This window comes from Urocitellus parryii, chromosome 2 (assembly GCF_045843805.1).
Source record: "Urocitellus parryii isolate mUroPar1 chromosome 2, mUroPar1.hap1, whole genome shotgun sequence".
NCBI lineage: Eukaryota > Metazoa > Chordata > Mammalia > Rodentia > Sciuridae > Urocitellus > Urocitellus parryii.
Window position 1 is genome coordinate 4,228,381 of NC_135532.1, and position 72,089 is coordinate 4,300,469.

The 72,089-nt window shown below is 41.9% G+C and overlaps 2 protein-coding genes across 6 annotated transcripts; one reads left to right on the forward strand and one right to left on the reverse strand.

Annotated features, from left to right (window-relative positions):
* Positions 1 to 12,795: 12,795 nt before the first annotated feature.
* On the reverse strand, positions 12,796 to 29,527 carry Abhd13 (abhydrolase domain containing 13). 2 transcript variants are annotated; one of them, XM_026400151.2, is made up of 2 exons: positions 29,260 to 29,527; positions 12,796 to 18,318 (listed from the first exon to the last, which is right to left on the reverse strand). In XM_026400151.2, exon 2 carries the CDS (start codon positions 18,296 to 18,298, stop codon positions 17,285 to 17,287), a length of 1,014 nt encoding a protein of 337 aa, XP_026255936.1. In that variant the 5' UTR covers positions 18,299 to 18,318; positions 29,260 to 29,527; the 3' UTR covers positions 12,796 to 17,284. The 2 variants fall into 2 exon arrangements, with proteins under 2 accessions (XP_026255936.1, XP_026255946.1); XM_026400161.2 differs by lacking the exon at positions 29,260 to 29,527 and adding an exon at positions 28,862 to 29,085.
* Positions 29,528 to 32,486: 2,959 nt separating this feature from the next.
* Positions 32,487 to 39,011, forward strand: Lig4 (DNA ligase 4). Of its 4 annotated transcripts, XM_077792016.1 has the most exons (3): positions 32,487 to 32,549; positions 35,579 to 36,766; positions 37,072 to 37,152. In XM_077792016.1, exons 2-3 carry the CDS (start codon positions 35,613 to 35,615, stop codon positions 37,094 to 37,096), a joined length of 1,179 nt encoding a protein of 392 aa, XP_077648142.1. In that variant the 5' UTR covers positions 32,487 to 32,549; positions 35,579 to 35,612; the 3' UTR covers positions 37,097 to 37,152. The 4 variants fall into 4 exon arrangements, with proteins under 4 accessions (XP_077648142.1, XP_026255904.2, XP_026255913.2 ...); XM_026400119.2 differs by having other exon boundaries at positions 35,579 to 39,011; XM_026400128.2 differs by lacking the exon at positions 32,487 to 32,549 and adding an exon at positions 32,565 to 32,607 and having other exon boundaries at positions 35,579 to 39,011.
* The last annotated feature ends 33,078 nt before the right edge of the window (positions 39,012 to 72,089 follow it).

Genomic DNA, 72,089 nt, shown 5'->3' on the forward strand with positions numbered 1-72,089 from the left:
CTCAGGCTGAGGCAAGTTGTGATCAGGAGGATCAAAAGTTCAAAGCCAGCCTCAGCAACTTAGCGAGACCCTGTCTCCAAATAAAATTTAAAAGGGCTGAGGAGGGTGTGGTTCAGTGGTTAAACAACTCTGGGTTCAATCCACAATATCTTTTTTTTTTTTTTTAAAAAAAAGCCTATGGGCTCCCAGGAAGGGTCACTTGCCAAGACTAGAACAGCCCTTCTGGTAGCTGCTCATTTGCAATGTGATTTAGCTCTTGCCATAAAAAGGTCACTTGGTCTCCTTGCCTCATGATTCTGAACTAACCTGGCAAATGGCTTTGACCAGAAGAATTTAGCAGGCAGGACCTGACTTTCTTAAATACTCCTGGACTCCTTCCCCATGACCACCAGGAGGCAAGTTGGTCTGGCCTCTTGGGCGATGAGAACAGGAGGCAAGCCACCAGGCATGTGACTCGACACCTGGCACTACAGCAATGAGTGAGCTTACTGGGACCCTCCAGCCTGCCTGGCTGCCAGAGACCCACCTGAAACCCACAGCATCACAAACAATCTTCAAGACTGTGACAAGCCACTCAATGAAGATGGTGTGCTACTAGCAAGAGATGACTGATAATGTCACACTCAGTGTTTACAGTCTCAATAGAAATCACTACGATAAAAACTCAGCAATGAAACCAAACAATTCACCAAAAGACAAGACGCATGCGTTACAGCAAAGAACACTCGTTGTAAAAGCACGATAGCATTGAAAACAAAGCTACCATAAAAACAAAATATTATCCAAAGAAACTAGACACCCGTGGAGAAATCACGAATATCAGAAGAGCCCAGGCTATGAAATACAATGATGATGGTTAACTATGATTAGAGCTTGATAATCCTTAGCTACGTAGGGCCACTGAGGTGCTGTGTTGGGTGTGTGGCTGTCCTCTGGGTGCTGCTGTGTGGGGAGCTGGGTCCTCAGTGGTGGTGTGGGAGGTGATGGGTCTTTAAGAGGTGGGCCTAGTGGGCAGTCCTTAGGTCACTGGGCCACGCCCTCAGAGGGCCAGGAAGTAGCTCTCCAGGACCTGGAGGTCACCCTGTTGAGAGTGAGCTGACCCTCTCTGGCTTCCTGTCTGGCCCAGGCCTGCGTTCCTGCCACCCTGTGTCATCCACCCTGAGTGAGGCCTCCCCTAGAGCCAGTCAGGGGCCCATGAACCTCCAGAACCACGAGAGTCAACACATCTCTCTTCTTCTTAAGATCACTGAGCCTCAGGTATTTTGCTCTGATAATGGAAAAGAGCAAGACACACATCGTGAGCTCTGAGTACTCTCAAAATTAATAAAGTTGTTTAGACACCAATTTAGAACACCAGAAGACACTGAAGCACTTTCACACCTCATCTCCAGAGCCTTGCTGTGGAGAACCCCCACGGAGGGGTATATAAAGACTCTATATTATTGTTATTATTATTTATCTTTATTTATTTTTATGTGATGCTGAGGATCAAACCCGGGGCCTGGCGTGTGCTAGGTGTGTGCTCTACCACTCAGCCCCAGCCCCAGCCCCAGAGAAAGACTATATATATTATCTCAAGTAAAATTAAATTCCATTTTGTTTTGTCCTATATCAGTAGCCACAGATTTATTTTCCTACTACTAAAATAAAACACTGGAGACATTTGTTCTCAATGGTTTCATTACCAAGTCTGATTATTTACAGAAATATAATTTTATGTAAAATTTATAAAAGCTGTTTTAAGTACTTGTAGACATTCATAAAACGTGATATAGGAATTAGCAAAAACTCATCATTAACTCATAATAGAAAATCAGTTCTGAACTTACTGAATTTAAAATGAACTTGCTGAATTTTTTCTTTTCCTTTTAAATATAAGCCTCTTTGTTCTATCACTAGTATAAAAAAGGGGGGTGATTTCCAGAATTTTAGCCAAAAGCATAATCTGTTATCTCATGGCTACAGCTGTTTACATATTTTAAATTGAATAATGTGCTTCCAACAATTTCAAAAATCAAACAAAAGTCAGACCCTTGATATTTTCACATTTAGGACAAGGAATCATGATCCAGTGCAAAATTCATGTGAAATTCTCATGTATTATTCACAACATTAGCAATAATTAACCAAAGATAAAAAAGTAGATTAAACTGTACCTTCTAGTGACAATTAAAATCCTTAATATGTACAGCAGTAATTTAAAGCTATAGACATTTTTGTCTTTAAATTGGGGCAAAATGCAGTTATACAAAATTTACCATTTCAACCATTTCTAAAATCACTCTTCAATTTCTCTGTCATGTCATTTACCTATGGATCTGTAATCCTCCCCTGCCCCAGCTGAGGGTTCCCTATTTCATTCTGCAAACCTCTTCAGGTCAGGTGTTTTTCAGCTCAAACAGGATACACATTGCTATGGTTCAAGTACGATTTGTCCCCACCAAAACTCATGTGAAGCTTGATCCCCAGTGTAATGGTATTAAAAGGGGTTGAACCTTTAAGAGGTGACAAGGTATTAAAGGGGGATTCATGCCTTTCTTGTAGGAATGAGTTCTTGCTCTGGCTGGACTGAGTCAATGCCAGTGCCATGCTCTTGAACTTTCAGAACCAAGAGCCCAAATAGAATTCTTTCCTTTATTCGTTATCTAGTCTCCGGTATTCTGTAGTAGCCACAGAAAATGGAATAAGATGTCTCCTCTAAGGCTGAAGGAGACATCAGAGTGCATGCTATGGTCTGAACAAGATTGCCTAAAGCATTGTTGGAAACTTATTCCTCTATGCAACGTTGGCATAAGGTAGTAGTAGCAAATGTGAGGATGGATCGATAAAGGCAAGGCAATTTGAATCTAGGGGAGATAGAAAAAAATGAAGACAAGAGAACAGTACCTCAGAGAATTGCACCAATGTACGCATATTCCGAATTCCAGACAGTCAGGAGAGAAAGCAGAAAAAAATTATCCAAAGAAATAACGGTTAAAAGTGTGCCAGTGCAGTGGTGGCGACTAGGATCAAATGGGAGATGTTTGGGCTCAAGGGTGGGTCCTGTTGAGTGGATTAATGCCAATTACAAATGGGCTTGAGGCACTCACCCTCTTGTGCATGCTCTCATCCTCTGCCTTCTGCCACGGGATGATGTAGCTCACCATAGGCAGCCCATTGATCTTGGACTTCTCAGTCTCCAGAACTAGGAGCCAAGTTACTGCTTTTCTTTATAATTTATCCAGGTGTGGTATTCTATTGTAGCAGAACAGAAAGCACCAAGTAGGTGTGAAAAATAAGTCCTAGACTTGCACTCAGAAAGACTGGGTCCTAGGTTAGTTGTATTACTACAACTATTTGTATTACTAAAACTCTACTTACTTATAGAGCTTACTATATTATCTGCTTACCATTGTGAGTCCACTTTTTTGTTTTGTTTTTGTGGATTCAAGTTACTGTATGGTGTCATTTCTTTATCCAATAAAGGTTTGCTTTCTTTGCTATAATCAAATATATTTAAGTTATGTCAAACACGATAGAATACCAACGAATGGATTTTTAAATGTTGAGAGAAGAAATATGTATTTATTCTGTCTTTTCTGATTGTATAATCATCAACCAATGCTCTTTGTGTGTGATTTGAATTACCATACCTGATTACTTGATCTCAGTGTGCGTAACTTTATCTAGGATTTCCTGTGAGGTGGTTCTGATAACAAAAAAAAAAAAACAAAAAAACAAAAACTTGTTGTGATTTCTAGAAGTGTCTTGTTTCATCTTCATTTCTGGAAGAGCTTTACAAACACTAGATTCCTGTTTGACAGTTCTCTTGAGCACTTGGCCTGTATACTCCAGAGCTTTCCGACCTCCAGTGTTCCTAACGGTTAGATGTCCATCTCCCTGGGGTTTCCTTGTTTCTCCTGCTGTTTTCTCCTTGTCTTCCAGGACTTTTACCATGTGTTCCTAAGTGAGGACCACTTTGTGCTTATCCTACCTGGAGCTCTTCTACCTTGAATGTGTAGATTGATATTTTTCACCAAATTTTGGAAGTTCTCAGCCCCTGTTTCTTTGGGTCTTGCTGTGCTTTCTGGCTCTCTCCTGATGCACACTTTGCATCTCTCTGGGGCAGTTCTCTTGTTTACAGGTTGCATTGTCTCCAGCAATCCGTCTCCAAGCTCTAATGCTGCATGTTTGACTACTTTAAGCCTGAAAAGTCTTTAATTTCAGTTATTGTGCATTTTCACTCTACAATTACCATTTGGCTCATTTAAAAGAAACAATTCTTTTTTTATATTCTCTAGTTGATGACACAGAAGCTGGTTTCTTATTATTATTCTAAAATGTTAACTATCTGATACTGGAAGCCATCTTTGTTTACCTCTGGTCTGAAATCGGATATCAGATATCTCTTCTTCAAACATACTGGAAGCAGACCCTAAATATTTTAGTCCAAAAAAGTATAAATAGTGATATTTTTCCTGAAACAAATGTGTCACCTCTTCTGTGTAATAAATACATATATAGTTGTTATAGCTTGGGGAAAAATGTACTATAAAATTATTGTAAAGTTTTGCTGCCTGTGGCTTACACAATCTTAAGGAATGTTATTGATATGTTGACTTTCCCTTGTTTTTGCATAATCCTATCCCATGTCAGTGAAAAGATTTGTTCTCCAGCTCATAGAACAGTATTATGAGTAAAACTGGGTCTATCAGTCCAAGTTTAATGCAGCATAATTGATATTAATTAATGCACATATTGATGCTGTCATCAATCAATGAGAACCATGTGCTAATTTAAATATTCAATTTACCTGTGAAAACAGGAGCTATCATAGATCTTCCATGAATGAGGACCATAGCATTTAAATTGATGCAAAAAAAAAAATATATATATATATATATATATCCAAACATTCTATTCCATTTCACTGGATAAAGAACAGTTGAAACAACAATTGGACTGCATTTATTTATAATGTGCATAAATACAATCATGAGCTTCTCTTAGTCAAAGGAGACACGTGTCTACAAAGCACCTTTTGATCAACACCTTGAAACTCTGAAGTGGCTTTAAAGGTTCACATCCTCAGAATCGCATAAGGCCCTTGCTAAAAGAGACCTTTGAGCCCAACTGAGCCAAACCCTTAGTTTGCTATGAGGAAACCAAGACCCTAGACAGTGAAATATTATCCCTGAATCACAGAACTCCTCATAGTGGAAGGAGAATCACCTTAAACTCTATTTACAACCAGATTGAATAAAATGAGTTTTTAGAAGGAAAAAAGCATTTGATAAACATAAACTGTACTTGCACGCAAAAGAGAAACATTGCTTTATATCTCCAAACTGTGAACTGCATCATTATATAGAAAATTCTAAAAGATGGATGAAAATACTTATAAAAGCTTGCTCTTGGGCTAGGGCTGAAGTCAGTGGTAGAGGACTTGCCTAGCACCTGTGAGGCACTGGGTTCCATCCTTAGCACCACCTATAAATAAGTAACAAATAAAAGTATTATGTCCATCTACAACTAAAAAAATATTTTTTAAAAGCTCCCTTTCCTCAAATTCTCTTTACATTTTTAATTCTTTATGTCAAACAACAGAGATTAAGTCATTGGGACTCTGAAATTAAAGACCTATAGTCCTGTTGAAGACAGACAGGGATGCCCTCTTTCATCACTTCTATTCAACATGGCCATTGACATCCTGGCCAGAACAATTAGACAAAGGAAATAAAAAAAGGAATAGTAATTGGAAAAGAAGAGCTGAAAATATCCCTATTTGTCAACAACATGGTTCTATGTTAAGACAAAACAAACAAACAAAAAACACCATGACTTCTAGAACTCATAAACAAATTTAGCAAAGTAGCAGGATATAAAATTAATACCCATAAACAAATTTCATTTCTGTATACCAATGATGAGTCTGATGAAAGAGAAATTATTAGAAAAGATACCATTCACAATAGCCTTAGGGAGAAAAAATACTTGAGAATCAATCTAACAAAAGAGGTGAAAGACCTCTATAATGAAAACTATAGAACACTAAAGAAAGAAATTGAAGACCTTAGAAAATGAAAAGATCTCCCATGTTCTTATACTACCAAAAGTGCTATGCAAATTTAATGCAAGTCCTATTAAAATTCCAATGTTATTTTTCATAGAAATAGAAAAAGCAGTCATGAAATTCATTTGGAAAAATAAGAGACAAAACAATACTCAGCTTTCAAGAAAGGTGAAGTAGGAGGCATTACAATACCTAGATCTTAAATTTTACTACAGAGCTATAGTAATAAAAACAGCATGATATTGGCACCAAACCAGGCAAGAAAACCAATGGAACAGAATAGAAGGCACAGAGACAAGCCCACATGAATACAGTTACCTCATACTAGACAAAGGCACCAAAAACATACATTGGAGAAAAGATACCCTATTCAACAAATGGTGCTTGGAAAAAATAGAAATCCATATCTAGCAGGAGGGCATTAAACCAGAGACCTGTGCCTACTAGAAGAAAATGGAGGCCTGAATCTCTATCGTGTTGGCTTAGGAACTGACTTCCTCAACAAGATTCCCAAAAGTGCAAAAAGTAAAATTGAGAATCAATAAATGGAATGGTTTCAAACTAAAGCCTTTTCATAGCAAAAGAAACAATCAAGGATGTGAAGACAGCCTACAGAATGGGGAAAATATTTGCCACCTGTACCTCAAACAGAGCATTAACCTTCATGATATACAAAACTCAACAAACTTAATGCCAAAAGAACAAATAACCCAATCAGTAAATGGGTAAAGGAATGAACAGATGCTTCACAGAAGAAATGTGAACAGTTAACAAATATGTAAAGAATGTTCAACATCTCTAGCAACACGAGAAATGAAAATCAAAACTACAGAGATTCCATCTCACTTCAGTCAAGATGGCAATTATCAAGAATACAAGTAACAACAAATGTTGGTGAGGATGTGGGGAAAAGGGTACACTCATACATTGCTGGTGGAATCCCAGCAAATTGGTGCAACTACTCTGGAAAACAGTATGTAGATTCCTTAGAAAACTTGGAATGGAACCACCATTTGACTCAGTTATCCTACTCCTGGCATATACCCAACAGATTTAAATTCGGCATACTACAGTGATGCAGCTACATCAATGTTTGTAGAAGTTCAATTCACAATAGCTAAGGTATGGAACCAACCTAGGTGCCCTTCAGTAGATGAAAGGATAAAGAAAATGTGATACATATATACAAAGGAATATTACTCAGCCATAAAGAACAGAGTTATGGTATTTGCTTGTAAGGTGGATAAAACTGAATACTATTATGCCAAGTGAAATAAGAGAGTCCCCCAAAATCAAAGATCAAATTTTCTCTCTGATATGTGGATGCTAACCTACAATAAAGTGGGAGAGGGAAGAATAGAAGTTCATTGGATTAGACAAAGGGGAATAAAGGGAAGGGAGGGAGGATAAGAATAGGAAAGGCAGTAGAACGAATCAGGTGTAATTTTCCTATGTTCATATATGCATACATAAGCAGTGATACTCCACATTATTTAGCCACAAGAATGAGAGCCTAAGTAGAATAAGTTATACCCCATGTATGTACAAGATGTCAAAATAGGCTCTACTGTCATGTATATCTAAAAAGAACAGATAAAAAAGTACTATTGTTGCTCTAAAAAGATTAGTTTAAAATTATCTAATATTCAATATTTATTAGAACTGATAAGTATAGTCTCTTTGGCAGAGTCCAGTGATAGACAAATTGTCGTCACTGGAGCAACTGTGGTCTAGCTCTCTCCAAATTGGTAACTGACCAGGTTTTCTCTGCGTGGACCAAGCCTATATAACAGCTTAACAATTTGGAGAATAGGTTAATGAAGCTCACGTGCTAGTGCAAACTGCCCTGGGGGTGTGGGCATGCTTTTCTTAATATGTTCTTGCTTCCTTCTAAGTGCTCACCAGAAGCACCTCTATGACTATACTCCTACCACAAGTCTCAACTTTAGTCTCCACTCCTTGTTCAGTGTATCTTAATTCTCCCAGCCTCTATCCACTGTTCAACTGCAAGCTGCTTCTACATCTTTTAGGTTTTGTTACAAGCAGCACCCTATTTTCCTGTGCCAAAATTAATTTCAGTTCCCTACATAGCTGTAAAACATTAGTCAAATCTCGAATTCAAACAAGAGAACCTCATTCTCAGTGTGGAGGTCTGAAGTCTGAAATCGGGGTCAGCAGAGCACATCCCCTCCAGAGCAGCTTCGGGGAGAGTTGGTTCCTTGCCTCTGCTAGCTCCTGGTGGCTGCTGGTGTTAGGTGGGGGGCTTGGCTTGTGGGCTCATCACTACAATCTCTACCTGCATCTTCACAAATATTTCTCTAAGTGTCCCTCTGCTTCTTTGGGGACACTTATGATTAGATTAAAATAAACTCCCAAAGTTTATTGGATTAAAATAAACTCCAATAACTTAATCCCATCTGCAAAGACTGACCTTCCCTATAAGGTAACATGCAGATGTCAGGATAGAATCTGCTGTTTGCAGCCATTGATCAGCCAACACCCAAGCTAAAGGCACCTGGTGAATTAATGCAGCATGTGGTCTGCAAGTGAATTCTCTTGCTGCCAAGAGCATTATTGGAATAATTGACAAGATTTGAAAGGGATTTGAATTCTGAGCATGTAAGAGAATGTTTTCAGGAAATAATGAAATACTCATGGGTGCTGGTTCATTAGCTTGGGAACTTACTGGAAACATGATTCAAACATTGTCTTTACTTCCAACTTTTTTGTAAGTTCATGATTGTAAGGAAAAAAAAACAAGAACATCATAAAGAAGTAGATAGAGGAAAAGGAAGGGGAGGGGGTACAAACTGAGGACCTCCAGAGGAAGAAGTGAGGTCAAGTAGGAAGGGGAATTCAATAAAGTGTCAGAGCACCCTTTGCTCCCAAAGAAGATCAAGAAGCAATCTACTTTATGAGCCACATTGTAATGTAGGTGTGTACTCTCCTCCATTCCCACATTCTTTCTTCCTGGTAATTCTTTCTCGCCTCCCAATAGGAGACAAGAACATGCTTTGCTACCGTGACCTCAAGAGCAAGTCCTCAGGTAGATTTGCTCTCAGCCCTCCTTCTCTTCCAGATTTAACCATTAATTAAGATAGAAAGGGTACTGAATCACTCAGTAAGTGTTCTTGAATTTAAGCCTCCACGCAGCAATAATTGTTGAGATAAGGGAAATCAATTGTACTATTAGAACACAAAATGACTTATATTTTAGATTAGCTACTCCCCTTAGAAATGGAATGCAAATAATCAAGGTGTGCAATATACAGGTACCATACAGAAGGCAAATTTGCATCTGAAGAGTCTGAATTCACCCCTCCCCATGAAAGGCTTCTGTTTTTGTTTTTAATTAAAAAATGTATAAACATTGTTAGCCATCCACGCCAACTATCTTGAATACTAGTAATGAAAATAATGCTATGTATGGTTCAGCTTTAATGATCATATTTTAATTATAAAAATGTTTTAATTGCATGGTTGCTTTAATAACTATCATTTTTGCTGGGCTGTGACCCTTGAGGTCATCTTAGCTTTAGGACCTGGATTACTTTGACCTGCATACTGTCCACTTTACAAGCATCGGGGCAGCCCAGTGGTGCAGACAGAGCCAAGCGTTTCCTGCTCCTAAGTACATCTCTGGAGAGCAAAGGTACTCCATATTTCCTGTAGATGTCATCATGGAGTACAGGGAGTGCAGGACTTACCATGTAACATGGATTTTTTTTCATCCATTGAATGTTTACTGAATCCCAGTTACATGTCCAACACATTGGTCTCTTCGTTGGGGAAAGATAATTGTTCTCACATAAAATCTATATCTAGGAAGCTGTGTACTTGGTGTTGGTGTCTAACTCAAGATGCTGTGACTAAGGTGCAGAAGACACAAATCATAGATAAGGGTGAAAGACAGTGATAACCTGGGGGGATGGAGGACTTGGCATGAGTTCAGTTCTCTTTCACCTCCAAGGTCATCTCCAAGATCACTTGTAAGAAAGAATTAAAACTGTGCTGCCTTACTCCTGTGGGCTGCAGTAACAAGATGCCATAGACAACATAAATTTAGTTCTGCAGTTACGGAGAGTAGAAGGGTCCAAGACCAAGATGTCAGCAGAGCCTGTGTCTGGGGAGGGCCTTCTGCCTGGCTCTGCTCCTGCCACAGGACACGGATCCCAACATGACCCACCTCAGTACCTAATTATCTCCCAAAGAACCTTCTTTGTAATACCATCCTGTTGGGGGTTGGCGTTTCAACACATGCAACCTGGAGACACAGCATTCAGCCTGTAATGCCTGCTGACTTTGCCCTTCCCCAGCCATGATCCCTGGCCAGTCCACCACATGAGTTTAGCACCGAGGAGTCTTGAACTCACACCTCTGGGAGTGAAGAAAAGAAAGGCCAAGGTATGCCAGTGGGTTACATTATCCCAAGGGTCACTCTTTGGTTTTAAGATTAATGATGATCAACTTTTATAAAGGGAATTGCAGGTACATGGTGTTTATTTAAAAAAAAAGATGACGTGAAAGCTGGTGGGTAGTCACTCTGAGTAGGTGACACACGAAAAGTGACCTTCCCTGGTGCTCTGGGCTTAAGCACTCTCCACTGCCCTGCCCCCCACACACCTCTGCTCTTTGCCCCTCTCTCTGTCTTCTGCTCAGCTTAAGCTAGACTCCCTCCTGTTATGTGAGTAACTTCCAACATTTCAACTTCAATGATTAATTTGTGATGTGTGTGCATTTAACTTCCAGGTTTGCTGCTTGTAAGTCTAGGTCAGGAGCCTTAAAAAATGTAAAATAGCATAGTAATTACCTCAGTGCTTCATTTTCTTCCTAAAGAGGGAAAAGTTTGGACTAACTCTATAATTGGTGGGCACAAGTTGCTTAGCACTGTGTCTGGTGCTATGTTAGATGGAAAGAAGTGTCAGCCCTGTCAGATCTTGGCTTGTACAAACAAAAACAAGACAGTATGTAACAACTGAATTAAATATAATCAAGTATCAAAGTACAAAATGCTTTCAATGTAATGAGTATTTGGAAAGGGGAGGAAACCATTGCCTAGAGCTACCAAGGTATTGCGTCAGGGACCCAGAAGCCTTGAAGTGGGAGCACATCAGATCTAGAGGAAATCTCATCGGGCCTAAAGCAAAGCAGGGAGGAGGAGTGAGTCGATTCATGGAGGAGAAAGAACAGATACCTTTGCACCAGGCTAAGCTCTGTATGCCAACTCTGCCCTGCAGACAGAGAAGTCTAACTTTGATCTACTGAGAAATGCAGCCACAAAAACCCAGGGACAGGGAGGGGCGTGGAATCCTCCCCAAGGGGGAGAAGAGCAGCGAGGCTGAGGAGTGGGACCCGTGACGTTGGAAATGTTCAAAGACTACTAAGAATAAATGCCAAAGGAGTCAGAGCAATAGGTGGCACCCAACAGGCACTCGAGGAAAGCGCCAGCTGTCACAGAAGGACTCCAGGGACTGGAATGGCAGCAGAGGAAAGTTTGGAAATAACTGCCACTTGAGAAAGAAAGCAAGATCCATTTCAAAAGACTCATGAGGCCTCGGGAGGCTGGCTCTGAGTCCTCCAGCTGTGGTTACTTCCGAGGCTGAGGAAGGACGACAGTCCCAGGCTTGGCATCTTGATTTTCCTGTGGGAACAGTTAATTACTTTGAAGAAAGTGTAGTTCACCGCTTGATACTTCCAATTTGCAGTTCACAGCAATTTTGGGAGTGATCCTGAACTGGTCCACTTCTGATTCCAGTTCAACATTTTGAACCTATTCCAACATGAGTAACTGGTTTGAACTGCTTCATTGAGAAAATGACAAATATGGTTGGCTCTAGACTCAGAATTGGAGATCTGAGTGCAAATCTAGGTTCCTTTCTGCGTACACTGTCACTCAGCCCTTCGGAGCTCACTTTTATAAAATAGGCTAAAAGTTGCTGTTGCTGTTGACTTGGTGACGTCAATAGTCAACATCTGGGCCCTGCAGTTAAGTATTCAAAACATCTTCCCTTCCCTTTCCCTCAGTATGATGGGACTTGTCTTCTCCGAGATTTAACTCTATGCTTTTCAGGATGTAGCTGACTGAAGGAAGAGTTGGAGAGTAAAGTGAGAATGTGAAAACAACCCTTTTGTGGGGGGTGGGGGGGGGGTGCCGGAAGTGGTGTAAAATTACTTTGCCCTGGACAGGCTGGTGACCTCTCCAGCCAGTGTGAGAGATCCCACAGAAACGGTCTTCAGGAAGTACGTGCCTGCACATCTCTCAGGGACACTGAAGGCTTGTCGACACTTGTCAGTCAGCTTGTGCAGAGTCCATCCAGGCAAGAAAACGGCTTCTCTCCTGAGGGAAGGCCTGTTACAGACCACACAGGGCTCAGCAAACACATCCATTTTGACAAAATAAAACCGTGAACTAAAGTATCAATGGGAGAGAGAACTGATTTATTGAAGAAGCACTTCTCGAGGTCAGAAGGCACGTGCCTAGGAACAGGAAAACTTTCATCCCCAATCATGTAACTAGGGGAGTGCTTTGGGGCCTAGTCATTCACCAGTGGTCCACTTAAAGGAAATACCTGTGGTATCAGTTGAAAGTTAATGTGTGCGGGAGGGTGATACTCTTGGAAGGAAATAGAAACCTTGCTTCTATCTTTTATCCATACCATTAATAGAATAAAATTAACTAATTTCAGTGCAAACTCAGGAATTTTATTTAACCATCAGAAGAAACTTAAATGTCCTATGATAGACTTTACATTAACAGAAACTCTAAAAAGACTGAATACAAACTAACTTGACATTAATCAAACTTTTAATGTATCAATTTATTGCATATGTCAGTACAGAAAAATAGAAAGTATATCTTAAAAGAAATTAAAAAAAAATTTCCTTGCCATGGCTAGCACACAATGTACTATGACGTTCAAATCTGAGTTATAAAATTTTATTACTACTTCAAACAAAATATGGTAAATAATAAAAATATGATTTACATTATGAAATTAGACTCACTTTATCCTGAATATACTTCAGTATGTTGAAAACAATTTGAATTTCCAATATATGCTGTACTGACAGAAATTGTTATAAATTAAGTTCAACACACACCCATTACATTTGTATATATGGCACTTTTGTAAAAAAAAAAAAAAGTGTCGCTTAGTCTTATTTTTAAACTACATTTTTAAGATACAAAATATAAATGGAGGTATATTTGTGCCATTTGGCAAAAAAATGTGTTGACTGGAATTAGGATGATTATTTCTTTTGCCATACAAATGGACATATTATTTCTGATGAGCTAAGAGGAGGTGCATATGTGAGAATAAGAATAAACAGAAATATTTTTCATTTTCTACCTTATCATTTAAAAAATAGATGTCTGTGCTGTCATTTCCAGCTTTACCTGAGTGATATGAAAATACATGAATTTAAGAGATAATCCAAAAGTTACTTATGACTAAATTTTCCTTTCACAGCTTTTATTTTTTCCCCATAATTTTCAAATATAATAGGAAAAAGGGACAGGGGAATATTGGAGGATTTCAGGATCTTGATCATGACCTAAATGAAAGTGACTTCTGTGACATCCTTCTTCTAAAGTTCACCTTACCCTAGCCTCAAGGAGGGGAGGGCTCACTAACGTAAACCACTATTAGGCTGTCTGAGCTTACAAGATCATTTGTATAAAATATGGCCTTCAAAGTTAATTGCCAAACCTATTCTGACCCAAGCCAATGGTGGCAAGAGATGAATAGGTGAGCATCAGAGGGCATAAACTCTCAGCAGTGATGACTGCAATATGGTCATTCCAGTGACTATTACCAGAGCCGTAATGTGTCTACAGAATTCAGAAAAGCATTTAAAGAAAATAAAAATTTAGTCAAAAACCTTTTGCAAAAACTTAAGGTAGTGGCAATGTGAACTGTCCACTTTGTCATTAGAACTGCTTTGCATTCAAATGTGGTTTTGCAGTTTTCAGTTCCTTAGTTTGCAGTGTATTTTTTTTTTTTTTTTTTTGGTATTGGTGATTGAACTCAGGGGCACTCAACCACTGAGCCACATCCCTAGCCCTATTTTGAATTTTATTTAGTGACAGGGTCTCTCACTGAGTTGCTGAGTGCCTCACTTTTGCTGAGGCTGGCTTTGAACTCGTAATCCTCCTGCCTCAGCCTCCAGAGCTGCTGGGATTGCAGGTGTGTGCCACCACGCCTGGCTGCAGTGTATTTTCAGGATTTGTTTTTTAACCAATTTTTGCCTGATTTTTCTTTTCTTTTGCAAGGGAGAGGGTTAACAGGGATTGAACCCAAGGGCACTTAACTGCTGGGCTCCATCCCCAGCCCTTTAAAAAATTTTTAAATTTGGCCTGGGGATGTGGCTCATGCGGTAGCGCACTCGCCTGGCATGTGCGGGCATCACCCCATAAAAATAAAGATGTTGTGTCCACCGAAAACTAAAAAATATATTAAAAAATATTCTAAAAAAATTTTTGAGACAGGGTCTTCTTAAGTTGCTTAGTTGCCTTGGAAGTTATTGAAGCTGGCTTTGAACCTGCAATCCTCCTGCCTCGGCCTCCAGACTTGCTGGGATTATAGGGCCCTAATAATTTTTTTTCTTTTTCTTAAAAAATATTTTTAGTTGTAGATAGCTACGATACTTTTTTTATTTTTATGTGGTACTGAGGATTGAACCCAGTGCTTCATATGTGCTAGGCAAGTGCTCCACCACTAAGCTACAACCCCAGCCCAGGGTCCTAATAATCTTTAAAATAATAAATTTGATTTTTATTTCTAAATAAGTTTTATCTCTCCATACTTAAGATCATTTTAGTATTTCCAAATTTTTAGTTTAATAACTTAAAAGGGCAGCTAGGTAATTCACAAATGAATTTTATGAATGAGCCAGAAATGAACACACAAGATAATCTTACTTCATTTCCTTCAGAGATGGGGCCAAAACAAAGGCATGGCTCATGTACAAGTCACATTTTACTAAGACCAAGTGTTTCGACTACAATTTAGAAATTTTTTAAAAAATAATGCTTTGTGGACCCCTAGAAACACGAGCTTATCTTCCACCCCTTTCCACACAAGCAAGTGGCCTTGAATACAGAAGCTGGTACAGACAGACAGTACAACCCCACGTGGCCCTGCCCCTCACTGGAGAGAGGCTCTTTAGGAAGAGACAGGGCAGGAATGGTACACGAGAGCTCCGTAACATCTTACGTCCTGGCTTAGAAACCCAGGAGGATTATAAACCTGAAGTATACCCCCCCCCAAAAAAAAGGCAAAATAAAAAAGCACTGATGAAGAAAACCTGACACTTCATCAGCATGTTTCCAACCGAGTCAATCAGCTCCTCCACAGTGCAGCTGAGGGATTATTACATGAATACGCAACAGCAGAGTGCCCAGGAAACCTTAAAGATACAGGCAGAGCTGTGCCATGAGAGCTCAGGTCCAAAGACGGACATTTTAATTTTCTCTTTCCAATACATTCCTACTCAGGAATGCTACTGTACATAGCAGGATTTACAAGATGAAAGGCAGCCTGCAATTGTGGAGAATTGACACAAAATACACCTCCCGTAATATGTGCTACCAACTTTCAAAAGCAAGACTTCTTATAATTAAGAATGTATAGAAACACATTATTCTTAGAAATCATATTTGCTATTATTTATCTTTTCTAAATCCTAGCATAAAGTCAATGATAAGAATGCTATTTAGCCCTATTTCCATGGAATATGTCTTTAAATTACAGTCAAGATTATTGACTCATTGTTTCTCTGCTCTAGCTGCTTTGTAGAAAGCAAAATATTCAAAATGTGTTCAAACTGGCATCACAATGCATGGAGCTCAGTTACAGTTAACTTTTAAGGACTTCTTGGAACAATCTGGCACAATTCTGTCTCACAGCTTATATATTTAATTAAGGTAAATCTTTTAAGTTTCAAGGGACTTAAGAAAAATCTCCCCTACTTTTCTACGTGTCTACACACGGCTCCCTGCGTAAGCCATTCAATTGTGACACATGGTATCAGGCTGCTTCACAGAGCTCTAATTCCTCATGCTCACCTGTCCTCACGTACGAAATTTAAAACTAAATTCCCCAAACTGTCTTTTGATACAGTTCTCTTTGACAGCAACTGGAATATTAAGTCAAGAACCTAGGTGTTTTTGCTTTTGCTTTATATTTTTTTTTATTTTCAAAAACTCTAATAAATGATCATAACCCTTTGGGGTTAGGTGTATCCTAGGTCCTGGGGCTTAAATATCCAATATGGAATTATGTAAAATGGTATGTACAATCATGTAATAGGACTTCCTAATTTAATTCTTAAGCAAGTTCTAATCTTCGCTATGGGACTGGTATTCGTGGTTCAGCTTAAGACTTACAAAATTGACAGAAGCTAAAATTCTCTTTGCCACCAAAATTACAAATATTAAAAAGTTCAAATATGCACAGAAAGCTGCAGTAAGACTCTAAATTTCTATCTGCATGCCATGATCCAGACTGTACCTAACAAAAACACGGTACATTTATATTGGAAAACAGGGTCCCATTTATTTGTAAGAAAAAGCTGGATCTCAGCGTCCACCAGAGCAAAGGTCAATGGCAACCTGCACACAGGCCTCAGTTCCACTTCTTGCCAGAAACAAAATAGAATTTACATAAAAATAGATATAACCCAGATAACCATATACACCAGTATATGGCCAGTGCTATTTACATTAAAAATGTTGCATTGCATAAGTCAAGGAATAAAATACCATCATGCATTTCATTTTAACTTTTAAGGTGAAAAATGCAGTTATAGAATTAAGTTTTCTTACCATGATTGTCCCAATATTTACTACATGAATTGCATCCAAAGGTTTCTTGCTCATGTGTCTCCTTTCATTCATTGCCAGCTATTAGCCTAAATGTGACACAGATTATATGTCACTTAAGCAACAAGAAACTTTTGAATAACCTCTATTATACTGATGTACTAAACTAAAGTTATGGATATATAACCACATTGAAAGTTTTGATGAACATGTGTCAAATAATCCCAATAATTACAGTTCTTCAAATGTAAAAAACCATTTGGATCATCATAAAGGTACACTGAGGTCCTTTCAAAGTTTAATGTCATTCTTCAGACAAGTACAGACGTAACACACTTCTAAGAAAGGAACATTCTTTATCATTCTGCACAAATTAAAATACAATGCATTAATCAAAAAGGGGAGCATCATATAATTGTTACACTAGATGACGTTTTTGTCATTTCTTCAGGAGAATGACTCTTTATCACTTCTTTGATGAACTGTTCCAGTGCAGGGAAGTAGCCCTGGCACTGCCACGTGTCGTTATGAGTTCCATCTGGAAAAATGGCTAGCCTCTTAGTCCGAGAGGGGGAGAGTTCATAAAGCTGCTTCATCATTACTGGTGGAATTAGTTGGTCGGAGAGTCCAGAGATGAAAAGTGAAGGCATTCTGCACTGAGAGATTTTTCGGTAGGACAAAAATTTATTTTTGTAGCACCATAAAGGAAGGTAACGCATTGGAAAGAATGAAAATAAAGTGCTGGCCATATGCGGTATGCTTAAAAATGTGTTCTCCACCATAATGGCTGAAATCCTATGTGAATTTTCAGAAGCCAAATGAATGGCCACTGCTCCTCCCAAGGAACGGCCAAAAAGAAAAATTTTTGTCTTATCAAGGTCAGGTCTAGTCATCACGTAGTCTAACACAGCTTCGGAATCTAAATAGAGCCCTTCTTCACTTGCTTCTCCTTCGCTTTTTCCATATCCTCGATAATCAACAAGCAAAAGATTAACTTTGAGGTTAACCAACATAAGCAATGCATTTGGTAACCTGTGACCTATGTTGCCTGCATTCCCATGAAAATAAATTATAGTTGGGGAATAGGGTGAATTGTCTCCAGTGTATCTTATTAAAATAAGATTTAGACGGACTCCATCTTTGGTTCTGATGAAAATGTTCTCATGTGGAATACCAGTGGGCATGGGAACATAAAGGCGTGAAGAGGACGGCTGTTCTGGGAAATAAAGCAATACATCCTGGAATTTATAGAGAATACCTGCTATTGATATGAAAATTAACAAAAGTAAGATAATGCCTCCATACAGATGAAAAGTCACTATTAAAGGTAAAAGAGAAATACGACAGAGAGCCCAAGACCACGAAGCCAAGGCTATTAGCCATCTTTCAACGAAGTTCCACAGCATCCAGGACTTTTCCATTGTAGCTCTCCGTAAGTATCCTAGAGAGAAAGATAAAGGATATCAATAATTCACCATATACCCATTACTTTTAAAGATCTGTGAAATAATGCAGTTAGTATCCTTGGGAGCCTACATGACGCCACAAGAAACAAGCTGCTGTAATTCTCATTGCCCCACTCCTTCACAACAATCTCCAATCTAATGTACCCTTCAGAGGTATACTTATGAAATGCAAATATTCACTGAAATTATTCAGTTTTTAAAAAGTGCTTACTTACTGCTAAGTACCTTCATTCATGTGTTTTCAATGATGTGACAGGAAAATGATGACGCCATTCCCAATTTTACAAAGAGGAGATGGAGTTCAAGGGCTGAAGTGTATGTGGCCATAGTCCCACCTCTACAGGCAAAGGAGCGAAGAAGCAAAGATGCACGACCCCAAAGCTCACGGCACGTCAGCTGCTAAGCTATGTCCATCTAGGGCAAGTTCTGCTAAAGAGGTAACTACCCGATTCTAACCCTGCCAAACCAAGCCAATAGAGTTTATTTTCAATATCCTTTTATATTTAAAATTATAAGTAAACCAGGGTAAAAAAACAAAAAAAACCCCAAATATTTCCTTCTACCTGAAGGTTTTTAGTTAATACAATACTAGAATATTGATCAATTTTAAGATTATTTTTGAGAAAAAGTTTAATGTCTTTCACACTAAACATAAGTTTAAGATTGCCAGTGTTTTGCGAGGTACAGGATCTCCTACAAAACACTTGTAGAAGGTTCATGATAAGGTGTTACCACTGATCGCTATAACATATTTTAATACCAATAAACACGTGGGGGGATAATGTGGAACAAATGCACAGTAATTCTCTTAAGAACCAGAGGCAAACAAAAAAAAAATGAGAAAAACTTTAAAATATTACTGCAGCATATAACACACATAAAAAAGTAAGAAGCTATCAGTTTTCTTTGTTACAAAACAGTAGTCTACACAAGCTATCTTAACCTGCCTGGAGTTCTTTTTGCCATTTTATCAGGTTTCTCAGGTAATATTTATCTACTTAGGCTTATTTACTAAACTTTTGAAAACACTTAATCTCCCTTTATACTTTATTATACCACAATAAAGAAATTGCACTTATCTTCAATAAATAATTGTTATTGATTTTTAAAAACTCATTGTGTGCCATGAGCAAAAAAAAGCATTTCAGTACATATGAAATTTAAAACTGAAAGATCATCATAAAATCAAGTTACATTGGTTATTAAGACAATGAGTTGAATGGTTTAAAGAACTTGATTTTCACTATTATTTCACTCAACAGACTTTCGTATTAGAATTCTTATTAAAATGAATCTTTCTAAACCCACAAGTGGAACTTTTCTGGATTCAGAGAAACCAACACTGCCACCCAGTTGCAGGAAGTTTTATTACAAGGGGTACCTCCTGCAATCTATAAAGTCCAAGATTAAAAACTTATAAGCAATGCCCAAATGCTGCTGGTATTAAACCTGCCTACAATTAGATTCAAAGATGTAATAGACTGAATAATAAGCCTCCTGTGCTGAACTGAACTGTTTTAATGATCTGCCAAGCTATTCATCAGCAGATTGGGCAGAGCTAATTTACACAACTTATCTGGGCACTTCAACGTCCCTTATAACAGTTACTTCATTTTATCTTTTAAAGTGTAAGTGATATCTGAACGATTTTGTGCTTAAAAGTTTCATTAGGGATATCTAAAAACAAACTTCATACACAAAAATAAAATAATTTTAATTTTGGCACAATGATTTGAATTAAAATGTCTGGGATAATTTGTGTTTGTGTGTATGTTAAAGTCCTACAATGTATCATAAGATACTATTTGTTTCTTTCCAGGCATAGTGGCACACAACTGTAACCTTAGCAATTTAGGAAAGAGGTGATCTTAAATTCAAGGCCAGCTTCAGTAACTTACTGAGACCCTGTCTGAAAATAAAAAGGGCTGGGTACAGATCAGCAGTTGAGTGCCTTAATACCCGCCATTGCCCCCATCCCCCCAAAAAGCTACGGTAAAAAATGTCAAATTTTTACTATTTTTTCTACAGCTAAACAAAAAAGTCATTTGTGAATTTATGACAGAGGTATCAAAATGAGTGATTCAAACATAATTTATTTGGTGATATAGTAGGTAATGGCATATTGACATTACATCACCCTTAAAATCTGTGAATAACTTTACTTATCACCCATTTCCAATCTGAATGTTCAAGAGTGAAAATTTTTAAAATGCCTGCATATAAGGTTAGTAACAAAGTAATAAAAACATTTATAAATGCTATAGCTATGTTTCTCTTCTTTGCTTCTGTGATGAGCATTTCTGGCTTTACTGCTCCTGTCTGTTCTGTTCAAATCAATAATACCAGAATTTAGTGAGTAATAAGACAAGGAAGATACAGAAATATGAGGAACACATTATCTGGATAATCAGGGATGGGGGGCCTTGGCTTTCAAATCAAAGTTTTAAATAGTCAGGTAACAACACCACAAATATAAAGCTCTAAATAAGTGGAAAAAGCATGTTTTTTTTTAAAAAAATTGTAGTTGTAGATGAACAGAATATCTTCATTTGGTTTTTATTTTTATGTGGTGCTGAGGATTGAACCCAGTGCCTCATGCATGCTAGGCAAGTGCTCTGCCACTGAGCTACAGCCCCAGCCCGATAAAGCATATTTTGAAATTTAAAATACATTTACATCTGTTTAGATAAAAATCTATAGTTAAATTTTTCAGCTACTAAATTTTCAAAAGTTGTTTTTTCTAGCCTTTTTAATGTCTAATTTCAGTAAACAATACTGACTTTAAATCTTTAAGGCCAGGAACTGTTTCCCTTTTCACTACTGTATCCCTAAATGACTACAAATACTCAAGATCAAAATGTTTCATGCATGAATAACCTAATAACTTATCTGAACTATTAGATTTCCAAGAAAACACAGTAATATTCTAAGCCACAGGTATGTTTAAGACTGGATGTCAGGAACAAATGGCACATTTGGTTAAGTCTTTTATTGTTTAGGAATAAGAAATTTGGGGGTTTTCCACAAAATGTTCCAGAAAGGTCACTCCAAGTGACTCGGAATGAACACCAAAACTTACAGTAGAAGTGGCCTCCACAGCAGGAATCCACTCTGAGGGCATGTGTCCTCTGACACGCTGCCACTGCAGGTGGGTCAGACTCACGGCTTGCGCTGTTTTCCTCACGCCATTTTTGTCCGTTTCTCCTCCCTACTCTGAATCATATTTATACCTTGAAGATGCTATTCGAGGAACTGGATCAAGCACACTTCATATCAGGAAGGTTTTTTATTTACTAAACTAGCTGAAACCATGGCAAAGCACAATGACCAGCACCATGTGTTAAGGGCCAACAACAGCCTTTCCTAGACTCGGCGTTCTGATGCCATGGACATGAACGGACATGAACAGACTGCACAGGGGCCGCAGCCTACATGGTGTGGGCCTGCTGTATTTTGTTAATAAATTATAGTGAAGGGTTAACAAAACCTTTCTCCTTTCCCATATAAAAATTGGCCTTTGGTTAACCCTTCGGCAGTTTCCCTGGAAACGTAATAAAGGTGAGATATCAGCTGTGTTTCTAAGCAACATTGTTTGTGGTTAAAAAAAAAAAAAAAAAAAAAGACTCCTACTGGTGAGCGCTTGTGGATGACAAAGACAGAGCCCCCAACCACACTGAAAGCTTAAACAGGGGTTTCTCTGAATGGAACATGATTTGTAATTGCCTTATCCTTTACTGACTCCTAGATGCAATATCTATGTGTTACAGAGGATGCTATTTCCTGATAAGCATGAAGCAGCTAAGTAAGGTCAGACCCACATCCATCCATGTGTTATCTTGCCACCAGATCTGAGCTATCACCTGGGAAACGCACACTTGATGGTAGCTGACATGCTGGCGTGTTAGCCCTTATCTTCCAACAAAGCAGAGGCTGAGGCTCACTATAATATTTGGATCTTGTGAATTGAGTGTCCAGTTGATCCCAAGACTTGATTATGCAGGATAAATGAGGTAATTGGTTGTCCTTTAAAGTCCTGTGTGGCAAAGCATCTATGAAATGTGTCATTGGAAGAGAATTATTTGACAAGCTCTGTTGCATACTAAAATGTATTCACTGGTAATACTTTAGCCTCATATACAATCAAAAGAAATCATGACTTTAATATGGTCAGAGTTAAATCAGAGTTTTTACCGAGTAGAAGGGTTGCACAGTGGGAAGAAACGCCAGACCTGTTCTCTGAAGACCACATGACAGTCAGCCTATCACCTCTCCACTTCCACCCATCTGTACAGCTATGTAATTTTAACCTTACCCCTGCATCTTAAACAGCTGACTGATCCCCATTTCTCAATTCTGCCTTTGCCCTGTTATCAGATCTTATCTCACATGTCAAACATCTCTAAAACCCATTAATATGTGGCTTTAACAACTCCCAGTTAACTCCTTCACCACTTGCTGAGAACCCAAGAAGCAAGCTCTTACCATGAATCTCAGAGTAAAGCTCACTTACTGCTGTATCTGAAGGATGTTTCTCTGTCCATGCTGCAAGACGCTGACCTCCAACTGGTGATCACTGTCGACTCTTCCTCCAGCATCAATATGCTCCCATTCCTACCTCTCTCTAACCTATCCCCCTAGACACTGGCATTTCCCAAGGTCCGTCCTTTCAGGTTCCTTTTACTGTTTGGATCTGGATTGTACCCACAAGTCTAATGTGTTCAAGGCTTGGCTGCCAAATTGTAGTGCTACAGGGAAGTAGTGGAAACTTTAGAAGGCAGGGACAACAGGAAGGGAGGTCACAGGAGATGGCCTGGAAGGGGACACTGGGACCTGACGGGCCTTTCTCATTCCTTGCTTGCCATTCAGCATCAGGTGGGCGATCTCCTCCACCATGTGCTCTGGGTCATCACATACTGCCCCTCCACAGCCCAAGCAATGGGAACAAGCGACAATGGACTAAAACCTCTGGAACTTTAAGCCCCAAATAAATCTTTATTTAAGGTTATTCCCTCAGTTATTTTGGTTCAGGTAAAGAAGGCTAACTAACGCACTGGACTTTTCACTCAGGGACTTCACTTTCTCGTGATTTCAATTATCACACCTGTGTGTGAGTGAATCCCAGTCTCTTCATCTGCAACCTCAATTTATTTCTGAAGTATCTGACACTTCATTGACATCTCAAACTTCTCCAAACAACTCTTCCTCCCAGCCGGAGTTCTGTATGCATTATATTAATTATGAACAAAAAAACAGCCTATAAGCAACTATGTCTAAAGAACAAATTCAATGAGTAAAGATATATACACAAAGAATTGTGTTCGTGTCAAAAGTCACTACATATGTATTACAGAAGCAAAAAACAAGTATCTTATTATAATATTACTGATATTATATTAGAATGAAAAAACCATAGAAATAATTTTGGTGCTTTCTAACGGATGTGTTTTGAGGGATCCTACTGATATCTGGCACCTCTCAAAAAATCTATTGAGGCGTAACTGATCTTTATTATAATGCACAGGCAAACAGATACGATTATGATTCCTTCCCCCTTAATAGTTCTGACGTATGGAACTTAAGTATCAGTGACATCCTATGTACGGTGCAGGAATTCTGATCATCATGTACCTTATAGAGGTGGTGATGGTCCCCTTGTGAATTTTATGGTCCTGATTAACTTGGTATGGTTAACTGAAATGCTCTGTATGCTTTCTGTCTTTAAATTCAAGTTTGGGTGGACAGTAACCCATACAAGACTGTGAATAAAAATAAAAATGTCACCATGTGGCCAGAAGTGCTAGCTGAATGAGAAGTCTACTATAATGGCCACAGTTGTCTGACCTCCAGTGATAACCTCATGTGCTCATGCTCCTTCATGTTCTTGAAGATCACAAATGGCTCCATTTGAAAGAAAAAACATTTATGTTACTATTCTATAAACGGGTGCTTAAAAAAATAAAGCTGAAAACTGAATTTATGACCAACCCTATATTCTGAGTACTCAGAATACCACTGTGTGCCCCCAAGGAGCTGTCAAATCTGGTCTGGACCACTGGAAAATCCTACAAATGGCTTCCCAGTCTCTTCCCAAGCAATGGCCATCAGGTCCCAATACATCCTACTACACTATGTAAAGATAAACGGCAATGCCACAAGTAACATGTGCGAATAACTGCTGTGCTGATCAGAGTGTGTGGATAGTGTAGGCTATTTACAATGATAAATGCATTTCAGTCCTTACGCTCACATAGTTCAGGGTCCGCCAAATAATTCTCAACTCCTGAGCCACTCAGGAGACACACACATATAAACAAGACTGTATGTCTAACACAGGTTCATTCAGTTACAGAGGAGACAAAAATCAAAGAAAGATCACAACTGTCCTGAAAACAGCATAAGAAAATAAAAACCTTCACAATACCATCTACCTGGATCTCAAAAGCTTGTTTACTTACAGACACCAAGCGAAAACTTCTGCTTTGTTTGGTTCTTAAGTTTGTCTGACTCCAGCGTTCAGAATCTTACTTTTTCTATCAAGCAGCTGTCTGTTATTTATTTTTAATCACTCTGCACAACTATTCTAAATACTGCTAGCTCTTTTGAATAATCTAAATAAATACTTGGAAAAGAGAGGACATTAGAGCAATTAAACTTGGTGAACTTTAAATGTTCCTATTAAATCCAAAATCTTTCTATGCTAGTGCTTCTCAAGGTCACTACAGACCCCTAGATGTCCTCAAGACACACTGTTGGGCCTCACAAGCTCAGAATTAAGCTCCTAATAACACTAAGACGTTCTTTACCTAGTGACTGACATCTCCACTAACAGTATACAAACAATGATGGGTAAAGTTGCCAATGCCTTGGCAGGAATCAAAGTAGTGGTGCTAATGCGTAGAATTATCACCCTAAGCTCATAGTAAAGAAGAGGGGGAAAAGTTCATTTCACTGAAGAATGGCACCAAAGAAGCAATAAGTTATTCATTTATTTGTATCTCAACCAATGAGTACAGTTTTCCAGCATGCTGTGTGACGTGTGTCGCAAAATGGCAAGCACACAGGAAGCACCTGTGCTGTATACTGAAGTACAACTGAACTGTAAGCTGCGCTGGCTGCTTTTTTTAGGTGGCAATATTTTCATTTGGAAACTCAACTGACAAACCAATTATTCAGACTTAGGTGTTTGGCAGACACCTTCTGGAAACAGAAGCATGTTTCCAACTGCTCCCCAACACTTCCTTACTTTTCTAATGCCACTGTGGTGGTGGTGTTGACAAATGTGAATTCTGAATCTACTAAACATGCCACTATTTGGAAGAATCTGTCTTAACCAACAATATAGCCTAAATGACCAATGAATGTCACAAATTTAGACATGAGTAAACATTTGTTGGAGGATAAACCAACAGATTCTAATACATCAAAACAAACACTATTCGATGCAGGTTCCAGAAGCCACTATGTAACTGACCTTAAGGACCCAACTCTTGTGAGTGTTGGAGTAGCACCAAAGAACATTCACGATTCCTGAGAAAATCATTACAATATTTACAACCTGGCATGAGCCTGATTTTGGCCATGTTTCACCTCAAGGATCCTGAATGCAGAAACAAGAGAATCTGTCTTCTATTAAGCAGACATTAAAAATTATTTTAGAAAATGGTAAACGATGTCATAATCCTTTTGTCATTATAGTTGTTTTACATGAAACAAATATCACTTATGTTAACATGTAATAGACTTAGAAACTCCCAGTTATAATTTTTAACACTTATTTTTTAAAATAAAGGGGTCCTGAAACCAAAGGTTTGAGACCTGTACTGTACCTTCTAACTGCTTAACTTTATTGCCTTCCCTCCAAGAAACTTGCTTCCTTTAAATTATGAATGACACAGTATGTTTATTTAAATTCTTTGTGCCTTATATCATAAATTATAAACTTAAAGTTCTTTACCCAATAATGTTTTAATAAAAATTGAAGACCAACAAGACATGTTTCAATAATCATTGCCTTAATAACTAGGAGAGTAAAAGGGACAAATCTACCATTCTATTGACCAAAAACTTTTTAAGACAAATTATATTTTAATGAAGGTCAGAACAATAAAACTCTAATTATTCAAATTATGTTTTAATTGCAGAAGTGAACAACATATTGCAAATATATATTTTGACTTGCTGATTCCACCAATGGCAAAAGAACTTTGAAAGCTACAAATGTTTTATGTGAATGAGTTCCCAAAAAGCAATTTTGCTATAAGACTAAACAATTATAAATAGAATTAGAAAGTCCTAATTCACAAATACACAATTATGTTTTAAGGTCCTTCAGTTGGCCTTAAAATTGATAATTTTAGACATTTGTCTAAAAATAAAAATTGTTTACACATAAAAATGCACATCACTGACAAGGCAATGGTGCAGGTTCAAGTGAAGAATGCAAAGAGGAGAAAGTCAGTTCATGGGTCACTCTGACACCCACATCACAAGGATAGCAAGGACCTCATGGAGCTCCCTGATGACTCTAGGGCAATTCACAGCTTCCAATCACAATCGCATGATAAGCAACACAGAACTGATTCAGCATTCCTACATCAATGTATCTTCTCTCCTGATAATCACTGGAAAGGTAAGAAACCGTGCCAGCTGCCTAGCTGAAATGGAAACACAAATAGCTGCTATCAGGGTGTTGGAGACACCACAGAATGAATTATCTATTTCCCTAATGGTTACCCACATGCCATCAATAATGAAAATGTGTGTATTAATAGTCCTATGGGACAAATGAACAGTAACCGTCTAAGGAGGTGGTGGAGGTCAACTGAGTGGTTTAGAGAGCATTATGTACCTGCAAAAGTAGATACCTCAAAAATCATACTACGTAGCAACTTAGTAACATTTTGTGGTTGCTCTCTTCTGAGGAAAACTAAAATGTCAGATTTTGTTACTAAGCAAAGCATTCATAATTTGTTCTGAGATTATAATATCTGCAAGTAGGAAGATGGTAAGCAATAAGAAAAACCACAAGTCTCTAAATGTAAATACTGACGTTATGTTAGGTTGATAGTGAAATTCAGGAATTCTGCAACTTATAAATGGGTAGTGTTTTAAAATTTAATCTATGAACTAGAGGGATAAGCCTTGGAATTTATTTTTTTCATATGAAACCAATGCTACAAAAAAAAACCTGGATTCTCTGGCTAGCTTGTAAATGCATGCACTTCACATCCTGGAAATACTATACCCTTACAAGGGATTTCAGCAGAATGTACTATTTTAGGAGTTAAGACCTTTATGAAACAACAACATAAAATGTAATAATGTCTCATGAAGTCTGTCATTTGAAGAAAAATCCTTAATTGAAAGAAAAAGAACTAAAATGTTTTTAAAAATCTACTCCAAAATAGGGTATTTACAGGCTCCAACTTTTAGTCAACTAAACAAGAACTGGAACTTGGAATCTCTGAGTAATGGTTCAATGAGTTCTAAATTTATGAAAACAGAGAAATAGAAATAAATTCTCCGGAGATAAGTGACAACAGAGGTACAACCAGAAAAAAATATGAGGTCCAACAGTTTCCTGTGCCTACACAACGTCATATTGTTGGCCCAGGACGACTGAGTTGAGTAAATCCTCCTACTCGGACAACAAGGGGACTATAGCATACCTGGAAAGAGAGCTGTGAGCCCAGCGCTCCCTGAAGGCACAAGGTGCAGAAGCTGGCTTGTCCTCATGGTTCCACACAGACTATCAGGAGTGTGCAGTGGAAGGAGTGGGTGTTTTGGGGTGTGGTCTGTCAATAGCTAGGTAACTTTTGCCAACTCAATTTAAATATGTGTTTTTTTGTATGTAAAAGGAAGATGAAACAGAATCTAAGTCAAATACTGCTGAGATCAAATATAATAGTGTTAATAAATGCAGCTACTTCTATTTAAACAAATTTAAACCATTTTATTACCTACTAGAGCTGCGTAAGTAAAAGTACGCAGAACTAGGAGTCCAGCTAGATTTGGATTTAATACTGGAAATGACTCGTTGAAGACTGTGCCACCTGCACACAGAGAATAAGACAATGCCTCATTTTTCTGTCAAAATCGGCTCAGGTGGTAGATTCTCTAGCTCTCCTTGGGCCACTACTGCCAACATTCTCCATTCTGCAGGTGGTGTAAACTCTGATGGTGAGACTTACAGCTGGTGTGAGCAGGTTTATTATAACTATGTGAGTTCCTTGCTGACAGAGACTTCATCCTGCTGAACTCTGCAGCAGACATTGCTAGGTACTAAAAATACACAGTGAGCCCCTACTAACAGTGATTGACTGGTTGATGAGCTAAGTAGGATAACATGACACAAAACATCAGAAGGACACATTCTACTCTCATGCAGTAGAAGGAAATTCAGTATTTTAGTCAAAGATGTGACCAATCTAAGCATGCAGAAAAATAACTTAATAATCTACGACAAAAGGGAGGAGGATCGATGAAAACCAAGCATGAAAACTTGGATCCCGCACTCGCCTTTCTCTTCGGTCGCTATTACTTAGGACGCACAGGTCAAGAGCTGCTGAACGGAAAGACTTGTTTCTGGTCCTTATCTTGGCCAATCACACTAGTCTGCACTTTGCTTAAGATGAACGATGACAGACATTTACAGGAAAAGTGGCTTCCCTGTGTGGGCTGCCCCCAGATTTCTTAGAAGCCCCAGAACTTCTTGCAGAGGCACTGGCAGGCGGAGCTCGTGGCCGACGGCGGGGGAGCACACCTGCGCCGCGACCTGGCGGCGCTGGGGGAGCCCTCTGCGCTCCGGCGCGGGCGGGCGCCGGGCGGGCGAGTCCAGGGTCCGGCGTGCGCACGTCCCGGCCCTGAGCCGACGGCGGGGGCCTGCGCCGCCCGCGCCGCGGTCCCGCTGCACTTACTCAGGCTTGCTGGCAGGTTGCGAGGTCGGCCGCGGGCACGAAATCGGGCGCCGCGCAGCAGCGTCGCTCCGCGCCGCTTCCGTCGCTCCTCATCCTCCTCCTCCAGCCGAAGGGCGGCCGCCGTCGCCACGGTCTAGCCCGGAGATCCAGCGGCGCGGCTCTTGGCGGCTCCACTTCCGGCCAGCGCTCGAGTGTCGCCGGCAAATGTCCCCGCCGGCTCCCACATAACCTGCTCTCCGCCGTCCTCCCGGGTGGGAACCGGGCCGCCCTTCCGAGCATGCGCGGAAACCGCGGGCCGAGAGGCTCACGACGGTGGCCGACAGGGTAATTATACCTCAGCGCCTCCTTGCGGCCAAGGTTGCGTGGCTAACGCTCGTGCGTCTCATAACCCTGGGCCTCGCGAAAGGCGCTCGCGATCACTACTCTCCCCCGGGCCTCACCCCGCAAAAGCCCATCAGACCTTGACCCCGGGGACTCCACGACATCGCCTTTCTTTGTTTTGACAAAGAAATCCTGTCTGCCCGTGGGGTTGTTAGGGTCCCCCTTCTGACCCCACGAGTGGAGTGGCAGGGCAGAGGCAGGCCTGAATCCTGCACACTGGGAGGGTTCTTCAAAGGAAAAGAGGATTTATTTTTTCCAAGTTCCATAAAGCACAAGCCTGCGGGAACGTGTTAGGTCGTGTAGGTCATTGCTTCAGGTGGACCAGCATTGCACCCTTGCAAGGAGCTGGTTTACCCGGTTTACCCCATCTGCCTCGCTTTACCCCAGGGCCAGTCCCATTCTGTAAGCTCTATTTTATATATAAAGAGGAAATCTCCTAAGTTGTTGTTTTTGTTACGCAACTGGGGCCTTCCAAGAAACTGAGGCGACACAAAGACACCCCCCAATACCCCCATTCAAATCCCGATTCTTGCGACCAAATCAGATTTTAGACCTGTTGACGGGAGTAACAGGAATGGGGAAGGCCACACTCAAAGGAGGGAGTGGGTCCTCTCAGATGAGAGAGGGATGCCCTGCTTCTCCTGCACCTCAGATTTGGAAATCCCTGCGAAATTTCCAGAGAATCCCACCTGAGGTCCACCTCTTGACTTTTGACAGCAGAGGGACATAAGACTCCCAAGTTACTGTCATAGTAACTCTAGGTCACCTTGGCCCGTGCTGACTCCAGTTGGATTCTTAACCATACATTCTTACAGATTTTATGGTTAAGAGGAACTACCCTTTCTCCCAGTTTCAGGATCCAGTCACAAAAGACTCCCGGGTTCTTCCAAAAACATTATCTTGGGCCTGCACTTCTCTTGCAGTTAACAGGTAGTTTGCAATGGAATATGACATATCTTGTCCCATTAGGCCAGGCAGGTGAATTGACTCTTGGAAAAGAAATCATGTGCACCGTGAGCCCATTTTATAGAATTATTCTCTTAAGCTCATGTCCCCACGATACTCATCTGTTTGTTCCCTGACAGTTTGGTTGGTTTTAACAAATGTATCTTGCTACTAGATAAAAAGCTCCAGGAAAGTCTTAAAGTATGACTTACATAAATAAATTAACAGTCACAGCAACTCTAAAAGATACTATGAGAAAATCAGTTACCTGTCCAAAGCCAAAGAATGGACTAATATACACCAGGCAAGAGTGAAGGTTTACTTTAATGATGGTCTTGCAAGATCAGGGTGCCTGGTGGTCAGGATGCACAAACTGAGCATTACCAGAATTTTATGCCCTAGAACTCAAGATCCTGCCTTTGGTTCCTCATTGGTCGAGTACTATGGGGTGTTTTACTGTCTCCTATTGGGTTATTTAAAGAAATCTACCTTTAGTTGTCCCCATCTCCCTTTGTTCTCTTGTGGCTGAAAGTCTCCTTGGATTGAGCACCTTTTGACACACTTTATCTCAGGTCAGCCCTTGCTTCTCCCTTCCTGTTGGTGAAGGGACTATAAATTTGTACATTCCAGTGTTAACTGCTTTTAACTTCTTATTCTGCTGTACTTGAAGCTGCCTATTTTATATCCCAAGTCATTTCAAATTTAAGGCTGAATACTGTATTCTGAAAATGGAACCCTGGACTTTTTAGTGTGTGTGTAGTGGTGGTGATTGGACCCAGGGCCTTGTGCATGTGAGACAAGGACTCTACCAACTGAGCTATATCCCCAGCCTCTGGGCTTTTAATTTCTCACAATACTTTGTGGAAAAAAACTTGGTTCTCTTTGAACCAAGCAGCAAAAATCACACCACAAATTGGGGACTGGGCTTAGAATCAATTTCTGGTTTATCTAGTTAGGTAATTCATGGTTCTCATTTCAGTAATACAAAGTCTAGCACCTGAAATTGTAAGAACACTATAAATACTAAACAAGACAAGTAGACAGACAAGAGCTCTTGCATGTGACCAGCAAATGGAACCTCTTCTAATTTAACATTACTGGGTGTTTTCCAATGTAAACTGATACTTAAGTTGAATAGTGGGGGTGGGGGAATAATATTGACAGAACAGTATCATGTGGCTTTACAACATCACAGATGATTTCTGACAAATATCCAGTAATTCCACTAAACTAAACATGCAAAGAAAGTAACAATGTTGCTAACATGGAAGAAGCCATAGGATCTAAGTCCACTTCAAACTAGCACTGTGAACTAAGTTAAGTGAGAGTTTTGTAAAATGAGGATTTTGTACATTAGATAATCCCACATGGTAGTTAAAACATTTTAGAATTATTATCAGAGCCCACTGCAGCAAAATCTCACTTTGATTTTAAATCAATATTATTTTATCCTAAAAGGAAATCATTCTAACGGTTTCTCCCCCCACCTGTTATAGATAATTTCTCATTCTCCAAGGCGAAAAAGGAGAGATGACTGCAAAATTTCAATGCAAAGCAGCAGTTCCTGCAACATAAGGACTGAGTTTGTTTTTGTTCCTCAATACTAGATATCTAGAACCTCAATACTGGATATCTGGCACATCTACTATATCATAGCAGGTGCTTAATGACGGAATCCACAGTTGCGGGTAGTAGGCTAATTGCAAAGACCACTTTGAGTTCCCAGTCACAACCCCGGGCAATCACTGGGGTCCTCTCTCCCCAGGCCAAACAGGGGTTGCCGGGTGGGGGCTGTTTCGAACTCCACTGCGCCTGCGCGCGCCGGCCTCTGACGCGACGGCTGGTCCTCGCGTTTGCACTGCGCCTGCGCGGCTCACAACTGCAAGTGGCGTTCTTGCGGGCGGGGTTTCCGGTCCGGTGTCGGGTCCGGCTCTGGACGTCCGGTAGGAGGGCGGCGGGAGAAGGTGAGGCTTCCGCGGCCGGGGGCGCGGTCGGGTCGAGGTCTGGGCGCGGCGGCGTACGGTCAGAGCCCCCATTCCTTTGTGCGTTTAGGGCGGCGCGGAGCCGCGCGTGCCAGCGGCTGGACCTGGGGAGTGCGCCCGGCCAGCCTGCGTGGGCGCCGGGCTCCTGGGTCCCGCGCTGGGGCTGGGCTCGGAGCGGGCGGAGGACCGCGCAGCGGGGCCGCCTGCGGAGACTGCCCGCCCGGAGGGAGTCGCCCCTGGCGCGCCTGCACTCGGCTGCGCGCACCTGGGGGTCCCGGAGCCTCGGTTGTTCGGTGCCGCTAGTTTCTTCTCCTTGAGATTCGCCCAGAGTGTCGCCAAGTGCCAGCGCAGGTGCTCTGGCTCCGCGAGTCCTCTGTCTCGGAGGGCAGCAGCTGGTCCGGGGCTGCACAGGGGACTTCAGTTGTGCTGCCACTTCCTCTTTCTCCAATAAAACAGCGCTTGAACATCTTCTATGACCACTAATTAAAACGGGCGCTGGTTTTGCTGTGGCATCTCACAGCAGCCGGATGCATTCGTTGTGTTAATTACTGCTTCCAGTCTCTTGAAAGCTTCACTTTATTACTGTTACAACTGAAGCATCCTCCTCCCCCCACCCATTCTTATTTGCTCAGTATTTTGCACTATTAGATTTTAAATGTTGTGAGGATCGGTAAACATTAAAGTACTGATAGTTTCAAGGATTTCCTAATAGGGCACTGTGTTGAGCACGTATGTAAAAATGATCTGATTTCATCCCCATTCTAATTTCCAAAGGTTTTTTAAATTTTTAAATTTTTAAAAAATTTTTAAACTTCATTGTACTCTTAAGCTGAAACTTTAAGAAATTGTCCCATATTAATCACACAGCTATAGTCCACGTTTGAGTATTTATTAGACTCCAGAACTGAACATAACAACAAAGCTTTTTTGTCTCATTGCAAATGGAAAGAATTAGCTAAAAAGCTCAGAATCCAAAAAATAAAATTAGAGTGCATGTAAAAGAAAATTGAGATCCTAATATTTGACTTTTTATGCAATGGCAGTAAGCAAAAATTGTCTATTTATAGTAATTTTGTAATTTTATTACCTGTACATATAGTTATTTTATGTGTATTCACACCATTACCTAAATTTTGTCATTTTGTAAAGCAATTGAAGTCTTGAGTGAAATTTTGACTTTGAGACCATGTGGCATTTACAAACAGATCTATAAAACTATATCAATGTTTGAATATTCAGAGAAGTATTTCTTAATAAAGTTAATCTTATATGTATTTTACATAAATTATAGATGCAGCATGTGTGCTGTAGTATATCCACTTGAGAGAACCAGGTGGTACAGTCAGTTATGCAAACCAGAGTATGAAAGGGAAGGCAGTTACTATATCAAAATCTGAGGAAAGTGGTCTGTCCTGGGCTTATCTCTTGATCTAAACTGCTCAGTAGAAGTGGGGCTTGCTTTGTCAAAAATTAGACTGAGAGGGGCATGGTTTTTTTTCTGCAGGCTGCCCAGTGGCAGCTGTGAACCATTGCCAGTGCCATCAGAACCAGGCTGTACCCCACTAGTGGGTTGGTGTGTACATATGTGACCAGCAGGACTTTCCCCATATGCTTTCCCAGGAACCAACTGTAGGGATTTAGTAAGTGACAGGCAAACAAAGCTACTATGGGTTTGCCACTGGTAGCTGAAATTACAACATGGTTTCTGACCTGTAGAGATGGTGTGTATCTGTTTTGTGTGCTGAAGTGGGGAATCCCATGGCTTTTACTCTATAGTAGAGCTCTTTACTTCATAAAAAGCCTCTGGTTCCACTGCATGCTGGTGTGCCAGACAGGATCTGAGATGACAAGAGAAGCTGTGATCTCGAGAGAAGCTATAGAGCACTCATTTTACTTGAAGTCTATTTTGGAAAAAAATAGCTTATTTTAATATTACATTAAGCCTTAATTAAAATAGCTCTGATATATTATAGATTCTAGAAAAACTAACATTAATATTTAAAACTTCAAAGGAATTTTACATGTTTGGTAACCATTATAGGAAATGTTCTAGCCCCTAACCCAACAAAGGATCTATTTGATTTTAGAAGACTTCAGTGAAAAAATTATCACAAGACATTTTACTTTGTTTTATTTTTGCTAAAGCACTTAACATTTTATTATAGTTAGCTCTGACTACACCCTTTTTTCTTTACAGAATGTAAACTCTTTCAAAGCAGAAACATGGTGTATCTGCCCTAGTGCAGTGCCTGGTGTGGGCACCGTCACTGAGTACTTGGGGATAACTGGCATAGGGCGTGAGCCAAAGGGAATGTGCTAATGAATTTGTGTTTATAAATCTGCAAGTACCTACCTGTGATGAAATGGATAGTTAAAGTGAGGAATTCATGGGGAGAGAATTCTGAATTAGGTCTTGAATGCTGGAATGATTTTGCATAGCTATCGGGAAGAAGTAAGAGTAGACAGATACGAGTGTTTTGTCAAAGACCTTATCTATGATTAGGGTTTCAAAATTCCTACGAAGTCAAATTTCATTTCAGTGTGGGAGTTATGTGTTAAAGAACATCTGTTTTGGGCAGTGTAGTTTGAGATAAAAGATACATGAAAAGGCAGACCTTACTTCATGACTTACAAATGAAGTGTATTGTTCCTGGTTTTGTTTTTCTACCTTTATTATTAGCAGTGTTCTTTTATATTATGTGGTAAATAAGTAAGCAATGAAAGAATTGATTCAATGAATGTTGGCATTTAGGGAGAAAGATCAAAATTATTTTTCATTGTTATAATTTCAGGAAATAGAGAAAGTCATACTGTTGATAACATGCAAATTAGGTTTAAGTAAAATGGTTATTATATGTAGAGGTTGAAACACATTTCATATGTCTTATATAGAATTGATACATTTTCATTTACTAAACATTAATAAATATTCACTATGAAACAGGTGATCTCTGTAAGGCCATTATGTTAAATACTTAGCTGAGTTTTACGTTTCTCTTATTCTCTTTTAGCATTATTAGTTAAACCAAAGGATCCACTGCTTCCATGGCTGCCTCACAAACTCCACAGACTGTTGCATCTCATGTTCCCTTTGCAGATTTATGTTCAACTTTAGAGCGAATACAGAAAAGTAAAGGACGTGTAGAAAAAATCAGACACTTCAAGGAATTTTTAGATTCTTGGAGAAAATTTCATGATGCACTTCATAAGAACCAAAAAAATGTTACAGATTCTTTTTATCCAGCCATGAGACTTATTCTTCCTCACCTAGAACGAGAGAGAATGGCTTATGGAATCAAAGAAACTATGCTGGCCAAGCTTTATATTGAATTGCTTAATTTGCCGAGGGAAGGGAAAGATGCCCTTAAGCTCCTCAATTACAGGACCCCTACTGGCACGCGTGGAGAGGCTGGGGACTTTGCAATGATTGCCTACTTTGTGCTGAAGCCCCGATGTTTGCAAAAAGGAAGTTTGACCATACAGCAAGTAAATGAACTTTTAGATTCCGTTGCCAGCAATAATTCTGCCAAAAGAAAAGACTTGGTGAAAAAGAGTCTTCTTCAGCTTATAACCCAGAGTTCAGCACTGGAACAAAAGTGGCTCATACGAATGATTGTGAAGGACTTAAAGCTTGGTGTTAGTCAGCAAACTATATTTTCTGTTTTTCATAGTGATGCTATCGAGTTGCATAATGTTACCACAGATCTGGAAAAAGTCTGTACACAGCTGCATGATCCCTCTGTAGGACTCACTGACATTTCCATCACTTTGTTTTCTGCCTTCAAACCAATGCGAGCTGCAATAGCAAACATCGAGCACATCGAGAAGGACATGAGACACCAGAGTTTCTACATTGAAACCAAACTTGATGGTGAGCGGATGCAGATGCACAAAGATGGCGATGCTTATCGGTACTTTTCCCGAAAAGGCTATAACTTCACTGAACAGTTTGGTGCCTCTCCACAAGAGGGTTCTCTCACCCCATTCATTCATAATGCATTCCAGCCAGATGTGCAAACCTGTATCCTTGATGGAGAGATGATGGCCTACAACCCGAACACACAGACTTTTATGCAAAAGGGCAATAAGTTTGATATTAAAAAGATGATGGAAGATTCCGATCTGCAGACTTGTTATTGTGTTTTTGACGTGTTGATGGTTAACAATAAAAAGCTAGGACGTGAGATCCTGAGGAAAAGGTATGAGATCCTTGGCAGTACCTTTACACCAATACCAGGTCGGGTGGAGATAGTGCAGAAAGCACAAGCTCATACCAAGAATGAAGTCATTGATGCATTGAATGAAGCAATAGATAAGAGAGAGGAGGGAATCATGATAAAACATCCCTTGTCCCTTTACAAGCCAGACAAAAAAGGTGAAGGATGGTTAAAAATTAAGCCCGAGTATGTCACTAAACTAATGGATGAATTGGATATCTTAATTGTGGGAGGCTATTGGGGTAAAGGTTTGCGGGGTGGAATGATGTCTCATTTTTTGTGTGCAGTAGCAGAGAAGCCCCCTCCTGGTAAGAAGCCGTCTGTGTTTCATACTCTCTGTCGTGTTGGCTCAGGATACACCATGAAAGAACTGTATGATCTAGGTTTGAAATTGGCCAAGTACTGGAAAGCTTTTCATAGAAAAGCTCCACCAGGCAGTATTTTGTGTGGAACAGAGAAGCCAGAAGTGTACATCGAGCCTTGCAATTCTGTCATCGTTCAGGTTAAGGCCGCAGAGATTGTCCCCAGTGATATGTACAGAACTGGCTGCACGTTGCGTTTTCCGCGGATTGAGAAGATCAGGGATGACAAGGAGTGGCATGAGTGCATGACCCTGGAGGACTTAGAACAGCTGCGGGGGAAGGCCTCTGGAAAGCTGGCTTCAAAGCACTTTTGCCCAGGTGGAGATGATGAACCGCAAGAGAAAAAGCGGAGAGCACCCCCAAAGGTGAAGAAGGCTATTGGAATTATTGAACACCTAAAGGCACCTAACCTTTCTAACGTTAGCAAAGTTTCCAATATATTTGAAGATGTCGAGTTTTGTGTTATGAGTGGAACAGACAGCCATCCAAAGCCTGACCTAGAGAACAGAATTGCAGAGTTCGGTGGCTATATTGTACAGAATCCAGGCCCAGACACATACTGTGTAATTGCAGGTTCTGAGAACATCAGAGTGAAAAACATTATTTCTTCTGATACACATGATGTTGTCAAGCCTGCGTGGCTTTTAGAATGTTTTGAGACCAAAAGCTGTGTTCCATGGCAGCCTCGCTTTATGATTCACATGTGCCCATCAACAAAACAGCATTTTGCCCGTGAATATGATCGCTATGGTGATAGTTATTTTGTTGATACAGATTTGAACCTACTGAAAGAAGTGTTCTCAGGAGTTAAAAATTCTAATGAACAGACTCCTGAAGAAATGGCCTCTGTGATTGCTGATTTGGAGTATCGATACTCCTGGGACTGCTCTCCTCTCAGTATGTTTCGACACCACACCATTTATGTGGACATGTACACTGTTATTAATGACTCGAGTACCAGAATCGAGGGAACGAGGTTAGTCATCAGAGCCTTGGAGCTCCGGTTCCACGGGGCAAAGGTGGCTGCTCACTTAGCTGAGGGAGTGTCCCATGTAATTGTTGGGGAGGATCATAGTCGTGTTTCGGATTTTAAAGCTTTTAGAAGAACTCTTAAGAAGAAGTTTAAGATCCTTCAAGAACGCTGGGTAACTGACTCGGTAGACAAGTGTGAGTTACAGGAAGAAAATCAGTATTTGATATAAGCCAGCTTTCTTAGGAAGGCCTTGGATCTGGTAGACCCATTGCAATATGCAGAAATGAAGAAGTGGCAGACTGCATTTTGCTTTTTTTAATCTATACTTAAAATTGTTTTACTGTATCTAATAATACTTTTTAACTTTTAAGAGGAAAGAAATGGAATGACCCAAAGCCAAGAAATTCTCTTAGTAGTATAGTATTTTATGATCCTCCTGCCTCAGCTTCCTGAGAACTGGGATTACAGGTGTGTGCCACTGCACCCAGTAAAAATTGCAATTTTAAAAGTGAGCCTACATTTAATTTTTTATTCTAAAATTTTATTCTAAAACAGATTTTAAATCAAGTAATTTTATGTGAATTTGTATTCCAATATATAGTATTCACCAAGTAATTTTCTGGGTATAATCCATTGAGTAGGTGTCAAAATGGCATGTGTGTCATAATTTTCTTCAGAGGCCAGTAAATTGCTTTGGCTTTTTAAAATAGCTTTTGTAAATAGATTATTTAAAGTCAATGTGTATAATACACTTTTTATCTGTATTTATATATCAAATTTTGAAATACAGCCTATATTTAAAAATATTCTTTCATGATTGTTGAAATGAATGGAATTTGGTACCCGAGATACTGGGTGTAGATAATGTGATATTAGAAGTTTTATGAAACAATAGAACAAATGTGTGATTTTTATACTGGATTTAAATAAAGTATTTAATATATTAAAATAATGTTTTATTTATGTCATATTTATTTTGAAAACTCCTCAGTAGTTATTTTCTGTCAGATTTTGTGCTGTCAATATAAGTTTTAACTGGTTTGAATCAGGTTCCTTTTCAAAGTGCTTCGTGTGTCATGGAATGAGCGTTTATAAATTTAAAACTTGTACTTTTTTGTCTAATGGGAAAACTTTTTGAATACATGTAAGTATGGTGAGGGTGAAAGCCCATTATTTTGCCACCAAAGATCATATTACCTGGTAGGTTTTCATCCTAAGGGAAGTGCAGCTCCCAGACATAAAGCTATACTGTCACCTCTTGGGAGTCCTCATGCTGTTTCTGGTCACCGGAACCTGCTTGCCTCCTGTTGGTGGCTGTGCGCATTCTTGGATGCACTGTGATGTATCTGGTTAGCCATTATTGCTGGGCTTGGAATGTTTCACAGAGCTTCCTCTATTTTTATTTTTCTTTCCCTTTTTTATTTCCTGTGAAGCAGTGTGATAGATCTTCATAGTGTCATTATGAGTTTTGGGGATTTAGTCCTTAGAAGTGGAAATGCCGTTTCTTAGGTATTTTTCAGTAAAATATGTGTTTAAAAACCCCAGTGAAGGTGATTTTCTTGCTTCCTCTCCTCTTCCCTGTCTCCTAACGTGGGAGGTTCGGTTTCTCATTGCTGGACCTGTTCTGTACTTAAATTCCCTGTGTAGATATTCTGTCCCCGTGGCTTTCTGTGTACTGACAACTCCCACATTTCTTTAGCCCTCATTTCTTTGCTGAACTACAGTTCCTATATCTAACTATATACATTTCCATGTGACATCTAATAGGCCTCTCAAACCCAATGTTTGTGATTTCTTTTACAAAGTTCCATTGAAGAAACATTAAAAAATTAGTGTAATGAACCCGCTGTGTACTCTTCCCAGTTTGAATAGTTATGGATGATCAATCTTTCCTTTTGTTTCTCCAAGGTGTTGTTATATTATTAGCAATATTGAGACTGAGCCCAGGAGTGCTCTATCACAGAGCATCATCTCCAGCACTTTTTTTTTCATTCTGAAATAGGCTCATGCCACGATCCTTGGGCTGGCCTCAGTCTTGGTGATCCTCCTGCCTCAACCTCCCTGCTGGGAATACATGTATGGGCCACCATGCCTGCTCAGATTATTTTTAAAGTAATCTAGATCACCTGCTTTTATCTGCACATGTACCATAATTGAACCCTTGATATCTCAAATAAGGTGTGTTCTCTTTCAGTATTTTCTTTTACTACTCACCCTCCTCAAGGTAAAAACTGTGGAGTTATCCCTGACAGCCCATCTGCCCTCATTCCTACAATGCTTAGCACATCTATTCAGAACAGGACCTCTCTCCCCTCACTCCAGTGGCCAGCACCTAACCATTCCTCCGGTTTGTTTCACTGGTGTCTTAACCTGCCTTCTTCCATTCTCTTTGCATTATGTTCTGTTCTCCAGAGCAAAGGTTTAAAGATGCAGATCAGATCGTGTTACTCCTCTGTTAAAACCACTGACTTGCCATCAGTCATAATATCCAGCCTGTACCATGGCCTGGTTTGGGCTAGCTGGCCAGACTTTACCTGGCTTTGGTTAGCTAGTGTCATTGCCTACTCAGTACCCTCTGTGCCTCACGCCCCTCCATCACCCCCTTAGGCCCGCTGTGCTGCTCGCACCGCTGCACCGCAGCGCTCTCTGGATCTGCCCCACCCACACCCAGCCCGCACTGTCCCCCTCTCAAAGCACTGCTGCCCACCACCAGAGTGGGGCTTTCACGGACGAGGACAACTGTTTCTTGTTCGTTGTCACAGTGGTCATTCGGCTATTGATGGAATCGGTGTGCTGAAGCCGACTGAGAAAACGCTTGGCTCCTATTCCCCAAGGCCAGGCATCTTCTTCCAGGAAGCAGGACAGGATTTACCAGGAACTTGAGCCTCCTCTGAGTCACTGAAGACTTGGATCCAGGCTCAGTCACTCACTCCTCAGGATGGAGTAGATGCCCACACGTGGCTTGGCCTGAGGTCTCAGTAACAGGGTCACTTTGGGCCCTTGGACTCCTCGCCTTTGAGAAAATGGGTTGGGCTTGTCTAGTGTGGCATTCTTTAGCTCCAGAGCTATTCTGTAAAAACTGCTACAACTTATTTTCAACCAATATAAGAAATTCCTTCTCTCTCTGGTCATCCTTATGGTAAAAAGATGAATAAGGCAGTCTCTGTCCTCAAGGAACTCAGGATGCACCAAAGGATAGATAATTGGATGCCAAAGATGAGGGTTTTCCTAGTGAAGGGACCAAGGCTTTGCCCTAAGAAGGCCATGTGGAGTAGGGGAGAGGACACCTTCTACAGCCAGGTCCCCTGGGGCTCAATTCCAGTCCTGCTATCACTTGGGTATTATTTTGACCCACAACTACCTCTTTGAACCTTAGTTTCTTAATTTTCAAGTAAAAGGGACACCTGTCTCACCAAGGTTGGAGCACAGAGTTACAGCACAGCACATAGTAAGGTCTCTTCAGTTTCTATCTGCTACTCTCACCTAGGCCATCCGCGATGTGATAAGTGAGTAGATTCAGAAAGAAGTAGAACATCAGGCATCGTGGTATGGAAGGCAATACAGAAGTGTGGGGCTAGTGGTAGAGCACTCACTGTACCTACTTCTGTAGGTACAGAGGTTAGGGTAGATTTTGGAAGGTATGAAATGCCACACTACAGAATGTGGATTGTATCTGGTGTTCCAGGAAAGTGAATTGAAGAGTTGCAGGCCAGGTATCGATCTCAGATCAGGTTGTTTATTTCATTTTGTTTTTGTTTTTTCAGTTTCAGTTTTTAGACCACTTTATTGAGGTTTCATTGAAACGAGAGACTCCATGTATTTGATTGTATTCAATTTGATGAGTTTGGAGATAAGCACACACCTGGGAGATCATTGTCACAATCAAGGCCACAAACTTATTAACTCAAAAAAGTCACCACCTCTCACCTTGACCGATTCCTCTTACCTCTTCACCATCCACAGACGCAGTGCCTCCTGAGCTCCAGGCTCTGTTCTGTCTCCTGGTGGGACAGACGTCCCTGTCTGTCTTGCAGGCACTTCAATTGGGAACAGGGGAAGACTGTTTCCTCTGCTCTGAAGTCTCGATTCACCCTCCTTAAAGTCTGTTTCCTTATCATTTCAATCCTGGGAGTGTAAAATGGTGCCACCTTTAAAAACTGGTAATTTTTAAAGTTGTAGATCTGTAACTCATCAAGTCTATACTGTCACAAGAGGAGGAGAAAAAGCAGTCTACAAAATCATTGGTACAAGAATATTCAAAGAACCTGTTTCCCTGATAGCTGTAAACCAGAAAGCCATTCATCTTTCAGTCGGAGATGGATAAAGAAATCAATCCGTATGCTCACATCACAGAACTCTCCTCAGCAGCCTCCGAGTGCCAGCTGATGCCCACAGGAGTGAGCATTCCTGCTTGAGTGACAGAAGCCAGATGCAAATAGCACACATATTGTATGATCCCGTTATATGAAGTCCAGAAACAGATAAAACTAATCCTTAGTGATAGAAATCAGAGCCGACTTGTCTCTGGGAAGGAGGGTTAACTGAAAAGGAACAAAGAGATTTCTGAAATGATAGAAATTTAATTACCTTGATTGACATGTTGGTTACACAGATGTACATCCTTATCAGGGCTCTTAAGATTTTCTTATTTTACTGCTTGTAAATTATATTTTAATAATTTCCTTAAATATTAAAAACAATTATTGACTTCATAGTCTTCTAGAGACAAAATATCCCAGTATTTTTAAATGAATGCTGTGAGAACATCAATAAAACATTTCCAAACAATTTTCAATTTTAAGGAGTATGAGGATGAACCAATATTAAGGTCTGTATTAGGCATGCAACTGTACTCATGGACTAAAGGCAGCAACGAAAGCTGGTTTAAGAAATTCAGTATTTTTCATAGAGAAAATAAATGAATGACGTAAAATGGAGACTTATTAAATATACTTTTTAAAAGAGCAAATCTTTGGCATTCTTGGGTGGCGGTGACAATCTAGCTTGTTTTTTGAATCTCTCAAATTCCCACATAAAAACCAGACAGAATGATTAGGTAGCAAACAAAACCCCACAGACAGTATTTACAACAGTGAGTGATGAGGTACCCCCCAAACCCAACATACACCTAGGTGAGGGCAAGCAGGTGGACACCAAGGTCAGCGTGGATTCCAGTGCACCAAAACACGCCAAAATAGAAGAAGAAAAGGAAAGTAGGAATGAAGAAACTCTGGAAAAAATGACACATTTCAGAAAAACTCAGAAATAAGGTGACAGAACTCAGGAATTAGATGTAAACTCTACATGTAATTAGTAATCTAAACCCATAGAAGAAGTGATGGTGTTATTTCACTTTCTACCACTTTAACAAATACATGAGACAATCAACTCGTAGAAGACAGTTGTGTTCTGGAGGTTCCAGTGCTGGACTGATTGGTTCTGTTACTTTTGCTCTGGGGCCTGTGGCAAGAAAACACATCACGCTGGGCATGGGTGGTGGAGGAAGACTGCTCACCTCGCGGGGGGAAGAGAAGGCAGAGCTGGGGCCCACAGTCCCCCTGGAGGGCATGAGGTGACCTAAACACCTTCCAAACGCTCCACCTCTTAACGGTTCCAAGTCTCCTGATAGTGCCACCTCGGGAATCACACCTTCAGCTCCTGGGCCTTTGGGGTCCACAGAATCCACACTCTAGCAATGTGTCTAACTACATACCACAAGAGTCTACACAAAATCTTAAAGGTTTTGGTCTTTTTATCACTGTTAAGTCAGTTTGGGGGTAAAGGGGCACGGGTTGGCACTTTTTACTCCACGGCCTCGTTGACATCACTCTTCCTTATGTCTGACTCTTGAGAAGGCCAAATAGCCTCTGGTCCTTCTCGTTCAGTGGGAACAAATGTGATGACCTCTGAGGTGTCTTACAGTGACCACATTCTGAAATTTAGGAGTCATTGTTGATTGGCCTCAAGTTAATTTATTGGTATACCTTTTATTTTTATGAGGAGATCTTGAGCTAATATTGTTGATTTGGTTGATGAATGAACCTGAGAGGACAGCTGATGGGCAGATCCAGAGGAGGCCAGGAATCCCCAAATATGGATCTAATGACGACTTTCCCAAGGAGCAAGGCTTCATTTCCATCACCCTTTTGATTTGGACATATGAAGTTCCTCTACTTATGTAAATAAAAAGATCCTTCACAGATGTGACACTCTCATCAGTCTTCAATATTAATGTAAGTGTGGAAAACTTGTTCCCTTAAACAAATGCATCTTCGAGATAAAACGTCATGCAGTTGTCCCCACAGTACAAACACAAATCCAATCAGACTGCCTTCTCTAAGCTCCTCCTTGTAGAGAACCTCTGTAGAAAAGGAGGAGCCACAGAAACTCCCCCAACTCCTACCCAAATCAGCAGAGCATAGTGCACAAAAGGCCACCCTTATCCTAAGTGGCATGTGGCTGCTGTCCAGGCCAGAGTGTTGGTTATCTAGCAGCACCAACATGCTTTTGGTCATGGGAAAAGGCAGGCAAATGAAGCACAATCCATGAATTCTGGAGTCGTGGTGAGTTTAATGTTGTCATTCCATGTTAGTTAATGATTGTAAAATGGCAAAGCTACTGGCAGTCTTCATAGACGGAATTATTGTTTCTTAGCTTTCTCTGCTTGCTGATGAAGGCTCCTGCTGAGCTTAAGGGGTACTCTTACAAAAAATAAAGGAAGTTGAACTCAGGAATAACATAGGTCCTCAAATTCTTTAAAAAGCATATTATAGCATTCAAAGGCAAAAATGTCATCCAGCCAATGCATTCTCTAAATTCCATGCTTCCTATAGTTCATGTCAATGTCAATAAGGTACCTTTACCGCCTACAACTCTGGCTTTTACAAGGATTGGTGCAAGGTTCCAGAGTGTTCCAAAACTAATGTCCCCCAGAGTTGGAGTCATTCTATTCCTGTTCCCGCTGCATCCTCTAAGTCACCCCCTCTGCTGCAGCGCTGGTGGGATTAGGAGCTGTGAGACCCTGAGTGTCTGGCTTTTCAGCTGATTGTCCGGGGACCTCAGGGTTTACAAGGACATTTCCATCTAAAGTTTGTAATTGTTTTAATGTCTTTGGCTTTTTATGTGAATTGATAAATAAGATGTATACTGTTCCCTGTGAAATGGAGTGATTTGAAAGCCTCTGGAAATTAAGCAAGCACTTACAGTTGCTGAGTCTGACAAGTGGCTCTGTGACTCACTGGGTCCCTTGATCACTCAGCGGGACGTTGCTTGCCAGCATGGAAGTTAGGGGCGTCACTCAGCAGGGAAGTTGGATTTTTAAATTCTCAGTCACATAAATTAGTTTCTCGATATATATTTGATGAAAAAGGAAACCAAATGTGCATCAACTAAGATAAAGCAAGCTAATGAAGATCACATCATAGGAACACTACAAGTGCAGATTGTCAGGCTGTGTCCCCCAGGTCCGAGTTCCCATCTATCATAGCAAGTTCCCTCTAGCAGTTCCAAAAGCAGTGTTGAACAAAACAATGATAGATCATTCTGATAATCCTAGTGTTTGCCTTTTATTTATTAGTAATTTAGCACTATTCATAGTCCTGTTGTATTTATTTGTAGAACAGGTGTTTGCAAATAACTCCAGATGTTCCTTCTCTCTAGGTTCTTAGAAAATGACCATTTAAAAAAAATAATCTGCTTGGTTTTTTGAAGTCCAATTTCCAAAATTAGATATCAGGAAATTGTTCTTATATATTCTTGATTTTGAAGCAGTTAGTTTTTAGCATATATTTCAATATTTAATAGGTTTCCAAATAGCATATACTGTGCTATTTTAAATTTTTGCCAGCAATTCACAGCTACTTTTATAATTCATTAAAAATTATTTATAAAACAGTATTTCATTCACATACTATGAATATTATTCCAGATATTGTGGCATCACACATCAATCCAAAGCTAGGGATTTAAAACATGGTCAGGAATTCAGACTGCACACAGCAGCAGCCACTCGTCTGGGTCCCCTTCTGTCTGGGGATTCAGCTGGCAGTGGTGGCTCTGTCCTTGCTGACCCTGGGTTTCACAGCCTCAGGAAGCTGGATTCCGACAGGGGCTTCGATGGTGGGAAGTGACCATTCCCCAGTTTACCCTCCAGGTTTCAAAGCCGCCACAGCAAACCCAAGCAGATGTTTGCCCCCGGAAGTGAGCTGCTTAACCAGCGTCTCCTCAGGCTGATGCAGACACAGGGGTGGCCAGAATCTGGAGGGGAGTGAAGGACCCTGAGAGGAGGAGCCTAGATCACTGAGTGGGCTTCAGCACAAGTCTGGGTCCCAGGGAGGCTGCTGGTGGGGTCTCAACGGAAGTGAGGAGCATGTAGGAGGCCAGGGGATGAAGGGTCATTGTGGGAAGGAGCTTGGGGACCTCGCCTCCTGGGACAGGCAGAACCTCAAGTGATGAACAGGGTCCTACAGATAAGGAGAGCATCCAGCAGTGTTGAGGGCGACCCCGGGCCTCCTGCGGCCTGTAGTCAAAAGTGGATGATCCACACAAATCCATTTTCTGTTTGTTAAACACGAAGGAATAGAAAATTGATAATTCTGAACATTCTCAGTATATCCAGAAAGCAAAAGCTGTCACAATTAAGAATTTGCTTCCAGAAGTGTAAAGAGCAGAAAAAGCTGAGGTGTGACCTCAGACACTCCTGAGGATCAGCCCACTGCCTCACAAAGGCCGGGATCCTCCCAGAGCCTCTCCATCAACAGAGGGGCCTGCAGAAAGGCGAGGCCTGCAGTCCCTGCACCCTCTCGGCACGGGGGCATTAGGGAGGCACACTGCGAAGATCTGTGAGGAGGCCTTTGTCCAGTGAAGGCCACCGAGAAGATCATGGCAGCAGAAAACCCACCGTCTGGACAGAAAGAAACAGGCAGAGCAGAGAGTGAAGGGAGGCGAGGGGGCGCCTGAATTCCACGGGCAGGAAGCGGGCGCGGGATGCAGCCCAGCAGCAAAGCGCCTGTTCCCTGGAGAAAGAGGGACGACTGGTGGCAGAGGCCTGAGACCTGGGGGTGGACCACAGCCCAGTGCTCTCTGGGAGCTTCGAGAGCTAACCCAGGAGCTGTGAGCCCATACCTGGGTTCCTAGAACTGCTGTGGACAAGGCACCACTCTCACTGTCCGTCCCTCCTCCCTTTTGCAGGGGAGTGCCCATGGCTGTCATCTCTGTGGGGCCACCGCTGCTTGTGGGTGTGCTGGAGGCAGGCGACATCTCGGCTCCGTCTGTGGAGATGGAGAGTGTACCTAACAGTGTGCACCAGCAGCCTCATCCCCGGAGCCTGGTCCAGCTGAGGACTCTCATGCTCTGCTGTAGACTGCTGCAGGGCATAAGACTTGGGACTTCGGGGAGAGAACCTTGAAAGGGAGTGAATCATTGAGGGCCAGAGAGGACACTACGTGGATGGACTTTAAGATGACCCCATGACCTCTGCTTCCTGGCGTTCACTGTCTGGTCGGACCCCTTCCGTTTGTGGAAAGACCTGTGATCTTCATCTTTTCAGCAGAACTTGGTGGGGTGATGGAGTGTCACTCTCACAGCAGACTTACCCCATCTCTCTCTTTTCCTCCCCACTCTCCCTCTCCATCTTCTCCTCTGCCCTCTCTCACCTTTCAGTAGATTGGATCCTGGATGTCTCCCAAAGGCCCGTGTGCACCCAGAGGCTGGTGCCCAGAGTAGCACTAAGGGGAGTGTCAGAATCTTACAAGGTGGAACCTAGTGGGAGATCTTTGAGTCATAAGGAGGTTATCCTTGAAGGGGGTGTGGGACCTCAAGCCCACCCGCTTCCTTTCTTTGTCTTGGTGGCCCACATGTGCTCTGCTATACAGTCCTGCCATGTGTGCTGCCTCACCCCAGGCCCAAAGCCATAGGACCCATCAATCACCATGAGAACTTCCAAAATGGTGAGTTAAAATGAACCTTTTATCTCTATAAGTTGATCATCTCGGGTGTTTATTACAGTGGCGGGAAACTGAGGTTGAGCTTTACAGAAGAGAGTTGCTGTAGACCCACAGCTCCAAGGAAGAAAACCCTGGGAGTCGGGAAGCAGGTGTTCTCCCAACTGAGCTTGCAGATGAGGACTCCTCGTGCTCTCATCTTTCTGAGCCTTAGAATGATGAAATAAGGTATTTTTTGTCAAACTGCTCAGCAGTCTATGGTGCTCTGAAGAACTATTCCCCCTTTCCTGGCTGGCTATCCAAAGTTGGCCGGAAAGAAGTATAAATTGATTGTAATTCACTTATAATTGATCTCTAACTATTTTTTCCTTCTAATCTCTCACACTTTGCCAACTCTGGTCAAACTGACTTTCTATATTTCACACATTCTAACTCCATGTCTCTCCTGCTCCCTCTGTCTGTAAGGTCTCCGTGAAGATTGACATGGCAGTCTTCAAACTTCCAAATTTTATCATTCTCTAAAGTCACAGGTCATATATCATTTTTCTTCAGAAAAGAAGACCCTTCTTCCCAACACCTAAAAAGCTCAAAAATTTTGTGCTCTTTATTGTTTTCTGCCTCATAATCTGTTTATCTAACTTCACCTTCTGGTTTAGCTTTTTAGAGGATATGAAAATTGCCTGTGAATCTTTTATGTTTCAGTGTTTTATCAATTTCTTTGGAGTACGATCATGCCACTAAGTTTTAGATTTAATATTGGTACATATGAAAATAACCATACCACCAATTTAAACCTCTCTGCTCGAATGAAAAAATAAACAACAAGAAAAACCTTCATATATGGCTCTGTAGCCAAGAGCAAGGACCTGGAAACAGATGATCCTGATTTGAAACCTGGTGTCCCTGCTTGGACATGTCAGATAATATCCCATGCTTTAGCTTCCTGTTCTACAAAATGGGATAATTAGGGCATTTAGATTATAGAGTTGTTTTGTAGCTGAGTGTGCATTAGAATGATGCTTAGAAAGGTGTCCTCTATCAGTAAATTTTTGCACGTGGTATGAGAATAAAATACTGGTACAGAGGTGCTGTGATAGACGCATAAAGGAAAACCTTACAAAATCACCAAGAACCTTTTCTGTCTTCCTTTGGACTGTGGTTCACATCTGGGGGTGTTTTTTGCCTCTCCAATTGATGACATTTGGAGACTGACCCTCAGGCTCAGGTGGCACTGCCCGAGTCTGGTTAGTAAAGATGAGGACTTTTGTTAAATATCTCAAGAGGAATAGAACAGCCCTGCATGGTGAGCAGTTATCCAGACTGAGGTGTTTATGGTGCTGAGGCTGAGAAAGCCATTCGGAGTCGTCTAAAGCGTGATGTGAAGAGATGTCATGTCACCCTGAGCCTCACTTAAGCTGCACTGCAAGTCCGTTTTCCACCCATGAGACAGATGCTAATTCCTGCTTACTTCCTTTAAAAGGTTAGTAGGTGGGTTAATTAGTGTTTGCAAAGTCCTTTGAAGTTTTGAAGCCCTACACACATGCTACTTACCATTAATTACCATTCTGGAAGACCTATGCTGTGAATCCTACTTCTTCTCTATCAAAGCCAACCCTCAAAGACCTAAGTAAGATTGAATTATTTTTGGTAAGTTGGAGCATTTTTAATGAGAAAGATAGGCATCGGGGACCTAAGTGAATTGTAGATACTTGGATACGACTGTATATAAATGGGCTCATTAAGATCAGGAAAACTTAGATTCTGCTCTGGGATCTGCTGGTTATGGTGGAGCACATTTCCAATTATGCGATACTGTACGTATGAGAAGGTAGAAGCATGAATCTGCAATGCAAGTGTGAATGATTATAAAGAAACAAATAATTCATGGAAGTGAATTTCTATTATATTTATAAACTGCCTTTCTTCCACCAATAAATCACAGTGTAATTTAGATTGTTCTGACAGATGAACACAATAAAATGATTTACACTTTTAAAAAACCTAAGATCTGGGTATGATAAAATGCTTTTTTCTTCTAGATGCAAAGTATAAATCACATCTTGTAAATGTAATTTTATACTTTGACGCAGTAAAAAAGTCTTTACGTGTCAAGGCAGCGCTTGGTTTTGCTTTCCTGGTTATGTCATTTTGCTGTTAGGAAACAGAGCCTAACCTCCCGGTTTGCACACTGATTGTACTGTATTCTGCTAAAATGTCTGTGGTGCTCTCCAGCTCGGCATGGACCTGCTGTAGAGCATTCCTCGCTGCAGGCCTGGGGTAGGAGCAGATTGAGTGTCCCTGTTGAGTTGTGAGATTCTGCTTTGTCAAATTCTAACGTTTGCACATATGCAATGTGCAAATGTTAGAATAGATACTCAACTCAGCATCTATACTGGTGACATCCATTTCCTGGTACCTCACTGTGGGGGTGAAATTTAGAAACTTTCTGGATGAGGAAGAACATATCTTTGATCTCTCCCCAACCCTGAGAAATAGTATAGTGTCAGAAAGAAGAAAGAGGCTTAAAAAATAAAGTTAGAATTTTTAGAATCTAGAAAATAGGACTCAAAATATTGATTGGAAAAATAAAATATCAAGAAATATTAAGGAAGAAAAATGTTGGGGGATGACTACACATAGGTTGTAACAATTGAGTTTTGCTGGTGGCAACTGTACAGGGTCGTATAAACTAGTATGACGCTTTAGTCCTAGACACAGTATGGCTCTCTTACAAGACTAAACAGCTTGGACAGCACAGAATAGATTCCACTGTGTGTAAATCTAGTGCGTAATGAAGGCCAGGGTCCCTGTCCACAGGGGAACATGGCTTACTCCATCTGTAGCTTGGGGACAATGGTACAGCCATCTGGAGGACAGACAGTAAATTTGGAATCCTCTCATTCCTTACAGAAAAATGTATTTCAGATAAACCAGACATTTAAAAGAAAAAAAAGCCATACAAAAATATAAAATTAGGGGAGAATTATTGTAAACAAAAACAACAACAAAATGCTCCAAGAGACAGAAGAAAATAATGCTAAATTTAATGTATAAAAATGCTTTTCATAAAATTCACCATAAGTCAGCCAAAGGAGATGGATGGTACAGTAAGTGAAGTATTTGTAACAAAGTCCCAGAAAATGACTTTTTTTTTAATTACACGAAGAGCTCCTATTAGAAAATCTAAGTAGATAGTCCAATGTTCAAAAACATAAAAATAGGGGTCTAAGCAAGCAAATGGCTACGACACTGACAAAAGACACCTGTGGCACCTCTAACAAAATGTGACCGACCCAAGTCCCTGCTGCCCTGAGAGGGTTCTGATGTCTGTGTCTGTCGCCTCTCGAAAAATGGGGGTGTTCCTGCCCGCGCCAGGGGACTCTGCTGTGGTCACCCTTCTGTTTGTTTATTGAAGACACAGCAACAAAGCCGCCTTGACCACAGTGAAATGTCACTGGGGTTGAGGGGTGCTCCATGAGGAGGCTCCGCTGTATTCTGGACACATTTATAGAGATTAAAGTGACTTGGCGTTCATGGTGGGTGGCGTGGGGACAAGCTAACTGAAACCCTGCTTCGACTTTGTTTTTCAAGAAGCCATAATCCTAAGAAGTTAGTGGAACAGAGCTGAGATTTGCTGCTCTTTCCTTGATGTCGCTGCACTGAAGACAAACGCTTTGGGATGTTGGTGCAGTTGGGTCCTCTCCATTTGTCCAGAGTGGATCCTCTGCTAGACAGAGGGTGAGGTGGGAAGTCCCAGGTGCCACCCAACAGTGTTGTCTTTCTCGCTATCCCCAGAACAACCCTGGGCTGAGTGTCCTCCTCCACAGACCTCAAAATGTATGTTCTCCAAGATGTGGTGGTTTTCCTTAACATACATTTATGAATTAAAGGAGTTTCCTCTGTTGTATGGGAAACCAAAGTAAAATCAGTTTAACTTTTCAATACAGAAACTTAGTGATGTGTTTCTTGTCTCCTAAGAATAAACTTATTGGAAGATAATCCATAAAGTGCTTTCTCAGACTGTCTGTTAACAGCCAAGCACAAATGCCAGCCTTGGTCCTAACAGCTGCCAGACTCATGATTCACTGAACAGGACAGTACATTTCAACCTTACTTGATTTCGTTAATTAGTATAAATGAGATCACTGTAGGGGCAGTTGCTAATTATCAGTTACCTTCCAATACCTGATGGGAGAGGTGGAGAAGATATGCAAATTTTAATTATATTCATCTATTTGGGCATGGTGAGAAGGGAGAGTCACAGTGTCATCATGTCCTTCTTAGTGTCAATCTTTAAAATGAAATCCCATATGCTTGGAAAGGAGCATATGCAAGGGAAGTTATCTCGGTACCCTTTGCAATAGACAGGGCACCGTTGGGAACAATCTAGATGCTGACTATAATAGCACGTGCTGAATTGTCGGGGTTTTTAGTCCTCGTTCCCTCCCGACCTGCCCCACCAGGACGAGTCAAGAAAGGAGGGGGTCGACTGACCACCCTGACCGCCCAGACCCAGCTCTCCCTCGCCAGAGGACAATCAGACGCGCCAGGGAGACCATCAAGGCTGGAGCTCCTTTAGTGAGGAAGCACACACAGCTAATATAAGGCACAGGAGCCAAGCAGGATAAAGACCAGCAGGGTGGGGAGTATTCACGTGTACACCCATTCTACAGGCAGTAAGGGGAGACACTAACTGTCCACTAGGGGCGGACGGGTTCTGAGCCTATCCTAGAGGTGGCTGATTTTTCGTCATAACCCATGGTAACACCTTCTGGCTGATCGCCAGGCGCCATCCTAGCCATGTGCCGCCCCAAGACCAGGAAGTGAGCATCAGTCTGCAAGTTAGATTTCCTTTTCTCCATCATAGGTTTCTATTTCTCTGATGTGACGTGCCCTACACTGAATCACACCCAGCCAGTGAGGAGTCTTGGTGACTTGAGATGTGGCTGAGTGGTATACAACCTTTAAAGGCATATTTTGAATGCCTAAGAAAGTAAGACTTTGCAGACCATTATCAAAATGTGATCACTGATTTTATGTAGGTGGAGTAATTATGGATGCTTCAATTTCTTTGGTTTTTCCGAACTTTTCTAGTAGCTTAGTACCAAAGGAAGAATTCTAATAAAATGCAATTGGTATGACCTTGAAAATGAGATACTGAGCACTGACACTGAACACTGAATCAGACATCTTATTTTATTCTCCAAATAGAATTCATAATATATTCCCATTTTATTCTCTTGAATAATTTAAATTTTAAAAATATCTATTCTTTTCCAACCAATGATCCCTTCATTTACCTCACAAGTTTTTTTTGAGAGAGAATTTTTAAATATTTTTTAGTTTTCGGTGGACACAACATGTTTATTTTTATGTGGTGCTGAGGATGGAACCCAGCGCCCTGCGCATCCCAGGTGAGCCGCATCTCCAGCCCACCTCAGAGTTTTTACTAATGGCAAAGGAGAGTTGTGTTTTCATCCTCACGGTAAGTTTTCAGGTGAGATCTAGTTAGCGTCCACTGATGGTCTTGCTGACTGCGAATGAAGACTGGGACGTCATGGAGCTGAGGAGGTGCGGGGAGGACTGGCACAACCTTCTCAGCAGAACACAGCACTGCAAGGCCCCCCGCCCCCAGCAATGTGGATACTTACTTACTTTCTTTAAGCAATAACTGACTTTGTAGCACAGTGTATCAAAATAAAGTAAAATAAGAAGTGACAATTCACCAGATGTCCTTTGTATGAATGATAGAAACTGAGCTGAGGAGCTGTGGCCACATCAAGTGACTCTTGGCCCCTTCTGTCCTCCCAGAGTCTTTGGATGAGCTGAGCATAAATCTTGCTTGAAGATTGTGCCTTTTAAAGACAACAGACAGAAAATCAAAGGAGAGAGAGGGGGAAAGGGCATGTGATAAGAGGAGGGGACAATAAACAATCATGGCTTGGGCTGAATACCGGTGCGCCTGGCTCCTGGGTGAGGCAGGGCACCCTGGTTTGCCCATGCTCCCGTCCTCCACGCCCTGCCTCCTCTGCAGCGCTCGGAGTGTGCTTCAATTTCTTCACGTGATGCCTTTGTCCTAGATGGGGTGCCCACTGGCCCACCTCTCACAGCCTGTCGTAAATGACTTCTGGGGACGTACAGGAAATGCACTGGCCCTACTGCCTGTGCTCTCCTGTGCTCACGGGTTCCGGAGAAGCCACTCTGCCTGTGAACATCCTTTTCTCAGCTGCTCCGTTCACCTCTCAAATCCTACTGTGCTTTCTGCCTAAACCCTCTGATCTGAACTGCTCTATTTTACTTAGGAACTCTCAATAGTTCTTTCAAAAAATATTTCGCTTCCTGCCTGTATTTTTAGGATTTTCCCCACTTCATTTATAATCTGTATAGGCATGTCTTATGTACTGATGGATTCCTTAGGTACCATTGCACTGTCATATTTTATGCTTGCATTTTATATTAGTAGTGTTTCAACAAAAATAGACAGTAATGGTGATGAAAAGATGATAAGTAAAGGTTATTGTGTAGGTTTGCCAATGCATAAGTTGGGGGACTCATCACTTTAAATAGATGGTTATGGAAAAAAAGAAGCTTTGTGGTGGGGTAATAATGCCTAACTTAAAGGGAAAAATATATGGGTTGACACAGAATAGGTACCAGGAATCATTGGAGTGAACTCTGGAAAATGCACCAAGAGAATTATGCAGAAACTAGATGATTGGACATGTGTTTGGGGAGAGGCTTGGGGCTCGTCAGTGGCAGGAAGCAGCATCCTCAATTTTATGGTGGGGCTCTGGAGTCAGTGTGTCCACAGTATCACCAGCTGGGGAACCTTGGACTGCAAACTTAATAGCTGTGGGCATCTGTCCACCCCTGAATCCATCGTGACAATAGGACTTCCAGTGAAGATGAGTCGGTACCTGGAAGGGGCCTAACTGCCTGGCCCCAGAGACAGAGACATTTTTCTGGGGCCTGAAACTCATACAATTTTCTGACTTTCAAACAAGAAAATTCGAAAAAAAAAAGTTGAAAAGTAAGGAGATCAGGTGATTATCTTAATTAAAAGGAACAGGTGATAGTTTTGGCTGATCTCATTGTGGGAAAGCCTTTGTTGGAGCTGCAAGTCCTGCTTATGTCCTCTTGGGTACCTCGCTGGCCATCCAGGTCCTGTGGGGTGCTGGCTGGCCATGGCTGCTGGCTGCTGGCCCCGACTGGCCTGCAGCCCTCCTCCCTCCAGCAGGCCCCTTGACCACCCAGCCTCTCCTGTTGGGACCCCACTGGCCCCAGGCCTGGCCTGCACAGAGGTGCGTGGGTTGCCCTCTCCTCCTGACCCAGACACCCTCCTTTTGAGACCCTTACTGTGCAGTATGATCACACTTTTTTTTTTTTAAAACTCTGTTTAAAAGTCTGGATATATTAGTACTTTCAGAGAAAGTTCTAGAAATGCTGGTGACTTCTTCATGGTAATGGAAGCTTTCTTTACCTTCCCTTTCCTAGGTTTTAGGAAGTAATCCAAAGAGTCACTGTTACCCATTTGTAGGGTAAGCCAGAGGTAGGAGGTGCACGAAATTTTCTGGTGCTCTAACTTTTTGAAATTATGGCTGCCACAGAATAGTAAGGACGAATAGTAAGGTCAGAAGATAAGCAGCAATAAAAACTTGGGCTGGGGGATATTTAAGTTGAGCTTTAAAATTATGTTATATGAATGAACTTCATGGGCTCAAGTGAGCTATAATGTTTCTCTGAACATCTGAAGGATTTTTAAAGAGGGCGGCTGTCTATAATTAAAGTGGTAAATCTTTAAATAAGTGGTAGTTAAATTATGAAGAAGCTCTTGAAGACTTTGCTGAAAATAAAGATGAGGCAGGGAGTCAGGGTGTAAACAGCTAATGATATAGTGAATCTGTCCAGATGTATGCGCTATTTGGTTTGGTTTGGTATGCTTTTAAAACATTAAATGAATTCAATATTAAAAATGAATTATAAGTATTTTACACAGGAGAGAACAGAATAGATTAAATACCTTGGAATCATGGGAAGCCCAGGGAAATTTGACATCAGTAAACTCTTACTCTTAATTGAATAAGTAAGAAGACTGACACCTACAGAGATCAGATACATTTTACAATAGTGACAACATACTTGCAAACCTAAATGTGTGGTAGAAGCGACACTGCCCGTTGCATGCCCAGCCTGCAAGAGGGCTGGCAGCTTCCTTCGTGGTCTTGGGATCAAAGCATTCTGTGAGATGGCCAGAGGCCCTGAGACCATGCAGAGCAGAGGCCCTGCTGAGCCCAGGCTTCCAGCTGCTGTTCTCCCAACGTGTATATGAAGCCACCGGGCCCTTGCAGACCACACTGGTGCCACCTGCATACTGCTGGGTGACCTCACTCAATGAAGTTGTGAAATAGGATGAAATTATGGTCATTCAAAGCCACTGTATCTTGGGATCATTTGTTATGCAACAGTAGATAACTCAAAACCTAAACTTTGTATCTATTTAGAAAGAGGTATAATATTAATTTAAGGAAGTGACTTTAGAAAAGGTAACATAGTAACTCATCTAAGTATATTAAGTCAAAATAAGATTAACATGTATGTGTCAAAATGCATTCTACTGTCATGTACAACTAATCAGAACAAAAAAATAATAAGATTTTTTTTAAGTTTTTAAATTTTTTTTATTATTGGTCATTCAAAACATTACATAGTTCTTAATACATCATATTACATGGTTTGATTCAAGTGGGTTATGAACTCCCACTTTTACCCCGTATACAGATTGCTGAATCACATCAGTTACCCTTCCATTGATTGACATATTGCCTTTCTAGTGTCTGTATTCTGCTGTCTGTCCTATTCTCTACTATCCCCCCTCCCCTCCCCTCCCTTCCCCTTTTCTCTCTCTACCCCTTCTACTGTAAATCATTTCTTCCATTTGTATTATCTTGTCTTACCCCTCCTTTCCTCTTATATGTCATTTTGTATAACCCTGAGGATCGCCTTCCATTTCCATGCGATTTCCCTTCTCACTCCCTTTCCCTCCCACCTCTCATCCCTGTTTAATGTAAATCTTCTTCTCAAGCTCTTCGTCCCTACCCTGTCCTTGTTTACTCCCCTTATATCAAAGGAGTCATTTGGTATTTGTTTTTTAAAGATTGACTAGCTTCACTTAGCATAATCTGCTCTAATGCCATCCATTTCCCTCCAAATTCTATGATTTTGTCATTTTTTAATGCAGAGTAATACTCCATAGTGTATAAATGCCACATTTTTTTTTATCCATTCATCTATTGAAGGGCATCTAGGCTGATTCCACAGTCTTGCTATCGTGAATTGAGCTGCTATGAACATCGATGTGGCAGTGTCCCTGTAGCATGCTCTTATTAGGTCTTTAGGGAATAGACCGAGGAGGGGAATAGCTGGGTCAAATGGTGGTTCCATTCCCAGCTTTCCAAGAAATCTCCATACTGCTTTCCAATTTGGCTGCACCAATTTGCAGTCCCACCAGCAATGAACAAGAGTGCCCTTTTCCCCGCATCCTCTCCAGCACTTATTGTTGTTTGACTTCCTAATGGCTGCCAATCTTACTGGAGTGAGATGGTATCTTAGGGTAGTTTTGATTTGCATTTCTCTGACTGCTAGCGATGGTGAGCATTTTTTCATGTATTTATTGATTGATTGTATGTCCTCCTCTGAGAAGTGTCTGTTCAGGTCCTTGGCCCATTTATTGATTGGGTTATTATCTTATTGTCTAATTTTTTGAGTTCTTTGTATATTCTGGTTATTAGGGCTCTATCTGAAGTGTGTGGAGTAAAGATTTGTTCCCAGGATGTAGGCTCCCTGTTTATCTCTCTTATTGTTTCTTTTGCTGAGAAAAAACTTTTTAGTTTGAGTAAGTCCCATTTGTTGATTCTAGTTGTTAACTCTTGCACTATGGGTGTCCTATTGAGGAATTTGGAGCCCGATCCCACATCTGATAGAAGTAATAAGATTAATAAATACCAGTACCAGTAAGAGTCAACAAAGCAGGGTATGGTGGTACATGCCTATAATCCCAGTTGCTCAGGAGGCTGAGGCAGGCAGATTGCTAGTTCAAATTCAGGCTCAACCACTTAGCGAGACTGGTCTCAAAATGAAAAGAAAAAAAAAATGTCTAGGGAAGTGGCTCAGTGATAAGGTGCCCCTGGGTTCAATCCCTGGTACCCGCCCTCCCCCCGCAAAAAAAAGTTGAACCAGAGGCCCTCAGATACCCAGTAATTTAAGGCTGAGATCATTCCTTGTCCTTAAATTCTGGCACTATTATGCTCCAGGCCCTTGCTGCCTTAATGGTGGTCCATGGTCCAGCACTACCAGCCTCACCTGGGCACTGGTTAGAAGTGCTCTTCTGGGGCCCATCCCTGTCTCCCTGCACCTGTACTTTAGCAAGTTCCCAGGGATTCACTGCATAGTAGACTTTGAGTGGCACCATCTGGATGGTGTCATTAGGAGTGGGAGTTTATACAAGTATCTGTGGGAGGAGCATTCATTTTATTGCTGTCTCTTCTCGACTGTTTGTGGTTAGATCTACAGGTAGTATTGTCCACATGGGTTTTCCTCCTCTTTCCCCAGCATGTGTGGCTTCTAGTTTTGGACCACTTGCTTTTTTCCCAATATTGTGTCATAATTACAGACAGAAATTCTCTGAACCACAAATAGGGTTGAATGCTTTCAAGCGGGGGCACGTGTTCCATGCATATTGAAATTAGAGCTTAATTAGATGACTAAAACAAAAAAACCCATTTTGTTCTTTGAAAATACATTTTTAATAATTTAGGTGAGTAGAAAGTAAGTTCAACAGAAATGATATTAGCTGAAGAACCATTAATCCCACTCTTGTTTCTGGGGCTGGACAGGGGTTCTAGAGAAGAGGGAATCTATTCGCACAGCAAGGAGATTTCCCCTGAGAGCCGTGGCCCAGCTGCACCCACACAGCCCCTCCCTCCCAGGCAGGCTCCCAGGCCATTCCTCTGGAGCTCTCCAGTGCTGCCACCTCACAGTTAAGGGCGGGACGGAATCCAGGTCTCCTGCCTGCCTGCCAGGAGGGTGCCCCACCTCCGAGCTATACCCTAGCCCTTGCCCTTGCTGTCTTAATACTGATTTTGCGTGTTCTTCTTTAGATCAATAAAAGTGAATCTCTTGGACAGAATGAGGGTAAAATTGTCCCAGATGCTCATGCATGGATTCCTGGTGGCACCCGAGGGAAGGAGGAGGGAGTGGGATGGACCCTGGGACACAGGCTGGCCTCCAGTGATGAGGGGAGAATGCTCTGGCAGACCTGTGGGGAGGTGGCTCTGCCCCAGGCCACTCAAAACTCTCTGTAAGCTGGGACTGCTGGGAAGGGAATGAGGAAGGCCACCGAGTGGCACAGGTGACAGATTTGTGCTGTTGTGGGGACAAGCGCACAGTGCTCTCCCTGCCAGCCCAGGTTCCTGGAGGTGGCTCACTCTCCCCACGCTGCCTTCCACCGCCTGGAGATGGCACAGGGCTCCATAAGTATCTGGCCTTTCACTGACCAACAGGAGGGCTGGCACTCGCCAGATCACCAGGAAAGTGACACCTGGAGCCCCAGCCAGAGAGGACCAGCCCCCACCCTAGGAGCAGCCCTGCTGGGCAGGGTTCCAAGGCCGGGGGAGGCGGGACCCAGGAGAGGGGAAGGTCTGAGCAGTGAGGGTCTGTGGGGGGGAGGATTTGTGTGGCCAGCTTCTGTTTTTCTTCCACAGGACAAAAAACTCCAAGTCACAACTCGGATTTATCTCACCTCGGCCTGCCATGTGGCGTGTCGTTCCTTCAGGCAGTGTCTGTATTCACCAAAGAAGGAACCTTGCTGTCTGATGCCCCAGCCAAGGGCCCCAGCATTTGGGAACACAGTAATTTACATGGGTGGGTCTTTCTATTATAATTTTTGTATTGATGTTTAAAACAAGCAATTCTTTTTTGTTGTAAAAAGAGAAAAGGAGGAAAATATTGAAAATCCAAAAAACCCATGGCTTATACATACTGCACAGTTGGAGGTATAAAGCTATTGATCAAGGAACATTATTGTTTATAGGAAGCACACAAAAGAGGTAGTTTTAGTGTGGATCACAGAAGCACTTTTTAAGAAGATAAAAGAGCCTTTTCTTTGCAAGAGTTAATTGAAGTTGAGTAATACACATTCCTCACCAAATACAGTGGGGTGCTAGGAGGTGTGTAGCTGCTGGGGCTAAAAAGAGCCCCAAACAACAGGAAAACACCTGTGCCTTGTTCTTACAGATTTAGGGGAGAGCACAGAGAACCAAGATGTGGAAACATGAAAGGTCCTTGGATTGGGGACACATGCGGTTGGAAAAGGCTTCCAGGGAGGTGGCATCCATGTGGGGAACCCTGACTACAGAGAGCAGGACTCGGGGTGTGGAGGAGGGCGGGCACCCAGACACCACTGATCTCGTTTCACTCTCAAGCAAGGGGCTTCCTTGGGGGATTCAGAAGGGGCTAATAAGTTCCGTTTTACAAACTGAGGGTTCCATCTGGCTCTAGGGTGATGGATGGCCAAGGGAAGGAGTGAGAGTGGGTGCCAGGTACCTGTGTGTCCGCACCTGCGACTGTCCTCCAGAATCACACAGGCCTGCCTCAGGTGATCCAAGCCTGGTGGTTGGCATCACCTGATTAATTAATGTCCATTTTCCTTAGGTGTCACCTTCAGTTTGCTGTGCTGTCCCAACAGTTGAACATTCTGTCCCTTTTCTAGATTTTCACTGGCCTTCATGAAAATAGTCATGTCTAACATTTGTTGAGCACTTCTGTGTGCAGGGCATTCTCAATAATCCTTTGAAATAGATGCTGTCGCCATGTTTTGGATGGGAAGTCGGAAGTTACAAAACTTGTACAAATTCACTCAATAAACAGTGGTGCTGAGGTACACATGATCTTCCTGGGTCCGTTTTTGATGTTTTTTTTCCAAACAAGTGAACGAGCTTTTGGGGTAGCTCTGGGAAAGTGGCGGTGGGGAGACACCATGTTTTGGGTGGAGCCACATCAGGGTCTCGGAGGCGGACCAGGACCTCTCTGTTCACTTCATAGGACACTGAGCACTCTCTGGGCACCATTCCAGGTGGTTAAAGGTCTGCTGGGTGGGGTAAAAGATCAGACTTGCCAACATAACTCTTTGATCAGGAACAATTGTAGTTCCTCCTACAGATACTTGCCCTTAGAGAATGGTGGTCAGATGTGGGACCTCCTGTGCTGGTGTCCGAACACACCGCAGGACAGTGGTTCTTCTTGGGAGCCATTACCATCTACATTCTGCCTGGTGTCTTTGGCAGGCTCCCTCTTTGATACTCCAGGTGTCTCCTTTGATCAGCTGCAGTGACATCACCTGGGAGCTTGATGAAAGTGCAGGCCCATCCCAGCTCTCTGAGCATCCTCAGGGCAGCAGGATCACATCCATATTAACGATGGACAAAGATGTAGCCTGAGAACATCAGAACTGCCTGATGTGCTGGTGAAATAAAATAAAGTTCTCAAGCTCTGTGAAATATACACTAAGTGAAATGCGAGACAAGACCTAGAACTTTGTCTTTTTAAGCTCCCTGTGCAATTCTGAGGCACAGCTGTAGGGCAGGCCCAGGATGGCGTGCTGGGCTCCCTTATCAAGGCTTCCAGCTGGCTATGTGTAGTATGTACCCAGGGCCATGACCCCTCCCCGATTCAGCTTATCACTCAAGGTCACAGACATTTTCTTGTGAGCATGTGCCCACTGATACAACCTGTGTATGTGATGGACAAACAAGTCTCCTCATCCTAGATGCTTCCTGGGTGTATCTCAATCTTGTGAAATTGACAATCCAGAGGAGCTGCTGATGAAATCAACCTGGACCCTGAATTAGCACAATGGGGAAAGGCTAATGGCTGGAAATAACTGTGGTGTCGGGAAGATGAGATAAACCTGGGAGGATAGGTAGATGGCCGCTAGTTTACTTCCTGAGAAGTACAGCACAAATAGTACTTGCAGATATTTGCTAAGAAACTTATAAAAAGGCTGTTTTAAAATTGGGACTTATGGGACTGGGATCCATGCCTCTCCAAAGAAGGAAATATGCCTGATTGATATTTTGATTGGGCTAAAATCTGCATGAATACCTTGTAGACATTGAGTGCCTTACCTAGGGTTGAGCAGGGCCTGACTTCCTTAAACCTAGAGATCTATAGAAACCCCTAGACAACAGCCACTCTTTGGTATCCCTCTTTTGGGACCCCTCCCTCTTTGGGAGCCCTGCTTTCTTTATAGTAATCTAGTAAATCTTGTCACTTTGCTCTTACCCCTGTGTGCATGGATTTTATTCTTCACATTTCTGAGGTGAAGAACCCAACCCCACACTCCGTGTTATACCTGTCCTGGAATCAGTCTTTCTTTCTTCTTTCCCCCCTCCCTCCCCCCCCCTCTCTCTTTCTTCTTTTTTGATTGAGAAATAAATGACTGTGGAACTTTACTTCTTTCATAAAATCATTTCGGTTTAGCCGCTTTTAAACTGGGGAGATGAACTGGAGAGGAGTGGAGGCACTTCTCGGAGGGCAAGGTGAAGAGGGGACGGGGAGCTGGACACCCACACTTCATATTTACCCAAGGACCATCCTCACTTTCATCAAGTGCTGTACTCTTACCTTGATGTTACGTCCGTCTGTTGTTTAAAATGTCAGTGGTGAACTTTTACTTACCCATTTATCCAGAATAAAGCATTCTCTGAGAACTAACTGTGCACCAGGTCAGTACGTGCTGGGGTGAGGGAGAATGTCAACGTGGACAGCCCAGTCTGTCCACAGGCCCTTATGGTGAGTGTCTGGGAACATGGAGCTGGAGAAGGGAACAGAGCTGGGTAAAAAGTTTTTTCCAGGTGTGGTGGCACACACTTGCAATCCCAGCTACTCTGGAGGCTGAGGCAGAAGGACTACAAGTTCAAGGCCAGCCAGAGTAACTTAGTGAGAGACCCAGTTTCATAATGAAAATTAAAAATGAAATCAGTGATACATGCTTGCCTGGCTTAAATGGGGCCCTTGATTCAATCCCCAGTACAGCAAAAAAGCAAGGAGTTTTATGATTGAGATTAGTTTTACTAAGCAATAGAAATTTCAAAAATCAGACAAAATTAGAATACTTAACTTAAAGTACTTACAAGTATTTTATAAATTAGTATTAAAGAGTATTATTCCAGGGCTGGGGATGTGGCTCTTATAAAGATTGAGCCACACCAAAAAATTCTGTGGTTGCTATTATGACATGAAAATTTGATATCTTGCCACCAAACGGTATGTGTCTAACATTAATAAATGAAGGTACCCATTAAACAGTTATATTTTTTTTGAAATGTCCTTTATCTTATTTTTTTTTCTTATCTACTTGTACATAACCATATAGAACAGTCATTTATCCTTTGTGGACTTCAATTCTCTCTCTGAAATCGTTATTTTCTTTTCTGCCTCTGCCATCCCTTCCTAGTCCCCACAGTGCCAAGATGTCTCCAGCTCAATCCCTGGACAACTGGAGTCGCTCCTGGACTAACTACAGCAATGGCTCAATATTCAAATTAAGGAAAGTAGTCTTGCTAAGCCATGTAAACCAAAATTATGACTTAGTTATGTCAAGTTGTAGATGCTTACTGGAAATCTACAAAGAGATGCCAAATAATGAGGTAATAATGTGGAATAGGAGTTTGGGAGAAACGTGAATTTAGACTTGGCAACATCTAAGAAACGTGCATTTTGGACTTGGCTACATCTAAACGGTGTTTAAAACTAGGGTTTTGGATGTGGTCCTGTAGGGAGACATTGTTCAGGGATTGGAATGGAAACATTTTGACATTTTAGTGGGTAGGAAGGAGAGGGAGGTGCAGATCAGAAAACAATGACTTCAGAAAGACACGGAAGTCCCGAAAGGACCAGCGACTTGGCCACAGTGATGCCACAATTTGCACTGTGTCCAGCCGGGACTCGCAGGATTTATTCTGTTTTGAGTCCTGGCTCCAATTTAACAGTGTAAGTTAAAGGAGCAATGCATGCCACTTTTCAAATGCTTTACTGTAATTGGAAGAGAGTCCACACATTTATCTGTTTCTGTATTATTACTGATTTTATTATTCCATGTGTTTTTTTCATGGACAAAGAACTTGTTGGGTCACAGAAAAAACACATCTTGTTTAGAGAGTTGGCTTACAACAGATCAATTCCTTTTTTTAATCTGGGAAATCAGGTGGTGGTGCGGCGCGCTGGGTTGCCGCGTACGGCTCCCCCAGAAGCGGAGGGGTTCCCTGAGGACCCCAGAGGCCTCCAGGCTTGTGAAACCCGGGGCAGAGGTGCAGCAGTGTCCGTGGTTCTACTTCTTCTGAGCCATGGGAAAACCATGATTCTAATACGGGAAGTAAGGAATTCAAAGTGTCTAGATACTCATTCATATCAGAAAGTCACTTATTCTCAAAACTCTGAAGGCAACAGGGTCTCGGAGCGGCGTGGAGCGTGCCAGCAGGCACCGCGGCTCTCAGAGCGCTCATATCTTCATCTGAATTTTAAAGTTGTTTTCATTGCATGGATTTTATCATTCGAAGCCTGAGACACGCTGCATGAACAATCGCTCCATTTGCATCTGGGGTCATAATGGCAAAAGCAGCAGACATGCCACAAGACCCGTAAGGCCCTGGATTCTGCGGGATAAGGAGCGGGTCTCGGGAGTGAGAGCTGTACCTCAGGCCTGTGCCTCTCAAGTCCCTGGGAGCCTGTGATTCAGCAGTTTTAAACCTGGAGAATAGTGATGATGTTGGAGCTGCCGGGAACATTGACTGTGAGCATTAACGAGCTAGGGAAAGAGCGTCTTTGGTGTTTTGGCAGATGTTTTTCCAAAATATGTACTAAAAATGGAAAGTAAGAGCAAGGACGCAGTGTCGGCAGAAAAACAAATCAATCAAGTGCATTGTAAAGAATCATTTTGTTTGATATTTATATAACATCTTTCTTCTGATGAATTCAAATTAGTTGGCTTTTGATATTAAGTTCTATGCCTCACTGAAGCTAAATATTAACGATAGTAAGAGAAGACTCGACCCTACCCACAAAGGTTGCAGCCACTCAGCTGTAAGAGGGACACGATGTTGGGGACCCCTAGTACCAGAGGCACCGATCACTGGCGCAGCTCAGCAGTGTGCATACGTTTGACTCTGAATGTGAGCCTCGATTCCCTGAGCTCCAGTTGCTCACCTGCAGCGTCTTCCTCCAGGGTTGTCAGATTTTTAATTGCTTTGTGTGTAAATCTGTGTACCTATAAATCTTTCAATATGTGGCGTGAAAGACACACTGAAGGCCATCCATGTGTTGGGATCTAAATTCCGGTCACTCTGCCCTGCTCTGAGCGATCCTTCTGGGAAGCACAGGCCAGTGACCCCGAGAGCAGTCGCCCTGGCTGCCTGCCATCCCCCCTCTGGGACGAGCCAGGAGTTGTGCCACCAGCTTTGGCTGCCATTCCCAGTAAAACAGCTCAGCTTTGGTCTCTGTTGGCATCATAATCACAGCTGATTTGGTGACTCTTTCCTGTGTCTTCCCCTTTCTTCTCCCCTTTCCAGGTGGAAGAGCCCTGGATTGGAATTTAGAAGATGCATGCTGTACGTGTGAAGTCACATGTGTGAGCCCGGTTCTTTACACGTTATCACACCTACAACTGCTGGAGGTTTGTGTGCCTGTGCACACCGAGGGCACCGAGGCTTGGGGACCAAGGAAAGAGCGCAAGCAAATCCCAAGACACAGTCTCCTGTATCGTTCCCTGTGCGTGGGGGAGAGGCAGGGCTTGGCCAAGCTCTGGGTTCCATTTGACCAGCCAGTGGTGTTGTCAAAGAGATGATGGTGGTCTGTGTGACCGGCACCCACAGAGACCCACCTTGCAAGGCAGACAGCGCCCTGTGTCTCAAGAAGGGGGCTGGTCTGGCATCGTGGGGGGCTCTGAAGAGCTGTACAGTAGCCACATCACCTCCCTCTATCTTCCAAACATGTGTTACCACGATCTTGAGTGTTCTGAGCATTCACGCTCCCTACCGTTTTATTTTTTTAAATTTATTTTTTAGTTATAGATTGACACAATATCTTCATTTCATTTTTATGTGGAACCGAGGATCGAACCCAGTGCCTCATGCATGCTAGGTGAGCACTCTACCACTGAGCCCCAGCCTCAGCCCTCATTGCCGATTGTGAAGTATTCTATGCTTCTAGAACTCCCTCAAAAGAGACGCTCCAAGGCCCCTGGCCACACAGACAGCCAACCCTCTTGTGCAGGAGCTGCTGGGTGTCCCTAGGGTCCCTGCCCCCCACTGTGACATGTGCTGACATTTTGGGTGCCTCTCCTTCTGTCTCTGTGCCACCTTCCTTCCAGGGGTCGATGGCTCCCCATGCCCTGGCTGCTCACAGGGCACCCCAGCTCTCCCAACTCTGCCTGCTGGGCTGGGAAGGCCCAGAGGGCACCCACGTCAGTGCCTCAGTCTTCATGGACTTGTTAGGATGCCCTGTGGTATGTAAGGCAGGAGTCTTGGAGGTGCTCTTGAGGTTGTCATGCTCTGGCCCAAAGAAGAGCAGGGTGGGCGTGATTCTCTGACTGCACCAGTGAGCATATGCCAAGGGTTAGGGTCTGCCTGGCATATTTGACAACACATGTAATTGCTCCTCAAATTTCTTCATGTTTTTTTTTTCCAATCAAAGACTAAATGTACTACTTGTAGTTTAGTATTAAAAAGTTCATGACTGTTTCTTAAGAAATAGTCAAGGGTTTAGTGCACACGATTGTGTCTCTGTGTGTGTATGTATCTGTCTGTTTGACAATCCAAATCTAGGGGGAATACATACAACAATTTGGAAGGATGTTCATAGTTTTCCATTAATCTCAGTTGGGTCCCTGAAACCCAGCAGCTGAACATGATGCAGTACAGTACGATGACCACAGGTCATGGGTTAGGATCCTGAGGGAGATAGAAGTGTGCTCCTGCAGAGGCAAGACAGGAAATGCCATACTTTCTCACCTGTTTCGTGAGAAAATCCTCCCTTGTGCTCCTTCAAGAGAGAGAACCAGTATTTAATGGTATAGGGTCCTTCAAGTGCGAATAACTGCTATAAATAACTCCTGGAAAATGTGCCCCCTGCTGCACGTTGTGGAGCAGGTCTGTAATTTCAAGACAATACTCCCTGGGGTATAGAGTATAACAACAGTGGTCCCCTGAAAAGGGTATAGTTCTGAACCCTGTATGTTCTTCCTTATATATACATACCTATGATAAAGACTTATTTATATATTAGGAACAGTAAGAGATTGACAGAAATAATAAAATGGAATGACGACAGTGAAAATGGCTATTAAGTGACCAATAGGCAGGTAGAATATACAGCATGGATCCGTTGGGCAGGGACGGTGCCCTTTGTGGGGGGGCAGAGGGGCTAAAGATAGTGCAAGTATCATCACGCTACTCAAAATGGCCTTCAATTTAGAAGTTAGAAATTGTCTGTTTCTGGAACTTTCTATTTGCTATTTCAGCCTGTGTTTGACTGCAGGTAACTGAAACTATGGAGAGCACACAGAAGGGAGGTGCTCCAAGGGGCTTATAGTCATTTACCTTAAATACCATGCAGGTCATCATGTAGGGGACTATGCAGCCTTTCCAACAGGGGTAAGGTCAAGCGCAGTGCTACTAGTTGAAAGATCTGAGTAATACCTTTGGTTTTTCTATTTTGTATGTGATGTATAATGACATCAAGCAATATAGCAATTTTGATCCCCCCAAGAGATGGGAACGATTCCTCATTCTTCCAGCAGGTGGCAGCATGCCACGTCAGAAAAGCACTGAATGGCCTCAGAAAATCTGTGCCAACAGGCTCTTTATAATGTGAAAGTAACATGTTGCATGTAAAGGGAGAAATGACTTTTATGTACAGAGATAACATATTATTCTGAGGTTAGCAGAAATAAGAGCTAGGTTTCAATGAGGATGAATTCTGTTTCCACTGTTCTAAGTGCTTCTATATGTCATTAAATGCTGACATCTACCTGTGTTAATATTCTTGTTGTGCCCATTTTACACACAAAATTGAACCACGGACTTTCCAAGTTTTCAGAGCTACTAAGTAGAGGAAGTGATATTTTAGACCAAGAGTCTGGCTCTAGTGGCCAGTGTTTTAACCACCGAACCAGAATAGTAGGAAATGTAACAACTGAATAAAGGTGAAAGTATTAGGAAGGACACAGGAAGTTTTCAGAAAAGAGACACTTATACTAATAATAATGAAAAACTCTGGAGAAATTACTAGTTTATTAAAAATCCTGCAGTAATAAAGGAATTATTGGTCAATCAGCAGCTCATTCAAGTGGGAGAGAAAGTGGGATTTAAATGGTATGTATTGGAGCAGCCTGGCTTATGGCAAGGTTGGGTAGTGACTCAGGGCAGGAGATGGACAGAAGCCTATGCAGACACACAGGATCTGGCAGGTGCACAGGGGCAGTGAGGGGGGGCAATACTGAGCATTATTGTGATCTTCATCTTGTCTCTGGTCTTCTCTGGCTCCTCCAGTTCCAGAAGATTTCTTCATGTTAGCTCTATCTGTGCTGAAACTAGATTACATAACCCCACAACTGGGAATATCATAAGGTTCATGGAGTATCTGCACCCATCCTTTTTTCTTTGTGTGAACATTAGGAGTAAGGAAATTTAAAGATGGTTATTATTATTATTTTATTAAAATTTTAACAGATTCTAGAACTAATTTTTAGAATGTATTTAATGCATTATTTAAACTGATATGTTAAAAGCACACAAACCCTACATGTTCGTGGGGCACTGTGTGTGGCTTTGGTACATCCATACATTGTGTGATGCTCAAATCAGATTAACCATACCTTCTCCTCCAACGTCTATCTTTTATGGCAAAAACATTAAGAACGTCGTCTTCTTGTTTTTTTTTATGCGTGCAGCACATTACTGTTATGTGCAGCCACAACTCCTGCTGCTCTTCAGTGTAACTGAGTTCCCACGGACCCCTTCCCGGTCCACCCCTCCACGCTCCCCGGCAGGATGGACACCACAAACATTCAAATTTGCCGATAGATCTTCCCCCACTGCCTCTCCTGGAGTCCTTGTTCTCACTCCCAGTCCTTGTCACTCTCTGAATTTAGCCCTCACTTCTGTCCCTGGAGGCGGCCCCCACCTCAGTCATGGTGATGGGGCTGATGCCGGCACTGACCTGGAGAGGCGGAGAGTGGCAGGAGGGGGCCTGAAGGAGCCGCCTGAACACCACCAGGATGGCGCAGCTCGCTCTGCCTGCGCACGGGGCCCTTCTCGGCACTGTAAGTGCCCTTCTTACAGAGGACCCGCCACATTTGGCTGTGTGCCCCCCCCAGACTTACCTGTGGATACCTGGCCCAGTGCCTGCCCCCAGCGGAATCGCTGGTGCCCTGTGTGGAGTGGCGGGAGGTCCAGCTCAGGTGGCCCTGGTTCATCCTGCCTGAGCTCCAGCAGGTTCCAGCAGCCATGGGCCAGGACCGAGGCCCAAGAAGCCGGAATCCAGCAGCGCTGCTGCTTCCTCACTTTGGAGAGGAGCAAATGGCTACAAAATAGGGCCCTGGAGAGGATGGTCAGGGGAGGTAAGTCAGGGTGTGCAAAATGAAGAATACGCCCAGAAGCGCTCTGCAGGCCACCAGGGATCCAGGAGTGTACTCACGTCCCCAGGACAAGAAGAGCAGGGAAGGCACACACCAAGGAGGGCCGCGCATGGCGCAGCCTCTGCCCAAGCAGGAGCGGGAAGTCGGGCGGGAGGGTCAGGCTGCTGGAGACGCTGCGCAAAAGTGCAGGAGTAGAAATCAAGAAAGTCTCGGAACTGTACACTCCGAAGAGGTAGGCGGCTCTTCACCTTGGTGGATTCAATGCTCCCTGTTGATTAGAAATATTTTTAACACTCTTTCATGAGTGAAATGAAATTTAAAGAATGTAAACTACTATATTCATAGTTTTTGAAAAAAATCAGTATGAACGCCTTACTTGCACTTATGTATGTATGTATGTATGTATGTATGTATGTATTTAGTGCTGGGGTGGAACTCAGGGCCTTGAACTGCCAGGCACGTGCTCTACCACTGAGCTACACCCTAACCTCTAAGTGGGAAAGTAGTGTGTCAGGTAACATCTACATCAGCATAGAAGAAGTCCCCAGGGTCACCATATGGGGGGACATAGGAAGAGTCTGGTTATTGGCAATGTCCAGCATGTTGCAGGACTTTCTCCTGGGGCCTCTTGTGAAATGGCAATAGCATGTCCACTTATTTTGACAAAAAAAAAAAAAAACCCAAAACAAAATAAAAAGGCATATAAATTTGCAAAATGCCCAGCAACGGTATTTTGAGCATCTCTGCTGCAAGTGTATTTCATCATGGTTAAAGTTCTGTGACCAAGTCTTCTTCTACACCATAGTTTTAGTAAAGTTTGATTCTTTCCTTTCCATTTCTGACAGTTCTTTGAGGGCAAACACAGTTTCTCTAAAAGCAACTGAATATAATGAGACAAACCTATATGTCCTTTCAAACCTTTTTTAATAAAAACCAAGCAAAGGATGCTAGAAACATAAGAAAATGGAAGCCTTCATTGATACGTCCTGGGAAGAGCACCAATTACAAAATGAACCACATAGATATGCCTTTGACAATGTCCTGATTCCCCTGAAGTAGTTTATACCAATAACACCTGACCTGTATTAACGGAATAATAAAAGTAATAATAATTAAAACCATCTGAATACTCCAAAGTTGTCCTCTCAAAAACTTGAACAAGATCAGAAATATCTATATCTGACTTCCAACTAATAGAGTCCACGGGGATTCAACAATTAAGTGTCAAAAAAGAAGACACAACCAGCAAAATTGAAATACAGAGAAATTGACAGGAAAATGAACCACATTTCATTTTAAATAAGAGTGACATAATTGGAGGTGACTATAATAGATAAAAAGAGACAGCAGCATATTGCAATGTTGAACCTGTTTGAATTCAATTTCAGCCAAATAAACCATTGGAGACTTTTACAGACAATTGGAAAGATTTGAGATAGACTTGATGTTAGGCTATATCATGTAATTATTATTATTTTTATGGCACAGAATGGTGTTAAGAAAACATACTTGTGACTAATAAATATTGAAGCATTTACAAACTGATATGGTAACTGAGATTTGCTTTAAAAGACTCGAGTAGATATATCTGTTCTAGCTACGATGGGCTGGATTCCAGCAAAACAAACCTCCTTTATTCCACATACAGAATATGCAGGGTAAACGTTTTTCTAAGCTTCCTGAAAAACAACTGTTCCCCCAGAAACAACAAACAACAAATAGGAACCCATTCAGAGACATCAGAAAGCAACCACAGCAGTGAGATGATGAAGGTCAATGATGGCTGAGAAAATAAAACCACTGAGCTGAGCCCGACTTTCCACACACGATTTCCCCCTGAAGCATTTGGTGATTTTTAAATTAAGCTGGACAGGAGGCTGAGAAACCAGGGAGAAACTGGGACGGAAACGATAGGCTAAGCAGAGCTTTTGGCCCTCCCGCAGTACCTGGAAGCTGAAATTTAAATTCAAGCTATAAAGCCAGATAGGATTTGTGAGGCCAATTCCAAGAGAAAGAAGGTAGATAGAAAAAAATGAGTGTGGTACCCTGAGAGGCTTTCCACCCAAGGGATTCAGAGTCTGCTGAGAGGGGAAAGAAGGAATCTCCTCTTAGAGTCTGGGAAGTCAGCGGAGCTCTGCAGTGTCACAGGGGGAGGAATGGGCTGAGGTTCTGCATGCCCAGAGGCGGCACTGTGTTAGACACGCCAGAGTCCACTTGGGACACCCAGGAGTCCAAAGGACCACGTCATAAGAAATATGTAAGCCAGCATCGAGCTCAACAGTTAAAAGTCCCAAACCCAAGGTTAGGATCCAAGTGAGGAGGTAGATTTCTGCAGCCAGAG

Coding starts and splice junctions, on each gene's coding strand:
- Abhd13 (XM_026400151.2), bottom strand. CDS start 18,298: ATGGAAAAGTCCTGGATGCTGTGGAACTTCGTTGAAAGATGGCTAATA.
- Lig4 (XM_026400119.2), top strand. CDS start 35,613: ATGGCTGCCTCACAAACTCCACAGACTGTTGCATCTCATGTTCCCTTT.